The sequence below is a fragment of the Glycine soja genome, chromosome 9, assembly GCF_004193775.1.
Source record: "Glycine soja cultivar W05 chromosome 9, ASM419377v2, whole genome shotgun sequence".
NCBI classification, from domain to species: domain Eukaryota; kingdom Viridiplantae; phylum Streptophyta; class Magnoliopsida; order Fabales; family Fabaceae; genus Glycine; species Glycine soja.
Genome location: NC_041010.1, coordinates 3,892,835 through 3,947,525, shown reverse-complemented (window position 1 = coordinate 3,947,525; position 54,691 = coordinate 3,892,835). Strand labels below are relative to the sequence as shown.

Genomic DNA, 54,691 nt, shown 5'->3' with positions numbered 1-54,691 from the left:
TTTTTTCTCCCTTTTAACAATCTTAAACTATCATCCTTTTATCTTTATTTTCTTAATCACCCATCATTTTCAATCTATTATTTTTATATTTATCTTTAAATTGAATTTCAATTTTTAATTTTATTTTATAGATACTTAAAACATGATTTTATATAACTATTTTAATTATTTATCCTATCTAAAACTCTAGGATATATTTTATATATTCAGAATATTTAATTTAGCATAAATTTTAATTTTAATTATAAAAAATAAACATGTACTAATTTATTACTAATAAAAAGTTAAAACAGTAGTAATTATGAGCAAGTTCATAAAAGATAGAAAAAAGAAATAAATCAAATAATAATGAGCTGTTTGTTTAAATTTTAAAATAAATATTTTTAAAAAAGATTTTTTAATATGCAGATAAAAAATATATTTTTTAAATAAACGCAATTTAGACAAATAAAAAAATAAAAAATATTTATTTTATCAAAAAATAAATTTTAACAAATTTACCTTTATTAGACTAATAAAAAATCCACCTTATTATATTATATAGTGTAAAATAGATTTGTTTTTTTTCTTTAATGGACCTATAATACAACTCGGTGCATAATCAATTTTTTTGGTTCTTGATTTCCTTTCTCTTGGTTTTGTGTTGTCGTTCAGAACTCGCACATAATCTTCTTCTTCCTTCTCGATTTTCCTCTTCTTCGACCTTTTCTAGGGTTTCGATTCGTTCACCAAAGCGCGTCTGTGGTTTCTCTTCTCTTCACGGTAAAACGCCCTTTCTTCTCCTCTCAATCTTGCTTCCTCGATCTTTCTCTGCTCCTATTTTCCCACCGCCGCAACGTCGCTTCGATTCGTCATCCGCGGATTTCACAATTCGGATGCTGAGAATGGATTGCGTTGTTTGCGTGAAATAGGATTGGGGAAATCTGCGAATGATTTTGAAATTTACCTTGTTTGGGAACAGGTTTAGGTTTTAGTTCAGGGGGAATTGTTGCTGCTTATTGTGATTTCCTTTTACGAGAGCTGAAATTGTTTTTGGTTTGAATTTGGAATTTTTTTAGTGTTTTTTGGTTGAGGTTTGGGGATTTTTTCTTTCTGACGAGGGTTTATGAATATTTGGTTGCAGATTTTGGGGTCGAAGCTTGGAGTTTAGTTTTGCCGGCATGTCCATGAGTGAGCGCAAGACTATTGACCTAGATCAAGGATGGGATTTTATGCAGAAGGGCATTTTGAAGCTGAAGAACATTCTAGAAGGGCTTCCCGAGCCTCAGTTCAGCTCGGAGGACTATATGATGCTCTACACGTATCTATCTCTCTGTGATTCTTTGTTCAGTACTAAGTGCATGTTTGATTGACTTTACTTTTTTAAATCTTTCTTAGGATTCTTTTTGTTAAAAGCCTTTTTGACCTCAAAATTAGATAATCCAAACACTGCTGCACTGAGTGTTTTATGTGTCCCAAGTAAATTTGTTTTGCTTGATTTGAATGGATGTTTCCTTTTGTAAGTTGGTTCTCTTTACATTGTATTGCAGGACCATATACAATATGTGCACTCAGAAGCCTCCTCATGACTATTCCCAACAACTGTATGACAAGTACAGGGAATCATTTGAAGAGTACATCGTATCAACGGTGAGTTATTGCAATTATTGATATGATATGATTATCCGATTGATAAATTTGAATTTTTCTTTTGGGTACGTGATTTAGTGATAACTGGGTTTGATAATTTCCTTCTGGGGCATACTTGGTTAAACTACCAGTGTCATTTAGTCATGTTTAATATTCTTGGCCTTATCTTCTTTTTTTTTTTTTTTGTGGGGGTGGGGGGTGGGGGTGGGGTGGGGTGGCTGAATAGGAGGGCAAGGCCCAGCTACAAACACATCCTACAGGGGAAAGAAGCCCCTATAAGTTCCTGCTAAAGAAGCTTATTATAAGTTGCTTTAGATTCATCCCAAACATGGAGACCCAAAGTAAGAGCATTAGCAAACTTTGCTAGGCAGTGCATAGATTTAGTGATGAGCACAATGTAATTTGTTTTCATTGTGCAGTGTGCAACACAAGATTCCAGAAACAGTAGGGCATGATACCAGTGACATCTTCTCTTCCTTTTAGGAAAATGTGTATCCTCAATTAGGTGGTTTTCAGAGATAAAATCATGTTCTGGAACATTCAAACCCCAATGTGACTAGATAACAATAGTTTTGACTTTTAAATAGAAACAAAGAGTGAATGTTTTGGAAGTGAAGGAGGCAGCTCGAAACAAAGAACATAACATAGACAATAAAGGGACAAGAGGTATTTTCTAAATGGAGTGGAAGTACTCAATTCATATTGTATAGCAGTTATTCAGACCATTGTCCAATCCTGCTGAAATCAATCATTGCTAACTGGGGCCTGAAGCCTTTAAAGACTCTAGACTGCTGGTTTCAAGTTAAATCGTTTAGGAAGATAGTTCGGGGTTGTTGGAGACAACTCAGTACAAGGGTGGGGAGGTTTTGTATTAAAAGAAAAATTGAAGTTGCTGTAATAGAGATTAAGTGTGGAACAAAGAATAGTTTGGGGATATTCAGCCAAAGCTAAAGAGGGCAGAGCAAAAACTCAATGAGCTAGAAAAGAAAGGGGAGGATAGAGACCTAATTGAGGAGGAAATCAGGTTGAGGAAGGAGCTGCAGGAAGAAGTGTGGGTGGTAGCGCACTCAAAAGAATCCTTTATGTGGAAAAAAACAAGAATAAAGTGGTTAAAGGAGGGGGATTGCAATTCTAGATTCTACCATATGACTATCAATTGGAAACACCACAAAAACATGTTGAGGGGGATTTTTATTGGCAGGTGTTGGGTAGAGGAGTCGAATAGAGTAAGGGAGAAAGTTAAACAATTCTTTATGAGAAGGTTTGAAGAATCATCGTTTGAGAGACCAAGGCTGGATGGTGTAGAATTCAAGATCATTAATCAGGAGGCAAATGCAAAATTGGTGGCCAGATTTGAGGAGGATGAGGTAAGGGCAGCGGTGTGGGATTGTGGGAGTTCCAAGAGTCCAGGACTTGATGGACTAAATTTTAAGTTCATTAAGGAATTCTGGGATGTAATGAAAATGGATGTCTTGCGTTTCTTGGACGAATTTCATGCAAATGGACACTTTCCGAAAGGCAGTAAAGCATCCTTCTTGGCTTTGATTCCAAAGGTTCAGGATCCACAAAATTTAAATGATTATATAGCTATTTCTCTGATAGGCTGTATTTACAAGATTGTTGCGAAAATCCTAACTAAAAGACTAAAAAAGGTCATGGCTACCATTATTGATGAATGGCAAAGCGCCTTTATAGAGGGGAGACATCTTTTGCACATTGTGGTGATTGCTAATGAGGTTTCTGATGAAGCAAAAAGGGGGAGGAAAAGCTGTCTAGTATTTAAAGTTGACTATGAGAAACATATGATTCTGTATGCTGAGATTTCCTCATCTATATGCTGAGGCGGATGTGGTTTTGCGAGAAATGTGATATGGATTGATGGGTGTTTGAAGTTTTCTTTTGTCTCAGCCCTGGTGAATGGATTTCCCACTGACGAGTTCTCTCCTCAAAGAGGACTCAGGTAGGGGGATCCACTAGCCCCTTTTTTATTCAACATTGTTGCTGAAGGTCTAACAGGTTTGATGAGGGAGGCACATAAGAAAAATTTGTTCAAAGGCTTCCTGGCAGGTAGAGATGGGGTGGAAATCAACATACTCCAATATGCTGACGACACGATATTTTTTGGTGAAGCAACCATGCCCAATGTGAAGGCAATCAAAGCAATGCTAAGGAGCTTTGAGTTGGTGTCGGATTTGAAAATAAATTTCGCTAAGAGCAGTTTTGGGGCATTTGGGAGATCAGATCAGTGGGTCAGGTCCGTCGCGGGATACCTTATCTATAGATTCTTGTCATTGCCTTTTTCTTACCAAGGAATCATTGGGGCAAACCCAAGGCATAGTGAGATATGGGATTCGATTACCTCTATAAGTGTGAGTGGAAACAGAGAAACTTATCTTTTGGGGAAAGGGTGACTTTGATAAAGTCAATCCTTAACTCAATACCTATTTTTTTCTTTTCCTTTGTCAGGGTACCTAAGGTGGTGGATAAGCTGGTGCCTCTCCAACAATCGTTTCTTTGGGACAAGGTTTTGGAGTCGAAGTATGGGGGATGGTGAAACCTAGATGAGGCAAGAAGGAACCACAATGAGTAAATATGGTGGAGGGACTTGTGTTTTGTGTGGGGTTCGGAGGAGGAAGGTGGGTGGCTCAATGAATGTGTGAAGTGGAAAATAGGATGTGGGTTGCGAGTGAAGTTTTGGGAAGATAGGTGGAGGGAGGAAGGGTTATCTTCGATGGAGAAGTACCAAAGACTATATTGCATATCTCAACAACAACATCACAATATTCAACAGATGGGCGTTGAGGTGGGAGAATTGTCGGAATGGAATTTTGAGTGGTGGAGAATGATGTTGGAAGGGGAGATGAAACTAGTAGTTAGCTTTATTGAGGATATTGAAGAGTTTAGGGTTCAGCCTAACCAACAAGACAAATGGATTTGGAAGAGGGATGTGAGTGGGTTGTGTACTCAGTGGGAAGTGAATATCGTTTGCTTAGTGAAGTTGTGTCGGATGAGAAAGAAGACAGGGCATTCACACTTATCTGGAAAATGAAAATTCCAAGCAAGGTAGCACACTTTGTTTGGAGGTTGGTGAGGGATAAACTACCAACAAGAGCAAACCTAAGGAGAAGGAATGTGCAGCTAGATGATTACAACTGCCCGTTTTGTTTGAGTCAGGAGGAGGAAGCGTCCCACACATTTTTTGGTTGCCAAAGAATTATGCCTTTATGGTGGGAGAGCCTTGCATGGACAGAAGTTGTAACTGTGTTCCCTGCATCACCCAAGGAACACTTTTTACAACATTCTTACTGCAAGGCATCAGGAATAGTCCAAAACAGATGGTGGATTTGGAATCACAGAAACAAAAATGTATTCTCAAATAAGGATTTTAATGGACAGAATTGATTAAGGATGCTATTTTCTTTTGCTAGATGCGGCTTAGATATTTAGATAACAATTTTGAGCTGCCATTCCACTTTTAGGCCAGTAATATTAAATCTGGATTCTTGTACAAGGGAGGGATTAGACCATAGATACTCTTTTGTAATGGGTATTCCAGTGTACCCAGGGATGGGGTTTATGGTATTCTAATATCTTAAGCATATTTCCATACCATAATCTTACATAGATAACATGCATACTGGGATGTCCTAATATTAGTACTACTTGTACAGTTGTACTACTGATATATATATATATATTACATATTTTTGCTGATAAAAAAAGGACTTATTTTCTAAAGAATAATAAGTGGTAGGTAGTTGCACTGGTGGGCAGGCTTAGAGTCAGATCCACCGACAATGGTATCAGATTTAGACTGAGGGAGATGAGCAAGTTGGGGATTTGACTTCTGTAAAAGTGAGCAATTCACTGTAAAAGTAAAGGTAAGGAATTATATCTGTTTTTGAAAAAAATAAAATCAAGGGTATTTTAAACAACTTCATTTTTCATAGTTTGCTATACATCTGCATGCATTTTCATTACAATATCAACCACTAATTTTTCAATTTAGTGCTTATAACTCATCACTTTTTCCTCTTATGTGAATCTCTCACTTTAAAAAGCCTAATCCCAAAGTTTGATTGGTCTTTTGTCTTATAAAGATACCCTTTTTTTAACACCCTAAAAGCAATATCTGGTTGACACTTGACACTTTCAAAATCAACAATTCTGATAGCTGACATATTCCATGATGAATTGATTTCTTTTTTTGGATTGGGGGAGTTGTCATGTGACATTTAATTTCTAGTAAATTTTAGTCACTAAATTTTTAAAAGTCTGTTTTCTATTTTTTTACAGTTTTATCTTTTACTGTTAATAGTTTTGTTCTCAACTTTTCATAAATTAGTATCACTTTTTTGGTCCAGGTATTACCATCTTTGAGAGAGAAGCATGATGAATTTATGTTAAGAGAACTTGTAAAAAGGTGGGCAAACCATAAAATTATGGTTAGGTGGCTTTCTCGTTTCTTTCACTACTTGGACCGCTACTTTATTGCTCGAAGGTCACTTCCGCCACTTAATGAAGTTGGGTTGACTTGCTTCCGTGATTTGGTAATTTTACTATATACCTTAAATGGTGTAGTATTACAAATTTACAGCTGAACCATAGATAATGCTATGTCAATTTTTTTTAATAGTTATTCTTGTTCATGTCAGAACTCATAAATACATACTAGATTTGTTGTGTTACTGCTAACCAGATTGCTTTCATATGTTTTTGTTTCATTTTATTGCCGCTTCATTACAAGATAAATGTATGGGTTTTATATTTCCAGGTTTACAAGGAACTAAACGGGAAAGTGAGAGATGCAGTGATTTCCCTTGTATGTTTTTCCTTTCTTTTATACTAGAATTTCAATGTTTAAAAATGTAGATTAATTATTAACCTATCTTTTTTGTTCAAAGATTGATCAAGAACGTGAAGGAGAGCAGATTGACCGAGCTTTATTGAAGAATGTATTAGATATATTTGTTGAAATTGGAATGGGGCAAATGGATCACTATGAGAATGACTTTGAAGCTGCCATGCTCAAAGACACTTCTGCTTATTATTCTCGAAAAGCTTCAAACTGGATCCTAGAAGATTCTTGTCCTGACTATATGCTCAAGGTATTATTTCTTTGTGGTGATTACATTAATTGGTTTATTCATTTACAATATTGTATTTGTATGGCTTCTGTTTGATATTGTGTCTTTCATTACAGGCTGAGGAGTGCTTAAAACGGGAGAAAGATAGGGTTGCCCATTATTTGCACTCTAGCAGTGAGCCAAAGTTATTAGAGGTGTGGTTTGCCCTTATTTCTGCTATTTGGTCTTCTACTGTGTTGAATGGAGTAATGTTTGGCAACTTGAAGAAAACAATTATTTATGTTTATGATGATTTTTTATGCTTCCATTTTTTAGTTTCTGAACTCTTCTGTCTGTTTTCTATTTTAGAAAGTTCAACATGAACTGTTATCTGTATATGCAAACCAACTCCTTGAAAAGGAGCATTCTGGATGTCATGCATTACTAAGAGATGACAAGGTCAATTTAAACTTCTCCTACTCATGATATTCATAAGTATTTTGAAATTATCCCACTATTTTAATTTATCATAATCTCATGGTTTTTTTTAATGGTTAGGTTGAAGACTTGTCAAGGATGTTCAGGCTCTTTTCTAAAATACCCCGAGGTTTAGATCCTGTTTCCAGTATATTTAAGCAGGTTGTGATATGGAACCTAGATTTACTATTTTCTTCCCTTCTGTATATCAGCTAAAATTGAGGTCTTGTCCTTTTCTCCTTTTGCTGTTGATGTTTTTTTTTATAATATGGTTTCTCGCGTTCCACAACACAGCATGTGACCGCTGAAGGCATGGCATTAGTGAAGTTGGCTGAAGATGCAGTGAGTACCAAGAAGGTATTATTCCTTATTTGTTGTGTAGTTTTCTTTATTTTTTGTTGGTAGGGTTGTCCTCTCTGGCAATCATCTTGAAAAGAGTGATATGCTTGATTTTTAAATCCTAAGTCTCAGTATTGACCCTTCTGTTACCCTTTAAATGAAATTGTCTACAGGCGGAGAAAAAGGATATTGTTGGTTTACAAGAGCAGGTAATCTCCTAGTTTTCTAATTGTATAGTATAACTGTTGTTTTGTTCATTTTTGAACACTGAAATTGATCTCTTTTTTTCAGGTTTTTGTTCGGAAGGTGATTGAGCTGCATGACAAGTACCTGGCATATGTGAATGATTGTTTCCAAAATCATACACTTTTCCACAAGGTTATGATCATAAAATAACTTTGAAATTGTTACGTTGAATTAATATGTTATCTAAAAAGTTTTTATCCTATAGGCTCTTAAGGAGGCTTTTGAGATCTTTTGCAACAAGGGTGTTGCTGGAAGCTCAAGTGCAGAACTGCTTGCCACTTTCTGTGACAATATTCTTAAGAAAGGAGGAAGTGAAAAATTGAGTGATGAAGCAATTGAAGAAACTCTTGAAAAGGTCTGCAATACATCAGTCAATGTGTACCATATACTTTAATAAACATGATGCCTGTGGTTTTGAGATTGAGATTTCTTCTGTTTCATTTGCAGGTTGTCAAGTTGCTTGCCTATATTAGCGACAAAGATTTGTTTGCTGAATTTTATAGGTAAAACAGCTTAGAATAGAAAAATGATCATTTTGGAAATGTTTCTCAAGTTGTTTGCTATTTTACTTCTGAATTGTTTTTAAGAACCAAACTTGATGTTGTCCCAAAGCTTTTTATTATTTCTTCTTGCATGTAACAGAAAAGCGGCTGATTATTTTTTTTGTGAAAAACTCTAGATAAAAATATAGTTAAGATGGAAACTTATAGATAGTAGTGGGGTGGTATATGGAAAATGAAGAGAGTGGATTGCAACTATTTGGAAATTTTACTTCTATAGTTACCTTTACAACCATATACCTTTATATTAGCTTATCTTTCAAACATTTTGTAGTTTTTGGGACAAGAACTGAAGATAAAAAATGTCTTCTTGTTCTATAAATTAATAGTATGGATGCCAGACAATATCCTCTTTGGTTTTGGTGTTTTGGGATTTGATTGCTTTTCATGCCTTACAGTTCTCATTGTATTATTTTTATGATAAACAAAACTTTGTTGCATCTTTGTGACATGATTGATGATACGGTGGCGTCATTGAAGTTCTGTTTTCTGTGGCTAACTTGGGTGTCATCATTACCTTTTTTCCTCTACTGTAAGATGCTTGTAAAAGAATAGTCAAACATGTGCTTGTGTGATTGCTTGTAGGAAGAAGCTTGCTCGAAGGCTCCTTTTTGACAAGAGTGCCAATGATGATCATGAGAGAAGTATTTTGACAAAACTGAAGCAACAATGTGGTGGTCAATTTACCTCGAAGATGGAAGGAATGGTTAGTCTTTTCAAGTCTTTGTAGATGGAGCTGGTATACTATATTCAATTACATAAGTAGAATGACAAAAGAAAACTCATTTGGTTGTGTGGCTTTAACCAGGTTACAGATTTGACATTGGCAAAGGAGAATCAAACAAGCTTTGAGGAGTATTTAAGCAATAATCCTAATGCAGACCCTGGAATAGACTTGACAGTTACAGTTTTGACGACTGGCTTCTGGCCCAGTTACAAATCTTTTGACCTCAATCTTCCAGCAGAAATGGTATTTGGTTGTTGATAATAACTGTTCAGAATTTATTGGCCCAGTGTTTTTAATTCAACTTAACTAGATTAGTTCAATTTGGTTTACGATTAACACCTCTTACATATTTTAGGTTAGATGTGTTGAAGTTTTCAAGGAATTTTATCAAACAAAAACTAAGCACAGGAAACTTACTTGGATTTATTCCTTGGGAACCTGCAACATTAGTGGGAAATTCGATCCAAAAACTGTGGAGCTGATTGTAACAACTTACCAGGTTATTTTTGATACTGTTCTTATATGTTGAAGTGTATTTTTATATCGTCATTGCTTAATTGTTCATTTTGTACGTCTACAGATATTTGTATAGATTTCTTTCTACTTACCCAATGTTGTTTCTTGCTTTTTGATAGGCTTCGGCATTGCTTCTATTTAATTCCTCAGATAGACTGAGTTATTCGGAGATAATGTCTCAGTTAAACTTATCTGATGACGATGTTATTAGACTGCTCCACTCCTTGTCATGTGCCAAGTACAAGATTCTTAACAAGGAACCGAGCACGAAAACAATATCTTCTACCGACTATTTTGAATTTAATTCAAAATTTACAGACAAAATGAGGAGAATCAAGGTGCAGTTATCTTTAAAAATGTTGTCTAATTGTGTACTTATCTTGATTTTTCTATTCAGTTTACTGACTTTTGAGTGAGACTAACATGTAATTCATCATGCAGATTCCTCTTCCTCCTGTTGATGAGAAGAAAAAAGTAATTGAGGATGTTGACAAAGACAGAAGATATGCCATTGATGCCTCAATTGTGCGTATTATGAAGAGTCGAAAGGTGTTAAATTACCAACAGTTAGTAATGGAGTGTGTTGAGCAGTTAGGTCGCATGTTCAAGGTTTGTATTCCACCCCATAATTCACTCTGTTTGTACCCGATGCTCAAAATCCTGAATATTTGATATGGAATAATGAATTTGCATTTGCACAGCCTGATGTCAAGGCAATTAAGAAGCGGATTGAAGATTTGATCTCTCGAGACTACTTGGAGAGAGACAAAGATAATGCAAATTTGTTCAGGTACTTGGCGTGATGTGGTCTTGACGATTTTGCTAAAGTGGTGGTTACTGCAGTTGCCACAAACAGCAAAACAAGAGCATCATATTTGAACATGCAAATTATCAGTTTCTCCATAGTTTCCTTGGAAGGAGGGTCTGCGAGTGCTTGTACATTTTGCCTCCATATCCAGGTATGGATTACTACTGTAGATGTGTGCCCCTGGAGAAGTTGTAATGAATTCCATAAGTAGGACCAGCTCACTGGTACCTTCACTTCCTTTTCATTTTGATTGCTGCAGTTCCATATGATGACAACTTAGTTGATGCCTGTGTTAATTATTTCACCCAACCCCCATAAAGGAAATAGAAATCGTGTAACCCTAGTTTCAGTTAAATTGTAGTTTGATTGTCGTCTTCAAAACCATCAAGTGAATGGGTATCTCAAGGATTTCAAGATTGTGCATGTCGTCATGGTCGACTTTTCTATGTTCTTCCGGTGAATGCTTTCTGTGATAATGCCGAGAGAATGGATCTATACTTTCACATCTCTGGATATTTGGATGTTTCACACTAAGGCGTGACGAAATGAGATTATACTCAATAAGTTTTTTTTTTCCCATGCAAAACTCAAAATTATAGCCCGGGGGGTTATGTGGCAATGCAAAGTTATTTTGGGTGAAAATTTATAAGTCTCTGAATTCGAACAATACATCAAATTAGGACAGGAAATATCACTTATAAATTTAACTACTGAAATTATAACGATCATGGCTTGTCATCGTAATTTTGGAAATTAAATTGGTAATTTTGGGTTTTTGGAAACTAAATTAGATTAGTGTTCATGTAAGGTTGCACTCTATGAGGCACTTAACACGATCGGCGTGGTAGTATTAATTTTTAATTTTTTAAAAAATTGACAACAAGTGACACCAAGTTTTAGCTACGTCTTTTGTTTTTTATTTTTATTTTTAAAATGATTGCTAACATGAAGGTTAAATTCAAGTTCTTATGAAATGCTATTAGGTTTACAAAATTTTACAGGTATAGAAGAGATACTGACCATGGAACTAGATGACCGACCTGACTTAAATATTTAAAAAATACAAAAAATAATTGGCTTATGAAATAGAAAGGAACATGATATTATGTTATTATATAAATTAAAGAGGTATGTGAAGAGGAAAAAAAATATATTTATTTTCAGGCAACAAAAAATGATATGTAATTTCGTTAAACTTTAATTAGACTGAATGTCATTTTTCGTTGTTTATTACTAATGTGGTAAAAAATACAATGTTAATTAATGAGATATTTGTAAACTTGTTATCATACTCGTAAACCACTCTAAAGTTTGATATGCTTGTTGTTTTTATATGACATTCAATTGATATTAACGAAGCATCATCCATATTTGAATTTGACCATTGAACTTTTATTTTTTTTTTATTGTAAAAGTTGCATAAAGCATAAAAAAAGGCTATTGTTCTTAGGGTGCTACAATTATACGAGATTATATAGTTGCAAAAAGTCTACTTTAAAGTCTTAGCTTAATATTTTTAATTGAAATGTTTAATTGATATCAGTGATACTAATGTGTCATATATAATTAATAATTGTTGTTATTATATTTTGTATAGAAGTTGTGTAAAATATGAAAGGTTATAATAGATTTAACGTGGTACTATGCTGTATCTGACATTTACGAAAGAAAAGAAAATCTCTTGATTAAAGATGTTTCTATCAAAACCGTAATTCTTAATGCCCACAATTTTATTTCGAGAAGCCATAATTACTAGAGAAAAATCGTAGGGAATACAAAGAGGTGGGTAAGAGATCGTAAAGAACCACTTGTTTTTTAGTGACGGTGAATATGTCTAGAAAGTGGTTCAAATTAAACTGATATTTTCTTTTATGGCTAAATTCAAGTGATATTTTGAACTTGAGCAAACTTGTCGAATGATATTTGGTGCCAAATTCTAGTGAATGAAGCAAAATAAACGGCTGCATTTGCTTGCCTAACTAAACAGGAAAAGAAAAAACCAAGCAATTTTCTTTGATAAATGTGAATGTTCCTTCTGGGGCTAAAAGCACTTTTTCCTCCCAACGGTTAAACTTGGTCTAAAATTTCCAATGCTACAAATTATTTAATCATTGTTGGGTCATGTGACGTAGAACATTCCTCAAATTGGACAATGGGACCCGTCCACTTGTAGTTGTAGAGGTCACCTTCCTCAAACTTCAGGTTTCAATGTCCACTCTTGCTCAAAGTAGTGATGGAAATGAAACATCATGGTAGTAATAGCACGTTGTGATCGAATCTAGGAATAAGAAGAAAAAAAACATGCGTAAGCACTCAATTATTTTATAGTGGGTAGTATCTAGTAACTTAATGGTTGCAACTACAGGCCCGGGTATTATTTTCACGTTCCTCATACATGGGTGATAACTTGGTCAAAATGAATGATTCCTCATTGCAGCTTTAGGGGTTCAAAAAATGACAAAAAAAATCGGTGTTGGTTTCCACGTTTCGTAAAATTGTTCGATCAGTAAGTTGGTTACGATCCACTTACCCGGTTTAGCTGAAATATGCAATAACATATTGATTTTAAAAACGAGGTTGATGTGTTGGAAATGAATGTGAATGACAAATTTGAAATCAAGTGATGGTGTTTTTTCGAAGTGGACTGTTTGGTTCGTTCAAATTGACTTGTCCTAATATGTTGAAAGACTAAGGTCTGGATTTCATGAAGTCGGCTAAGATTTTGGCACAGCTAAGTGCATGTTTGGTTCCGTGTCTTCTCCCTTAGACTTGCGTATTTAATGGTGTGGAAGCTACCTCGAGTACTTGTGAATTGGATGTGACTATACACACTCTTAAATTTTAACCAAAAACACACTAAGTTGCCCTAGAGATCAAGTATTTGAAAAATACACTCTAATCCTAAATCAATAATAATTTTACTTGAGTGACAAGATATATTATAGTGAGAATAACAATATATCTGGGCATCAACATTGAGCTAACTTTATTGGTATATGATCCAAGGCATGTCTTGTAAATAATTTCATATTTTTTTTTGTGAAGTAACTTTATTCTTAAGAAAGATGTGATTTGTTGATCTTACGTGTGAGTTAACTTGTTATGTTGACTTTGGTCAACACTTATGACTTTGGATCTTCACAAAATTTGAGCATGAGAAATCTCCACAAAAGATGTGATTTGTTGATCTTACGCTTGAGCTAACTTGTTATGTTGACTTTGGTCAACACTTATGACTTTGGATCTACACAAAATTTGAGCATGAGAGAACTCATGAAGATTATGTCCAAGTCCAATTATAAAAATTATCTTAGAATTTTTCTTTTTGTCTAATAAATTTAGATTATAAATGACAACCTAACATTATTAAAAAAGGATTGAAACACTTTATTATTGAATATTGATTAAAAATTATTGAAAAATTTAAAATTATGAATAAGATTAATTAAATAAGAAATAATATTTACAAAATTTTAGAATTTTCAATAATTTTTATATAATGATAGAAAGTGTAACACCCTATTTTTCGTAAAATAAATTAAAGAGTTTTATTTAAAAATAAATACAATTTTAGAAAAATAATAAGGCTTTTGTAATTAAAAAAGTAAATAAATATTTTTATCAATTAAAATAATGATTTTAAGATAAATAAAATAAATATATTTTTAGAAAATAAAAAAATATTTTATTTATTCATTTGATAGGGAATAAAATAGAGTTCATTTTTATAAAATAAAAAAATAGAGTAAATTACCTTAGCTATAAATAAAGTCATATTTGATCAGCTTTTATATTTACGATATGTTTCTACCCTCTCTCTACCATCCAATTTCGTTATCTCTTCTTTCTTTTTCAAAACCTTTTTTTTTCTTATATATCCGAACTTGTTCTAGTAAAACTATGATCCTTGACTCATTAACCATTGGATTGTCCTAAAATTTGCACACAACCTTGGGAACTAATTATCACACATTCCCACCGTTGGGATTTATGAAATAATGTCTATAGAGAGAGAAATGTCCCTCATACAGAGATACTAAAATTGAGGTTTCAATCCCTTCTTCTTTTCTCTAACGATTAGAAACCCTAACAGAACAACCAGAGGAAAAGCTTGAGGAATCTTAAGGAACCGTTAGAGATGCCTTATTGCTGCCAAACTACACATGTGAACTTGCTTAAAGGTAAAAGATGAATTTATCAAAATTGAGATTAAAATGAGCATGTGTAGGGATCCTTAGAGGATCAAATTGGGATTTGTTTTAGGATGTTTATTGTATTATAATTTTGCCTTTATGATTATAATCACGAGATTGTTATGTTTGACAGACCAATTGATGCCCTGATGGGAATTGGTTAATAAAATTGACTGCCCTTGATGTTTTCATGTTTTTGAACGTATGATTTTGATATGATTATGTGAATTGTTTGAGAGGTTTTACTCCCTATGTTGTGAGAAGTATTTTTGTATAACTCGTTTGTGTTTTGAACAAGATTTACTAGATTAGCGTGTAAATTAGAATGTTGGAACGTTCTTTGTCATGTTTTGGTCTCATAAGCTTATTACATGTTGATTATAACACATATATATGTATATGAATTGTTAAAATAAATTAGGAATTAATAGTTCAAATAATAAAATTAAATTGAAGGAAATTAATATATTAGATTCAACGATAAATACTTTTAATGTATTTTTAGTTTAATTATTTATTAACTCTTTTTAATTGAAAATAATATAGTTCGACTTAATAGATACATGTTTTGTGCCATGTAAATATTAATACTGTGTGATGTGTATATGATTCATGACGTGTGATAATATGTTGCTTTGAGATTATAACATTGTGATTAAGATTAAATGTATGTGATAAATTGAGTATGTGTTGAATTATAAAATACATGTGTATTGAGATTTTTTACACATTGAGTTGTGAGTTATGACATGTACAATTACACAACTGTAAGACCCTTTAAGGGCGACGAGTTAATGCACGACGAGTTTTATGATAATCTCCACTGTAAGAACCCGATGAGTCTAATCACTTTGAGGTTCAATGAGTTAAAACGATTTTGAAAATAGTTGAGTAGTTGTGTGTATTGCATAGTTCAAACTCTAGTGACACATGTATGATTTTAAATGTCTATTTTAATGATATGATTAGTCATATGAACATAACATATTAATATTATTATTGTATGATATGTATATGATGCATGAGGTGTGATAACATGATGTCTTGGAATTATGAAAGTGTGATGAACTGTGTGTAAGTGACAAATTAAAAATGTGTTAAATTATGAGATCACATGTGCATTGAGATGTTGTGTGAATTTAGTTATGAGTTATGAACCGTACAATCAAACGACTGTAAGACCCTTTAAGAGCAGCAAGCTAATGCACGACGAATATTGTGATGAGATCCACTGTGAGAACCCGACGAGTTGAATCACTTTGAAACATGAAGAGTTAAAATTATTTTGAGAACAATTGAGGATTCGTGTGTTTTGTATAGTTCATAGATAGAGTCTGTGTGTTAAAATGTTTTTTGGGTTCAAAAGAGAGAGGCCCTAACGGACTCTTCAGAGTGACCCTGACTGGTCTTCCTATGATTTTACCTAGTGAGAGTGACCTGATTTACTAGCGTGTGGTCTGTCTTATCATGTACTCCTAAGTGTCCGATGAGATTTTTCGTTGACATGGTAGCACATTGCATATAAGATTGAGTCTTAGTATATTTGTTGCATAACACACGTGCAATGATAATTGTGACATGTTACGTGATGGTGGGTAATGAATTATGTGAGTGTAAGATGTTGTGTTGTACTTAAGATGTGTTGTTTTGAACATGTGATTAATGTGAATGTGTGAAATGTGATTTTGTGATTAAATCCTTGGGACAAACGATGCTACACAATGAGTGGTAAAATGATGTGAATTGTGCTAAGTTGAACTTGTTATACTTATATTATATATATGTGTTTTCGTTTATCTATACCTATTTAGGAATGTAATAACTCACTCTCTGTATGCTGTTTGTGCTTGAATCATGCATTTAAAGAATCTCGTGCTAGAGGACGCTGCGACACAACACTCTGATAAGATGTGACATTGGGGCATGAGTTTTTATAATATTTGCATAATGTTCTGAATATGTTGATTTATGTTATTCTGCTGTTTAACTTGTTTTTCTTTTGTAAAAAAAAATTGGATGAGTTTGTTTTAGGCCGGAGATGTTTTCATACCCTTATTTGATAAGTTTTTTATTTGATGATTAACATGAATGTGAACATTTTACCCACGTGAACTCCTTTATGTTTATTGAATAAAATCATTTTATGTAATTCTAAATTTTCATGTATTTAATTATATAAATATATATATCGAGATAAAGGATGTCACATAAAGTGTATGAAAAATGAGGATTAGAATGTATCGGTAGTATTTCTGTATGCTCTTCTTTGAGCCATGCATGTTATTTATGGATTGATATCATTGTACTTTCCGTTTTACTTTAATTGAAAAACAAATAACTTTTAATTAAAAATAAAATTCTCTACCTTGAAAATGTGAAAATTAAAACTATTACAGTAAATGAAAACAAAAAATATATCCTCAAATCAAACGTGACCCAATTTTTCTTGGTGATGTGTTATTTTGTAATTAGAGAATCAGAAAATGATGGGAGATGATGGGTTGAGTCCTTTGATTAGAAGGACTCATTAAATATCTGAAAATATTCTTCAAAAAGATGCATAATTTTACAGAACAAATTAGCAGGCTTAGGCTTAGCTGATAGAACTAAAACGCGTTATGTAACACACAATCAGACAAATCATGACAATCTCCTCCTAACCCCATTTTTTTATTAAAAAAACAAATCCCCATTCAAAGTAATCAATTGGTTTGAATACTAGTCTCTAGATCAAACAAAAAATGGGGTATAACTTTTATTCAGGTAAGTTGAATTATATGACTGTGACTACTATATTGCTATAGTGGAAGACGATTTTGTGGATTCGTGGCCTGATTAAGTAGGATCCACTAAGGTAACTTGCCTCTTTGTTTAATCGTGGTACTGAGTAAATATGTCACCGTCAAACAGTCTCGATGCTGTACTTTTGTTGATATTTTTACTTCCCACTTAGTTAAGCAGCATATTCATGTTGCAACTTTATTAGGCAGCATTTTATGCCTTAAACCTTTGCTCTACAACAACACATTGTGTTGTGTGTAAGTTGCTTAGTTCACTAGTGAGTGTGACCAAACCACGCATGGGCTTAAGGTACCATCCCACCCAACTCCACCTTCGTATATTTTTGACTGAACTACTACTGTCTTGCCACCACCTATCAAAGTACATAGGTACATCCTTTTTCCCTGTATGCCTCACTTATATAGACATGAGAAAAACGTGGTTTGCTCTCAAGCTGGCTAATTTATTTTGCAGACAGCTTTTCTATCGTAAAAACAGCTGAAATGACAGATTATAATTTTTCCCAAACATGCTCTTAATTGTTAAAGAAGCTTCACATCGCCTCTTCAATTCTCGAAATATAACTTATATATCTTTTGAACAACTTCACTTAATATTAGTTGATTTTAAAATAAATTTAACACGGTATGAGAGTATATAGTCTATTTTGATTCTTGCCTATTCGAGTAAGTTTGCTTGTTTTGACAAACATATATAGAGGGGTGTTAAGAAGTCTCACATTATCTGTCTCACTCTCGTTTAATTAGAAAAAACTATTTTTTATCATTATGATATTTGTGTGATGTGTCTATAAGTTTTGTTAATGACTAATTTCTTTCAAAAATCTGATTGTACAACTATGGTGGAATGTCTCTTTTCAACCATATTTTTTTTCTTCACAAAACTAATTCAAAATCTTTTTTAAGTGATCCAAGTTCAATTTTACTCAAACTAATAATATATTGATAGTCAGAAATGACTATTTATAATAAGTTTGTTGATTTTGTGATTAATTGATACACATAAGAATTAAACTCTTAATTGATTGTTAAATTAAAGCACCTAAATGTCATTTCAGCCGAGAATCATCACTATGAACCATCACAACTTCCTTGGTTGGTGCTTCCCTCCAATTATATGAATAGCTAACACATTCACAAATTACTTGCGGGGCTCCTTTCTCTCTGATCACAAAGAAAAAGGCTCTCCCCTTAAGAACAATAAGACAACCAATGATTTTGTCCCCTTCCTGTTTGATTCTTTCATAAAATATTTGTGTGGAAGTGCTCCACATGATTGCCTGCTTCTTTCCTTATAAGAAATATTATGGAGAGAGAAGTGGTACTGTCATTTAATTCTACTTTATTCTTGGTTTCTTTTTTTGTGCTTTAGACCATTAATGTCCACATATCAAGACAGTTTGGAAATAAAGCTTATAAAATAAGATGCCACTAGTTTCCATTGAGAGATATATAGCATATACATATTTGGAATAAGAAACAGTGAGTCTTCTGTATGTGACCCACAATCACACCCTCCTACATCACTCCAACTAATTACTTTGCCTACTTTTTCAACAAAAATAGAATCGAGAGATTTGACCATGATGCTTTTATGTGGTAGATAATTAATTCTACACACACAGTCATTAGTCAGTCTAATTATAGTTCTCCTAACTAGTTAGGGAACTTCCTAGTTTGTGTTCTTGGTTTGGATCTTGGCAAATTCCAGGGTCTTTTTACCTTGTAACTTGTTTGTTACATAGTGTTTACTGTACTCTCCATGATTGTATATTTTATACTTGCATGGGTGGTTTTCATCCACAAACTCAGGCATTGGACCAAGCTCCACTTCATAGCTAGGAGCAAAAAATGTCACAATTGAGAGTCTAGCTTTCTCCTCATGAGCCACAGCTCTATGCTCCACACTCCTGTATTTCCCATTTGTAAGAACCTATACATAACGCAAATTAGTATCAATAATCAAATCCATGAGAGAAAAAGAACTCAAAACATTAAAAAAAAGAGACAAGTCAATGAAGCTACCTGTTATGTTATGTTATGTTATGTAACTAAAAGTTTTATAGACAGAATAAAAAAAGGAGAAAAAGTGTAGTGGCGGCCTTACTTCTATTGTGTCTCCAATGTTGATGACAAGAGCATTTGGAATTGGTTGAATAGGAACCCATGTATTGTCCTTGAGTATCTGAAGTCCCACTGGGCCTCCCTTTGCTTGCTGCAGAACAGTGAGGGCACTTCCATCTGAATGGGGACTCAGACCCAAAACAAGGTCAGGTCTTGAACATGGAGGGTAGTAGTTCATCCTCACGGCTTGCACCGATACGCCAAACATCTCCTCAAACTCATCCCCTTTCAAACCAAGGCCTAAAGCTATGTATGTTAACAGATTATAGCAGAGTTTCCTTATTTCTCCTGAGTATTCTTCCACAGTTTCGCTGCATGAATGTTTAAGCATTTTAAAGTTTCTTTAACTAACATAAAAAAACATTGGACTAAATGAATACAAATATCAACAAAACTTAGATATGGTTCCTTAGATACTTAAGTACTTTTAGTGTTGTTTTCCAATCAAAGCTGGAGTTTCATCTTGATAATTCGTGTAATAAATATTTACATTTAAGGTTAGCATATGTTTCTGAAGTAAAACTCCAATTTTGATTCGAGAACAACACTAAACCACCTAAGGAACCACGCTTCGTCCTAAAAATATATGGAAGTACTATATATGTTACCTGAATTTTTCTGGTTTCTTTGGCCATAGATTTGGGTTCCTAACATATTGAGGTTCAATTCCAAGAGCAAACATGTTGCACCAGTCCAGTTTTTGGTCCTCTGAGAAAACAAAAGCTTGTCCATACCCTTGGACTGTTCCTGGAGCCATAGGGTATTTCTGTTTCTCTTCCAAAGGTAGCATGAAAAACTCCCTGCTCAGGTTCTCGATGCTCTCCAGCAGATTGAGGTCAATTTCATGATTAATTACCTAATGACCGTACTAAACATTAGTTTCCATGATAGAATATGTTTTAAAAAAATACACATAATTATATATATGTAACTTTGATGTGAAGGGGTCTAACTTAATTGGTTGAGTAGAGTGTATGAATTATTATATACTCCTGACACTATCTTCCATTTTCACAGATAAAAAAAATGTCACTTCGGTAAGTTAATGATAGTCTGAATAGTTATCAAACAGTAATAGTTTTAGTAAGAACCAAATACTATATAAATATTTACCTGAAAAAATCCCCACTCTTCACAAGCAGTTGCAAGATTGAAAAGTTCAGTGAGGACTTCCTCTTTGTTCCCTTTGCTAAGCTTAGAGAAATCAATGACTGGCATGTCACTATGTGGTGGGGGAAGAGGTGTAGTGAGTGTTGGTCTTTCTGTCAAGTCTCGTACAAATCTTTGAGGAATTGTCCTTGGCTTGGTTTTTCTTAGCTCTTGGACATCATCAATGTGCCCAACTTTGATGGGGGAAATTGGTACGGGAGGCATTGGAACAGAATCTGGGAGCTTGAGTTTTCTTTTGCACACTACTGGTTACTCTATATGCCAAACCCTCTCAACCATGCTTGTATTTATAGTGGAATTTAGAGCTTGATGACGTTACATATTAAAAAAATTGGTACCTATGTAATGCTAAGTCATAAGTATGCATAATTGGCACATGAATCCATGAGGTTAAGTGAATATGTTTTTCTTTCTTTCTTTTTCTTTTTTACCTTTTGGAAAAGGTTAGATGAAACCGTGTGAGAATTATGTGCAGTATTGATTGAAATGCGGCGTCAATAGCATTACATTAACAAAGTTTGAAAGAGTTGTTCACATGGACCCACAGATATCAGGCACATCTATTTTTTTTTTATATAATAACAGTATTCTATACATGTCCAAACTATGTAAAGATTTTATTAACATATCGTTGCTTGAGCGGAACTTGATTTAATATTTTTAAGATTTTAATTGTCTAGTGAAAAAAAAATATGATTGAGAGAAAAAATTATATTATAGATAATAATTAAATCTTAATAAATTTAAAGTGTGAGTTATAAAATTTACATATCAACCTCATTAAAATTATTTTTACTATGTCAAAGATTTAATTCTCACCTCCTAATTAAATTAATAACTAAACAGTATCATGGATTAGGTGAAAAAAAATGAGCACCTCATCCATAACCTTTGCCTATTCTTTTTCTTTCTCTTTTTTTCCTGTTAAAAGGGAATAAAACACTCACTAAAACTAACATTTTCTATTTCATCAATCAATTAAAGTACAAACATAGCTAAATTGAAGTACTTTGCTTTATTAAAAGCTTAATTCAATTCTCATTGCAATCAGTCCTTATTAACTGATCTATAAATACCAATCCAAACTCTCTTTAAAGCCCGTGACATACTTAAACCTTAGAATGGAAAAACTCCATTTGGAACAGTTTGGAAGCAAGAAGACAAGAAAGCTGGGCTGATTTGCAAGTTGGAGAAGTGAGATTTCTAGTGCTACCAAAAATATACCATAGCAAACTACCAATGCCATTATGGATGATTGATTGGCTTTCAAATCATTATCATTATCATGGCATTTGATGCATTTTTGTGACTCTATCAGTTGTGACACCAGTATAATTATTCGCCAATTAATGCAGTTTAAGAGTCACATACAGACCTCTTTGCTAATGCCTTTTTTTCTATAAAAAAAGGAAGAAAATATCTATCAAGTGCACATGCCACATGGTAAGTGGTGTAACAATAACAAACACCTCTTTTCCTTATGCTAGTGCCACCATTAAACAATTTTAAAAGCTAACTCTGTTTCCATGCTATTGATCTTTGAAATAATTAATCAATCAAATGAATGACATGAAACTTTACTTGAGTAATATTATGATACAGGCTTAAGAAGGTAGGTAGTTACTTAGACTTAATTATGTTAACTGCTGTTAGTTAAAAAAGTAGTTAGGCAGTTAGTGGTTGAGAACTATAAGTAGTAATTGGCAAGTAAGGGAACATTTTGAATAGAATATGTAATCAACCTCCTCCTTGTAATTTCTTCTTCTAATAATGAAAAGCATGACCACCATGCTAATTGGAATTCATTCGTTTCATTGAGTTCCCTTGTCTGTCCAAGAACTTCGAATCCCATAGCTGAGTTCCTAGTTCTACTACATCAATTGGTATCATCGAGCCTGTTCCTTCCTTGGTGATCAAGCAATGGCAGAGAACACACGTTGTCAAGCTTCCCTTCATGAAATGGAAGAACGTCTCAGCAGCAGAATGAAATCAAGATTTGTCGAGCTCGGTGCTTCCATGCAACAAACAATACACGGAATGTTTCAGCAGAGGCAACAAGATTCTCCAGCAGCAAGCAATCCACCTAGAGGTGAGAGATCCAACCCCTATTCTTGTGGGACTTGATTGGCTAGGTTGGACTTTCCAAGATTCAATGGTGAAGGAATAAAACAGTGGTTGATCCAGTGTGAAACTTTTTTTTCGATTGATAATACACCTGATGAATTCAAGGTATGTTTAGAAGTAGTTCATTTCGAAGGAAAAGCACTGTAGTGGCATAGTGCTTACATAAAATCTGTAGGATTGGAGAATTTGCCTTCTTGGAATGAATATCAGATCTTGTTACTTGATTGTTTTGGACATGTTTATGAAGATCCCATGGCGGATTTAATGAAGCTCAGGCAGACAGGATCCATCATAGAGTATCATGAGGAGTTTGACTCAATTGTATTAAGAGTGGATCTTTCTGATGAGCGTCAACTTAGCTGCTTTTTAGGAGGATTAAAACAAGAGGTTCAAATGATTGTTCGAATGTTTCAGCCAAATTCTGTTCGAAAGGCTTATTCCCTTGCAAAGATGTATGAATCTTCCTTCTCCAATACACAAGCCAAACCATTTGTCAAGAACCAGAAATCTTTCTTTGTTCCTAAATCACCCCTACTTCCAAACCCTCCTAGATCAACCAATCCTTTAACCATCAATCCCTCTACCAAACCACAAACACCTAAGCACCTAACTCCCACATACATGGCTGAAAGAAGATCGAAGGGCCTATGCTACTTTTGTGATGAACCATTTACACCTGAACATGGCCTTACACATAAGAGATTGCAGATCCATGTGTTGGAAATTGAAGATGAAGAAGAGGGCCCTAGACCTCAACAACCTGATGCTAATGTGGTTACTGAACCTGATTCAGAACCTTTAATTTATGTGAATGCATTAACTGGAGTAGCTAATTTTTGAACCATGAGATTCACTGGTTATTGTGGAAAGAAACCTCTCCATATTTTAATAGATAGTGGAAGCACTCATAAATTTTTGGGCTTACACATAGCTCAGAATATGGGCTGTCAAACAGAAGCTATGGACATTGTTTCTGTCACTATAGCAGATGGAAATAAAGTCTAGATTTCTTCAAAGGTTCCAAAATTTTCTTGGTCAATTCAAAATACCAACTTTACTTCTGATATGATGTTGTTACCTCTTGGTTGTTGTGATTTAGTATTGGGAATTGAATGGCTAGTAACATTAGGGGACATCACATGGAATTTCAACAAATTAACAATGAAAATTTTTGTCCATGGAAAAAGACATGTCCTGAGAGGAGCTACTCCTACCAATCTGGCCACTGCCCGAAAACAACATCTTCATAAAACTATCTCTTATGGTGTCCACCTCTCTCTGATTAGTTTGCAATCTGCAGTTGAAGGCTCCCTACTCCACTCTTTGACTACTCATACTAGTCAACAGGTACTGCCACCTGATATTAATAGTTTGTTACTCGAATTCACATATGTTTTTCAGGAACCATCTGGTCTTCCCCCTTGTCGAGTTGACCATGATCACAAGATTCCTTTAATGCAAGGAGCTAACCCTACCAACAAGAGGCCTTATAGGTATGCTAAACAACAACAAAAAGTTATTGATGGATTGATTCAAGACTATTTAAAGTCAGGAATTATACAGAAGAGTGACAGTCCTTATGCAAGTCCAATGGTATTGGTGGGAAAGAAAAATGGGGCCTGGAGGCTTTGTGTGGATTATAGGGATCTCAATAAGGCAACTATCAAGAACAAATTCCCTATACCATTAGTAGAAGACCTTCTGGATGAGTTGCATGGGTCAACCATTTTTTCCAAAATTGACTTAAGAGCTGGTTACAATCAAGTTCGAATGGATGCAGCTGATATTCACAAAACTGCTTTCAGAACTCATGCGGGCCACTTTGAATACTTGGTGATGCCCTTTGGGCTTACCAATGCTCCTACCACATTTCAAGGGCTGATCAATTCAATTTTTCAGCATTACTTGAGAAGGTTCTTACTTGTTTTATTTGATGATATACTCATCTACAGTAGAAGTACGGAGGACCACCTTTCTCATCTATATCAGGTTCTTCATACTATGAGAACTTATTGCTTGTATGCTAAGAAATCCAAATGCTATTTTGTTGTTGACAAGGTAGAATATTTGGGCCATTTTATTGCTAAAGAAGGAGTTTCCACGAATCCTTAAAAAATTGCAGTAGTACAAGATTGGGCCCTACCATAAAACTTGAAGCAATTAAGGAGTTTCTTGGGTCTTGCAGGTTATTACAGAAGATTTGTAAGTCAATATGGTGCTATTGCAAAACCCTTGACTGATATGTTGAAAAAGGAAAATTTTAGTTGGTCTTCTACAGCAAAAGAAGCATTTCAGGAATTGAAGCAAAGGCTAGTAGCATCATCAGTTTTGGCCCTACCAGATTTTTCTAAGGAATTTGTGGTGGAGGTGGATGCTTCTGGCCTAGGCTTAGGTGTTGTGTTAATGTAGAATTGCCACCCAATTGCCTTCATCAGTAGAAGTTTGAACTCACAATATGAGAAGGAATTATTGGCAGTTGTGTTTGCAGTCCAAAAATGGAGGCACTACTTACTCCCCAAGAAGTTCATCATTAGAACTGATCATAGAAGTTTGACATACATCCTAGAGCAGATATTGTCCACAGCATTCCAGCAAAAATGGTTAGTAAAGTTGATGGAATTTGATTTCAACATAGAGTATAAAGAGGGTCGAGAAAATGTGGCGACAGATGCTTTATCTAGACTTGATTCCCCTAAGATCATGGCATTACAGGTTCATCAGCTTGATTCTAGCATGCTCTCTAGGATCCAATAGTCCTGGCAGAAAGATCCTATCTTACAACAACTTGTTAGTGACTTAAAAAACAATCCCTCTTCTCACAAACATTATACTTGGGTCTGGAATGAGTTGAGGAGGAAAGGCAGATTAGTCATTGGCTCAGACTCCCAACTAAGACAGGACATTCTCTCTTGGATTCATACTTCAACTTGTGGGGGCCATTCAGGTAGAGATGCTACCTTGAAAAAGATGGAAAATGTGGTTTATTGGAGAGGCATGTCCAAGGCTGTCAAGTTTTTTGTGTTTCAATGTGCCATTTGCCAAAGGAGTAAATATGACACAACTGCATCTCCAGGCCTGCTTTAGCCCTTACCTATTCCTGAGCATGTATGGCAGCACATCACCATGGACTTCATTGAAGGTCTTCCTTTTTCTTTTGGTAAACAAGTCATTTTTATAGTAGTAGATAGGTTTAGTAAGGCAGCTCATTTCATGGCCTTATCACATCCTTATACTGCTGCGAATGTGGCCCAATGCTTCCTGGATAATGTCTTTAAATTGCATGGGTTTCCTGACACCATTACCAGTGATAGGGATTCTATTTTTGTTAGCCACTTTTGGAAGGAATTTATGTCCTTGCAAGGGATTCAGGTACAACTCTCTACAGCTTATCACCCACAAACTGATGGTCAATCAGAAGTGGTGAATAAATGCCTTGAAACATATCTTAGGTGCATGTGTAGTGACTCTCCAGCACAGTGGTTTAAGTGGTTGCCTCTTGCTGAATGGTGGTACAATTCCACTTACCATAGCATTATTAAAGCAAGCCCTTATGAGATTGTGTATGGCCAAGCTCCTCCTGTTCATTTACCTTATCTTCTGAGGGAATCTAAGATTGCTTTGGTTGATAGAAGTTTGCAGAAACGTGAGGAAATGTTAAAGTTACTCAAATTCCACATGAAAAGAGCCCAGGACAGAATGAAGCAACTTGCAGATAGAGGCAGATCTGATAGGAGTTTTCAGATTGGTGACTTGGTTTATGTAAAATTACATGCTTATCGCCAAGTTTCAGTGCAGGCCAGACCCAATGCAAAGTTGGCCCCTAAGTACTATGATCCATTTCCAGTAGAAGACAAGATTGGTGCTGTTGCATACAAGCTTAAATTGCCTCTTGGATCAATGGTTCATAATGTCTTCCATGTTTCTCAGTTAAAGAAGTTTAATGGTACTGCTACTGCTGGGAACTTTAGTCCTTCACCTTTATTGGATACTTCTCAGAAGGAACCTGCAGCTATCATTGACAGAATGACAGTCAAGAGAGGCAATCGTGCTATAACCAAAGTTTTGGTTCAATGGAAGCATCAGCTACCTGAAGATGCAACTTGGGAATTCTTTTATGACTTGAAACAGAAGTTTCCTCACTTTAATCCTTGAGGGCAAGGATTCTTTTGGGTGGGAGGAATTGATATAGGCTTAGGAAGGTAATTAGTTAGTCAAACTTAATTCTGTTAACTGCTGTTAGTTAGAAAAAAGTTAGGCAATTAGTGGTTGAGAACTATAAGTAGTAATTGGCAAGTAAGGGAATATTTTGAATAGAATCTGTAATCAACCTCCTCCTTGTAATTTCTTCTTCTAATAATGAAAAGCATGACCACCATGCTCATCGGAATTCATTCGTTTCATTGAGTTCCCTTGTCTGTCCAAGAACTTCGAATCCCATAACTGAGTTCCTAGTTCTGCTACATCATATTATAGCCACAAAATCATAGCATCAACTTTGCATCTCTTTACCCCCTTTCCGGTTCTTAATTAACTTATATGCATGATATTATCAACCATAACATAAAAAGTGACATGTAAATAAAATTAGGGCGTTGTGTATTATAATTTATTAACAATAATGGAGTAAATAAAGGTCAATTCAATTGGTAAGGTTCAAATTCATATGTGAATTTAATTCTAATAGTCATGTAATGATCTTGTTGGTGAGTAATATTTAAGTGTATTTTTATTTTTCCGTTGAAAGGACCTCAAAGGGACGTTCAATTCAAACTCCAAATTCTTACTTCTAAAAATAATACATTGAAATGTGTGTTGGTTCAACCTAACATTAATACAAACACACCCTAAATATTTTTTTAGATGATTTTTGAGCATTGAGATTTGTTCTGACCATCATAGACTCTCATAGAGGTTCCACTTAAACTTTTTCGTAAAAAAAAGAACAATGGAATTATGTGGGTGATATTAGACAATATTAGTGGTACATAATACCCTACAAAGCTAAAGAAGATTTATGCGAGTGATATAAGACTGCTACTAGTAGGGCCATTCTGAATTGTCCCAAAATAATGCCCCCATTCTGCAGACCAAATCTAGTGTAATTTGTCATGGTGCCTTTGTCCACCCTCACACATATGCTTAAGTCCTCCCCTACTTTTTCTCCCCACATGTCTCATTGCTCACTGTTAATAAAATGACTATAGCACGTATAAGCTGCTACAGACATCCATAACTTGCGGAGTTTTAGTCCCACAAGTTTTCTAATCTTGGCAATGATACAAACAAAAACAAACAAAACCTTATGGGTGGACACTGCCACTATAGGATATACTTACTAAGCGCATGCTACTGTCTAGTGTCTACTGAAATGGAAATATCTTCACAAAAAGTACAAAGGTCTTGGAATCATTGAAAGATGACACACAACAAATTACAAGCAATTGTTTACCTTACTTTTCCACTGTCTTACCCATTTTTCTACAATTTGGTGGTGCAATAATAATATAAGTCCATTGCTTGTGGACACAGTAGACTAATAATAGAGGTTTCTAGCTTTCTCTTCTTAAATTAACCATTTACTCGCATTTTTCATTTCTCTGATGCCGAAATTTTGGAGATGCAGAAATTTTAGTGGTGCCTAATATAATGCAAATTATCAACCTTTTCTTTGTTCTCATGATCTTTCTAGTAAAGTCAAAGTTTTATGATCAAGTAGTTCATTTGATTTAAAATAGAGAATATGATTAATCTATTTTGTAATAATTATCTCAAATAGGATGTAGGTACTTGATTTTTTTTTATTATAATAAACCTTATAGATATATTGTTATTATCTACAATTTTTATTGAATATCCCCAAAGGGACTTATTGTTTATAATATTTTGTAAACAATGCATCCATTCAAAAAATAAATCAGTATGTTTGGTAGCCTGTTTGTTACGAAAATATTCATGTCAATTTTATTATATTTTTACACAAATTCATGTTAATATAGAAGCAACAAATACTAGCTTTCACATTAATTTTGTCAAATTGACTTGAATTTCATATTAGACGTGACTAATTGGTGTATATCCAAACATATAATCAATCTTTTAAGTTTAATACTTCTATAGAAGTATTAATTTATTCTATTAACACTTCTCCCAAAACCTTTAATTTTGAAAATTAATTAAAACCGTTTATGCCAAAACATTCACTAAAACTTCAAATTTTCAAAATTCATATTAAAATTTTATAACTCATTTTCCTCTTAAGTTTTAAATTTTTAGGATTAAAATAAAATAATTTTATATTGTAAAAATTATTTGAAATAAGTCTTGATAAATAAAACAAATTGGTCCAATATGTATAAAAAATAATTAATATAAAAGTCATCTTCAACTAATATGTGTCTCTTATTGCTAACATTTTTTTAGGCTGGCACTGCATTGGGGCCTTTTGGACTTGGCTTCGGCTTTTCTTGTGAAGAATTTGAGTGTTTTTAAAAAATAAAATTGTTTGCCTTTAAAAAAAATCAATTTTTTTTAAGGGAAAAGACAATAAGGAAGGTAAGAAAGTTGAGAGAAAAATATTAATTTTTTTAACAAATAGTTTTTTAAGGGTTTAATAAATTGTTAAAATGATGATTATTAGGTAAAAATTTAAATTTGTGAATTAGTAATAATGTGCTTAAAAAACAAGCACACGCATGTTGGCTAATGACCATTCATCCTTCAAACAGCCACTCATGTTAGACATTCACATAAAAGAACAACAGACTTTTAAGAAAGTGGGGCATAAAGACAAATTCATTTAAGGCCTAAGGCAAAACTTTCCTTGTATATATCTACTGGCTCTGCATTCCCTCCAATATAAGCCAATGGATCATCCAAACTCCAAAGTCATGCATCTTTGCTAAGCTGGAATCCACAACCTCTTAGGAATGTTAACAATGTACTTTTTATTTTTATTTTTAAAACACTCTTTATTAGCTTTTATATACAAAAACCATGAGTGACTGATTTGGGGAAGTAGAAATACTTCATATTTAATATATATATATATATATATGAGCAAACTTCTTCTAGTGGTCCTTATAAGGATTATTTTTTTAGTTACACAATTTTTATTTTTATTTTTTTTTTAGAATATTTTTAGTCATGTCAAACACCTTTGCCATGTACCAAAAGAAATATAACATGTACCACAAAAGAAACAGATTTGCCGAGTATTAAAAGTATGAAGAGAAATTATATTCACAATAAGATCTAATTTAAAAAGTTATTAATATACATAATTGTTATTAAACACATTTTATGTAAAACACTAGTTATGAAGTTAAAAGTCTTATCATTGATATATATATATATATATATATATATATATATATATATATATATAATTATTAAAAAAATATAATTTTAAAAGAATATACACGTTGATTCAAATTAAGAAAACTCTAAAATATAATACAAAATCTTCATAGTATGTTAAATCTAATTTTTAAAATCTAAATACGTTAAAATCAACTTTAGTGAGAAATTTAGTTATCTCTACTTTGACAGTTACCTGTTGTAATCCACTGTTGACCCCTTTAAGTCTACTCTCAAATTCTATTATACAACTGTAACCATTGGAAACTAGGAAAAATTAAGCCATGACCAATAGTTAAAGAAAATTACTTCAAAGAACTTTTCACCAATATATGCCATTAGCTCGCTTTAAAAACAATAAAAGATTCTTAATCACACAAGTGGTTGTCGAATCTGTTAAGTTTAAACTTCACTATGAGAAAATCCTCTATTATGATAGTCTCTTCGGGCTAGCATTCAAAAAGATACTTCAATCTGGAATTTGAATGATATCATGCTAATATTCAGTATCTTTTTAATAAAATAAAATACTGAAGTATATGAAATGAGATTCTTCATTCAATTCTTTTACATATTACATATAACTCATCTTTGAATTTTTCTTTTACTCATTTTTTAAGGAATATCAGATTTAGGTAAATGTATTATAAAATCCGAACTTTCAAAAAAATGAAGCTTTCTGTTTGTTTTATTCCTAAACAAATTAATCATTTATACTATTCTAGAGAATGAGTGCTTATCCTGCTAAGGAAAGGGTTTGAAATTCCAGCAACCTGTTGTGGCTTTATGTACGAATCATTTAGTTTATTGCTACCATTATTTCTAGCCACTACAAGATTCTTAGGAGTAAGACTATTCCTCATAGCACACTTAGACTATGTAAGCTTTATGTTCATTTACAAGAAATGCTGATTCCTAATCCTATTATCTCTTTCACAAAAGCTCTATTGAATGAAGTGGGCGGCTTTTCCCAAATTCTATAATTTTTTAATATGCTTAATTATTTATTTGATTTTTATAGTTGTGTAAATTTTATTTTTTAGTCCTTACACTTAAAAAATTATTTGTTTTAGTCCTTATATCCAAACATTTTCAATTTCCTTTTGGTCCCGGCCATTGAAAAAAATGTTGCTAACGAGCGTTGACATGACGTTAATGTATGTTGTGTTTACATTGTAATCTTTATATTTATACTATTTTTATGTTTTGATCTCTATCACACTTTACCTTTTAGTCCCATATTCTTAAATATAATTTTGATATTTTTATCTTTTCAAATATGTGATTTTAGTCTCTTTATTTTAAAATAAAAATGTTTAACCCTCATATTTTAAAAAATTCCCAAGTTTAATCCTCCATTTTGCCTAATTTTTTTATTTCAGACATTTTAATTAATTAATGATAATACCTTAAATGAATATATTAGATCCATGGTTCAATCGGATAAAAAAAAATGTATGCAAAATTAAGAATTTTATTAAAATTATGAATTTTTTAAAATAAAATAACCAAAATTATTGATAGACAAATAGAACCACACAAAAGGGTGTCATGAGTCAAACCAAAAGTTTACATCCTTACCAAACGTGATGTTCAAGAGTTCTCCCCACCGAGGTTAAATTACAAGGAAAGAACCCCCAAAAATTTTCTCTTTTTTCAAAAAAAAAAAAATTGTTCTTTCTGTACAAGTAAAATCAAAGAACTAAAATTGCATTCTACAGTTAGAATAGAAAATAACAAAAATTATTGCATCCTAGCTGTTGTGTAATGCGCCAGTAATGAACAAAACTAGGTATTATCACATCCAAGTAATGATAGATAAACATGAAAGATAATACAAGGAAATCAAGAGAGAGAGGAGGGATCAAAATTTCATAAGAGTTACTTTTTATCTTCACTCTTTAGTTCTCATCCAATGAGTAACTCTATTTAATCCTTAAATCAAAAGAAAATCAAAAGAAAATAAAAAGTGAGGATAGGTGCGTATACAAAAGAATTTTCTAAATCATCAAAAAAAAAATTGCTAACATTTATCTACTTATCTTAAAGAATATTTTTTAAAAGAGTATGCATCAACAAAAAAGTCATATTTTTTCAAAGAAATAATTTAATAAGATGTAGCTTCAACTTTTTCAAAAAAAAAAGAAGAAAGAAACATCAAGTATGTAACTTGTTAAAATATTCTTTCTAGAAAACTAGATATATAATAGAAAATTGCAAACATTCATCTACTTATCTTAAAGGAGTATTTTAACAAATTATAACTAAAATTTTCTTTAAATACAGTTAAAGTATAACTTGCTGAAATATTTTTTGAAAGAGTATGCATCAACAAAACACTCATATCTTTTCAAAGAAATACTTTATAATAAGATGTAGCTTCAACTTTTTCAAAAAAAATAAAAATCCAAGCATGTAACTTGTTAAAATATTCTTTCTAGAAAACTAGCTATATAATAACAAATATAAATACACACATGCGCGCAGGTCAAAAGAGAAGATAAGGTGGTAAAATGAAAATATAAACAATAGTATTTTGAATGAGAAAGAATGAACAAAAGAGGAATGCAGAGTTAATTTTGAAAAGACGTGAGGTATTGAATTTGTTCCATTGTGATAGGAATATAATATTGGATCAAGAAAATCTAGCATCTAACATTCAAATCTACAAGTTTGAATACATTGTCAACTTTTATTCCTAATGCATGCACAGGCGGAATGGTACACATCATGTGTATCACGGAATTTTCTTTCTTTTTTTTTTTTATAACACACTTGAGCCAACAAAGAACATAGAGTACCCAACATTACATAGTAAGAATAACAACACAACTATTTCAGCATGACCACTTATTCCAAGACAATTATTGGGGAAAACTAGCGACCTAAAAATTCTGGCCAAAGGGAACTTGCTTCGAGTTCCATAACAAATGAAAGATTCGCGTGACATATCTACTAAACCATTATTCAAAAATAACAACTACATACAAAGAGCATGTTTGAAAGAGCATCTTCCGACAACATCTAACGCCAGAATCGTGTTTAGAACATCTTCAATTAAAAACAACAAAACTTCATATGAAGAGCATGTTTGGAATAGCATCTTCCGACTACATCCAACACCAAAAGTGTTTTTGGAACAACATCTTCAATATTCAAAAACAACAAAACTACATACGGAGAGCGTGTTTGGGAGTTGGAACAACACCTTCCAACTACATCCAACGCAAAAATCATGTTTGCAACATCATTTGAGTTCTGATTAAATCCAACACCAAAATCACATCAAATAACTCAAATGACATAGAAGCTACAATAATAAGCTTTTAAAGGACAAGAATCAACATTAAGTTGAAGCCAAAGCAAACACACACTAATTCAGAATAAAAGACAGTCAAGACTACAGTGTAAGTGTGTATGATGTCTCTCACCATGGGAAACATATTAAATATTAGATATATTGATTTTTAAAGGAAGTTCAACATTTTTTTGGCACCCTTCAAAGCCATCACCACATACAAACGGAGTTGGATTTGGTTTTCCTCCTTACACCTGTCATGGACCACCATGTCGTCATCAGAGACAATTTGATGCTTCGTTTGTTTTTTTCCTATGAGGTTTCGCATACCCCTTTCTCTTTTTACCTCTTTTCATTTTTTTTCTTCTCTATATATGCAAATTCCAAACCAGATCCAATTTCTCCAAAGGAAAAAATTATCTCTAACAAACACCTACTTTCTATCCCACCAGTCTTGCAAGCTGGGTAAGCATAGCTAAAACAGCTTATCTAGTTAGTGTCACTCTTCAAGCACTCAACCCTCAATGTTTATTTGTAGGGGATATATGAAAGAAAACAATGGCAGTGCGACAAAGAAAGAGGGGGTTAACCTGAACAAAATATAATAATAATAAAGGAAAAAAATGAGTCATTGTTTTCAAACTTAAATACGAAGTGCAGAAAAAATAAAAAGTTAAATGTATGTGTAATTTGATAAAAACTCAAGGAGTATGGCTGTAATGTGCTATATCGATGGAAATTCTTTCTCGTGAGGCAGACTCCACCACAAAATCAGCCACTACAATTACCATTATTAGGTCATGTTATGATAGAGAAAAGTTTACAAGTCAAAATTTACTTTTGAATATCGAGATACAAAATAGACCACACAAAACTTAGGAATTTTCAACATTTCAGACATAGGCTAAGGAAATGATTAACAAATTCCAGATTAAACCATCCCTACCAACAATAAAGAGGGAACAGGACAATATAAAATAAAAGCTTAGTTATGATCCAGTCTTTTAAACTATCATTCAATCACGTGTTGTCATTTTATTGGAGAGTTTTGACTTCTCAGGCAGTTAAAATCAAAATTTCAGTATATACCCATATGCGATCCAATGATACTGTATACTCCTCCACTAACATGAATCAAAACTAAATGAATAAATTCTCAAAAGGAGTCAAAACAGGAAAATTTTGCTAACCTTACTTAAGCATGGTAACTCACTACAGGCTAATATTTCTTCACATGATAACATGCACTAATACCAATGACACCTCAAGTTGCTACAAATAATCCATGCTATAAACAGTTAACCAGATCCCAATTACTAACAATATAACCTATACATAACATATATGGAGGAAGATGACAAACACTTGAACATAAAGCAAAGAATTGGAAACAGAAGTCTAGCATTGCTTAGTAACACACACAAGGAAAGTTTCTGCAAGGATTTCTATTCATTCAAAACTTTGATATGATAACATAAAAGGAGAGTTTGTCATTAACAATGGACCTATTATAACTACTATATAAGTGTTCAAAGCCCTCAAAAATGGTTCCCTAATCTTTCCAGACTCTAAATTCTTGTTCCCGGGGCTCCAGTTAAGTGGAGCAAAGAATGTAGCACTGAACTAACATATATGATATCCATCCGGCATCACTTGACAGCCAGGAATCCTCTTCCCTCTTTCTAACCCATAAAATTTAAGGGTGTGTGTTGTACCCCTATATCCACATTAAGAAAAACCTTAACTGAAAAAGTGTTACAAAATTTTCTAATCAATCACATTTTGTACAAATGTACACAAGGGTAGCAAATCGCCTTCAACCTGCCGCCTTAGCAGGTTTCCAAGTGCTAGTCTTGGTAGATATCTTTTAGCCTCTTCCTTTCACAATGCCATCCATTTCAGTTGAGAAGTAAAACCAAAAAAATAAATTATATACAGGATCAAGATAATCTAGTACCACCAAGACCAGCGTGACTTATGGCTTTTGTGGCAGTCCAAACCAGACGTACAAGCTCATCTACATCCTGGAAGCTGAAATCAATAGCGCTTCTAATAGAAGCTATACAGTCCTTCTTCCATGCTTCTTGCATGATCACATTAGCAAGCACAAAAGTGCTCTGACATTTTCTAGAAGCCTCCATTGCAAAATGTATGTCCTGAGTCTGCAAAATCACAAAAACTTTTACCCAACTTTCCATAAATTTTTTTTTTTATCAACATACATAATAAATCCTTAAGATTCGGTATTCATAGCCTACAATGAAACTCAATAACCATATAAGCTAACTGCTTATTAATAGGGTGACAGGAAAAGAATACTGTATAACCTTGAAATTTTACCACCACCTGTCCATCGAAATCTAAAACATGAATTGCATTAAAAAGTTATAACTGAGTCAGTGACAACGGCCCGTATGAGGTATGACAACACAAAATGCTTGTTACATAACAGAATCACTCTGATATGCAATAGAAATTGTCTATGGATTGAAACCTGAACTTCCCTTGCATGGCAAAAACAGCTGACATCCATCCTGATTTTCTGTCAAACTTTATATCTAAATACAGAACCACATTTCCAATTATTATTTCCTAACAATTAACCCTTAGATCCCTTAACAGCAATCCCTTGGTACTTCAACATTAACATGCCAAGATAAACTTCCAAATAAAATGTATGGTTTATCAACAATTAAAACTTACAAAATCAAGAAGCCTGACTAAATTTGGACGAGTTCGAGCAGATATGACTTGGTTGATAGCAACATGAGTATTAGTACCCCTGGGCAAAGTAGCCTTATCCGCTGCTGTCTGATTGTTAAGGTTATCAACATCGGATGCAGAAGATGAAGGAGATTCGCCTAAACATTGAAGTAAAAAAAAAAAAACAGTGGTATATCATTGACTTGGATCACTTAATAAGGCATGGATACATCCATCAGACAACTAATGTTAAAGACAAGGCTACACAGTCAGATCAGAAGAAAGATCATGAATGGTTATATCTAACAGGCCCCTTGGTTGGCATAAGAGCCCTTCAGTGGTGGGGTTGAATAAGGCTAGGCCCATATTAATTTTTGCAGGAATTCACATTTTATTAGAAGAATGCAAAATCAACATACAACAATACCTGACAAGCCTGAAGACATAAACACTTTTATGAAAACTACGTTCCAATACCTTGAAAAACCAGTTGAAGAGTTGATTGCAACTCATGTCGATCTCTGTTAGTACTAGAATTTTTACAGTAAACCACTCTCATGTATGCCACCTCCATGCATTTATATGCCAAAGCAGCAGCTGCCATTTCTTGGTGAGTTTCATATTCATGGGCACAGCATCTGAAAACATTTCAATTGTACAATTAAAGGCCAGCTAACATCCATAGCGTGAGAAAGACAATAGTGCAAACTTCTAAATGTCATTTAATGGAACAATTTTTATACTAATGTCATTGTTTGAATTCATTGAAAGCATTACAAATTACAATTAAAATGTCATTACAAGACCTATATTTAATTATTTACAAATTAAAAGGCCTCATTGTCATTACTAAAAAAATGTTTGTATTATTGGGCCGGAATATGAGCTAATGAGTTGAACATCAAAGCCTAATCTAGGCTTATTTATGAACCAGCCAAAATTTTCAGCTCATTATGCTATTAATCCTTAGAATGTGGGTTTGACACTAACTCAACCCCAAAAGTTAGCTCATAGGGTGAGGATTACCCCCCACTTGTATATTCTATCTTTGCACTATCTAGCCAATGTGGGACTTGTGTTTATTCCAATATTTAATGAACCAAGATGCCATGAGCTGACACTCACTTCAGTCTTATTTTTAACAACCAAAATCGCATTCGACCAATAACTGAATAAAGGAAGAAATCTAAGATCATAAAAAGTAATCAATTTACTTAGAGCTTCAGAATTTTTACTTACTTGAAAAGTTTTGCTGCAGTAGCAAAAATTTTCATTTGACTCATTTCCCCATGCTTGCTACTCTCATTATGACAATTTTCTAAAAGAGAGGCTCCATGCAGAAACTTCAAACCAGCTTGAAAGTATGTCTCATTGCTTTCAAAGTCAAACCCGGAGTTCTGTAAATAAACAGTATTTTACACCATCAGTTACAAAAAAGAAAGATGCTAGATTCAACAAACTATATATTAAGAAAAATCTTGAATTGATCAACTAACCTTATAATTATCTGCTCTATCTTTTAGTTTTGCGGCTTCTTCCAGGGTGCCAGTAGCAGTTTGGCTGGAATTAGTTCTCAAAGGACTTGACAAAGTAAGTTGCTGATCAGGTGCAAAATTTCCAGAACTATAATTAACTCCAGCATTGTTACTAACATCGGCATAATTTCTCATTGACTTGGCCAAATCATCATTGCCAGAAACATGGACAGGACGCTCATTAGACATGCCTCCCTTTTGATACTGAGGTACAGTTCTAGAACTCACATTCAATGCTTCCCTTTTTACTTCATCCACTGCAGATGGGAGAACTTTGGATTCCCCAACTCTGGATTCAGTGAGATTAGCTTTGTTTTCTCCCTTAAAATCCTGAGTCAGGTTTTGCCGGGAGATAGTCTTATTATCAGTGCTACATTGAGCATTCATCTTCAGAATTGAATTCTCAAAGTCTCTTTCTTTTATCTCAGTTTGTTTTCCAGTTTCATTTGGCCCATGTCTTAAAGCACTTTTCTGAATAATACAGTCAATTTCACTTTTAGACTTCAAAGAAATATATTTAGCATTATTTTTTGCCTCAGCACCAGATGCATGATTACTGGGATTAACTGCTGAATCATGCTTCCCACTTGTTTTTGAATAACCACCAATGTCTGAAACTGAAATCTTCATCTTATTCATACCAACATGAGAACCAGACTTTCTGCCCTTCTCCTTGCGGTGCAATGATGAAACCTTACCAGATTTCTGCCAAGAAAGTTCACTTTCCTGGTTGTCCTTGTTTACTTTCTCCTCATAACGTATACCATTAGCACAATAACCAGGCTGTTCAACATGAACACCAGCTTCAAGCAAATGATTATTCTTTAGTTCAGAAGATTTTTTAGCTTGGACCCTGGCTGTGTCTTTAGCATCCTCAAACCGAGCCTCTATTGAAGATAATTTGTGGGATGCAGGATGTAAGTCATGCGAAATTCTACCCGCCTTCAATTTTACTGATAGCTTTCCCTCCCTATTATCAACACTTCTCCTTGAACCTACTGAAGAGAGGTAACCTTTTGTAGCATCATCTTTCACTGAAGTGTCTCCTATTGCCAAAATATTCTTATCCAAGTTGAAGGCCCTCAGAGGTGACGAGGTGACAGATTCAACAGGTGAACCTCTCACATCTTCAAAGTTGGTTTTAGCTTTATGAGACCCTGAAATTTTAGAAGAGCTTGAAGTTGCTGCCAATGAAAGCGGTCTAGAGCCCAAACCCTTGCCCAATTGATCAATACTGTCCGAAGCATGAAGAGATGCAACATTTTTCCTATGCTTCCTTGGCTGGTTGCCTTTATCAACAAATCTTACTTCTGTCCCAACAGCCATTTGGTCCCTATTGCCTGACAAGCAAACTTGCCTCATCCCATCTTTACTCAATTTATCATCACCTTCAGTTACTAATTTTGCCTCTTTACTCAAAATTCTGTATTTCTTTTGCTTCCTAATTTCACTTGCATTGCCTTCTTCACCATACTGCTTTTCACCATGCGAGGAGTATGAGTTGTTATGCTTTTCATCATCCATATGCTCCTTCAATTTCCTTTTCTTCATTAAACCACTTTTACTTCTGTTTTTCACATCCAAGGACCCACCACCAGACGAGACCTGAGCATGATCTCCCTCATTCTTGACAGTGACTGGTAATCTGTCCTGTATGTCATCAGATAAACAATATTCATCATACTTCCTCATTTCCTTCCCACTAGCTTTTGTTGGCAAACCATTTCTTGAATATAGAGACACCTTCTCAAGGTCCATGCCAGGATTCAATTGCTTATCAGTATAGAAAACATTTTCGACTTTTGGTTTCTTAGGAGTTCCCAATTTATATTGATCAGCATCCATCTTACGTTTCAACTTAGCATGCTTTCTATCACCTGCCCACGTGTGAAAATAACATTGAAATTATTAATTTAGAATACCTATAATTTCTTACTCACAAAAATAAATAACAGCATATCAACTCCGAAATGAATGAGGTACCTTCATTTACTTGCTTTTCTTTCTCTTTAGGCACGTTTTTCTCTTCTATCATGTTGTCAAGCCTGCTAAGATGTTTAGAAGAACTTGTCTTCTTCATTGGGTTTAAGTCAGCAGGATGATGATTCATGGCATTCAAGCTTCTATTTTTTCCAGATACTTGAACATTGATCTTTGCAGAATTTGGGAACTGAAGAACATCATTATTACTTCCTGACATTGTCTTTTCCTTAATAACATGTTTCTTCTTTTCTCGATCAGACAACATATCAAAAGTGGACATTTTGTGATTCAGGCCATATTGCAAAGTACAGCTCACTCCAATTGCAGTTTCAGTGCCATGGCTTTGCATGTTATTTTGACCATCGGAAATTGGTATTTGATATGAGGCATAAAGTGCTTTTGTTGTCTCATCCTCACTGAAGTCACATGAATTCATTCCAGGCCTAGCAACAAATTCAGAGAACAATGAGCAGGCAATAATACGAAAAGCAAAAAACAAATGCATATGTGGATAAATTTTAAAAATGTAAAATAATCTGTATAACGTTCAAAATTCAAGATAGTCTTTGATTGTTGCTTACAATACAACATCATACTAAGGGCATGTTTGGATTGGTGGTAAAGGATGGTATGCAGTGGGCGGGGAAGTTGTTCCAATGTTTAGTTTGTAAAAATTGAAATGGAACATAATGATGGATCATGATCCATTCCATTCCATTGTTTCACCCTAATTTTCTTCCCCCCAAATTTGGGGTGTACTTGATGGAACAAAGCTTTTAGATTGTAAAATAACTATTTTATCTTTTATAAATTTTGTCCTGAGATTTGTCTCTTAAAGATAATACATTTATAATAAGGATAATATAGGAATTAAAAAGTTAATAACTCATTTCATTCCATCCTTTTTCCAAATAATGGAATGAAATTTTTGTTCCTTTCAATTATAAAATATCCAAACAATGGAACATCATTTTTATTTCATTCCATTCCGATCCATCACATTCCATTATATTCCAGTCCACTCCATTCCATTTTCTACTACCAATCCAATCATAGCCTAAGCATATACCCGGCATAATATGGTCATGCATAATTCCAACCAAAATGAGCAATCAACTTACAGCCAATTTAGCATGCTACACAGCCACTTCTCTGGAAGATGCTCTGGCTTCATACCATTAGGCAGTAGCCGCCATTTCTGGCAACTGTCACAACATACCCAATCTTCCGCAATAACTTGAGGCACTCCTACTGCTGATGAAATCATCTCTGGAGCAAGGTTGTTTTCAGCAATAGGAAGTGCAGCTGAAGTATCTTTGATGCATGGCCCAGCTAGCAACTGGTTGGCCACTTTATGGCCACTCAGTCTTTCCTTTACCTTAGTCCCAAATGCACTCTTTTTTCCATTACCGATGTTACCGTTTTTTATAGCACCAATACTGGCAACACTGGCAACTTTCTGTTCTGATTTTTTTTCTTTCAATGAATCCCCGTTACTATTACTGAACTTTTTGCCCTTCAGTGACATTGACTTATTCATTTTACTTTTACAAGTATTGTCAAAGCCAGCAATCCCTTTATCAATTACCATTGCATTATTAGTACCACCAAAGCTATCTTTTCTTCCAACAGCCTCAGCTTTTCCAGGACTCAGATCACCCTTTGACTTAGTCTTCCGCTCAGACACGGCCTTTACTTTCTGATGGTTCTCATACTTATGATCTACCTTGTGTTTTACTGCATCAGATTCAAACTTATTCATGAAAGTATTACGCATGTTATTATTCATAGGGTCTGTAAAATTATCCTTGCGGGAATTTTCCAGTTTATGCTCTAAAGCATTTTTCATAAACCCATTTCCTGCATTTTGCTTTTCAGTCTTCTCAAAATCCTGACCAGATATTGACTCCAATGACTCCTCCTTCAAAGCTTCTACGGGAACCATTCTGCCTTGCACTCCACTCTCATTAAAGTCCTTGGAGGCTTCAAAAGCTTTAGCAGTGACTTCAGCTGTTTCACCAGCATCACAAATTGAACTTGACAGAGGTGTACGTTTCAAGTCATTAGAGAGGAAATCTTTACAATCCGGTGTTCTATTTCCTAATCTTTTCTTTGTATGCAATGTCAAATCCTTCTCAGAAAAGGTGCCATTTGTATGCTTCAATTCCAACTGTTTTTCACTTTCTCTCATTATTCTCACTGTTTTCTTCTTCAAATGTTCATCCCCCACAAAAGAATCTGATTCGTCAGTAGACATGGAACAAGTATCTTGATGACCTTTAAGAGAAGACAAGTATTTGCTGTCTCTGATAACTTTTTCATTCTTTATCATGTAGAGCAAACTATCATGCAGAGGAGATATTAGAACACCCCCAGAGATAGGAAAGGAAGTCATAACCTATGTCATCAAATAAGAAGTAAATACATCAATCTTTCTAATGGAATTGAACAGCGTAGAAATAGAGAAGGACCTCTACCTGAATAATGCCATTTGGAGAATCTTCAGCATTCTCTTGAGATACTGGTGGCATGCCTTCACTTTCCACAGGGCTGTTCCCCATTGAGGAAGAGGGAGAGTTATCAAGCCCAAGGCCACTATATATCTCTGCATTGTTTGGTGCTAAGATATTAGATTTCATTTTAATTCGAAACTTCAGTGGCCTTTGGTCAGTTGAATTTCCTGTCTTTTTTGTACTATCATCTTTCGAAGTGCACCTCTCAGCTATATCACTGGAAGAAATTCCTTGTTCTTTCTTCACTGAATCATTTACTGAAGCTTCTTTTAAATCACGAAATGAATAAGAACTATGAGAAGCATTTTCAGGCCTTGCAGGAAGCCCATTTGAAGATGCTTTTGTGTTATGAGACACAGCCTGTATAACAATATAACTGACTGTCCTCAATCAATCTGTATTATTTTTATGCTGAAATATGCTGGCAGCATATCTTACCTTCCTATCAAGTATCAAATAGTAAAATAAACAAACAAAAATATTGCTATATGCCTATACCTCCATGTGGAGATTGATACTAAGTTCTGGTGAGCTGTGGTTTCTTTGTGGAGTCCTTGGATGAGAACACAAACAAGGAGAGCGCTCCTGGGTAGGTAAAAAGGAACCATAGCCACCAAATTTTGCACCTGAAAAATATTATTCATATCTGATAACATCACTTCATGGACGCAAAGACTGCTCTTTCATTTCTCAGTACAAGCTTCGACTTTTATTATTCCACTTACCCAAATTCTCAGCAGATACACCACCTTCAAAGTCCTTTTGAAAATGACCAAGAAAATGTTGAATCTTCTCATCCTTCAGAAAACAATTTATTAGTCCTAATATTTTTGTGATAAAATTTTAACAAAGGACTTTAAAGGCAAATGGCATTAATCAACAATAATCAGTAGGTATATGAAGCATAACAATAGAAGGCACCATAAAGATCAACAAGCATTTAACAATTATCTTTAATTCTGTTATTTGATTAGTAGGTACTAACCTTCTCAGATGAAAAAATACAAATGCACATTGACATAGCATCAACAATCTAAGAAGCATCTAGAAGCTTAACTTGCATCAAGGCCATTTTGCACAAGAAAAACAAACAGTTTAGCAAATAAATCTATTTCCTAGTAATTGATGATGTGTGTGATGTTGGTAAATATTAAATTGTGTTTCTCAGTCACAAAGTAGCAGAATACACATCTAAAGCATCATTAGGCAAACAAAATCAATTCGTGATATTTATTGGCAGAATTCTAGGATAGATAGATTCACTATGCTTGTCAGCACACAAGAAACTCAAGACACTCCTCTATTATGTTATTTCTTTGTCATTAACAAACAATGTATGTATGATTATGAAGCCCAATGTATGTATGATTATGAAGCCCAACAGCCAATAGTGGTGTTCAGCATGTATCATACTGATTTAGTCCCTCCAGACAGAAGTTTAATAATTAGAAATTCTACAACTCTTCATTCCTATTTTCTTCCCCCAGGAACCAAATACATTGGCAAATTAACAAATTTTATTGATCATCCAAACCATGCATAAACCAAGCAAATTCAAATGGGAAATTTTCAAAATAGATTGAAGCAAGCCCTTACAATGTACGAGAAAGAATCGGGGTCAATGTTGGCTTCATCATCAACATTATAATAGCAAGCCTCTCCTTCCTCAATATCAGTATTCTCCTTCATCTCCACCACCCACCAAAACTTTCTAGCCCTAGGCCTAACCCCAGAACCCAAAAATGTTATTTTTTCACATTGAAACCTTCCCTGAAGTCTAGCATCACTTCAATCACCCCCCCCCCCCCCCCCCCAAAAAAAAAAAAATAGTGGCAAGAAAAAGAACAAAAGAAAACCCAAATAATAAAAAAAATAAAAAATAGAAAGGAAACGCCGACCCAACGAAACAAACGCGAAATCCTCGAAAACCCAGAAGGGAAAGGCGATTATTTGCGCAGTGATCATGCCATGATACAACCCTTCATTGATGGAGGAGCGTATAAACCAGAATAAAAATCATTACTTGCATTAAAATTAAAAAATTTAAATTCTTCGGCTTTAACCCCACAATCTGATAAATAACAAGAAGCGGTGGAATCGGCGAAACCGATCAGTGGCTACTGGAATGGGTTTTTGACGGCGAGTTCAAAACGTATTCCAAATCTTTTTTCACTTCGCTCTCTCAATATTTTGATGTGTGCACACAATGGAGAGAAAAAAAAAAGAGGCTGGGCTTTGGTATCTCAATTTTCCTAATTATTATTTAGTTTAATCTAATTTCATCACGTATTTTTTAAAATATATATTAAATTAATAATTTAGGATTTGCCTATCGCGGTAAGATAACCGTTGATGAAAAACCAATGCACATGTATAATAAATTATGAATTTATTAAAATATCAAGATTAATAAAGAAGATATATTTCTCTTCTCTGTTATTTATTTTTTATTATTCGTTTTTACTATTAATTTATGCATCACAAATTGAAAGAGTGAACAATATATAGTTTTAGAGTTGAATATATGGACTACAACTAGGCATGGCAACAGGTTGAAACGGGGACGGGTATTACATTTCCCACCCTCGCCCCTGACTTCTTGACTAATCCCCGACCTCGTCAGGGTTAAAAAATTCATACCCACCCTGTCCCCGTTGGAGGTTGAGTTTTCCCGTCTCGCCCCGCCCCCGCTAGAATTGATTAAAAAAATTTAAAAAAGAGAAAAAATATTGAAACTTATTGAAAAAAAAGGCTAAAAAATAGTTTCATAACAAAAAAACAATAACAAAGCCAAATTCAAAATATAGGATCATTATCATAATTTAAAAAATTACTAAAACAAATCAATCTATTCAATTAAAATCATAAAATTTGGGTATTGCATGAGGAATTAAGACATGCATATTTATTTTCCCACAAAAAAAAACATTACCATCTAAATATATGTTTTTCCAACAATAAGTAGCATATGATTCTATTTAGCAAAAAAGGAGATATTAATATACTATGTTGGTTGTCTTTCAACATGTTTCATTTTGTTTAGCAACTTAAACATATTTCATTCTTTCAAATTACATAATAAAAAAAAAGAAACAACTTAAATTGTTCAACAAATAAATGTTAATCATTCCTCCAAATTAGTGACACTAGCAACACCCATCATTTCACCTGCATAAAAGAAATAAAAAAATTAGAACAAAAGCTTATATTATATAATAACAAAAAATGAAATTTAGAACATTATTTACCTTCATCATCTGAAACCATTTCATTCATTACATTAGCGCATTCAGCAACAACTTTATAGCTCGTAGAACCTATAAAAATACATTACTAGTATCAGTTCTTGAATAAACACAAATATCAATTTAACAACATATATGAATAAAACTTTACCCGTATTTTCAGCACTCCACAACCAACTTCTAGCGCACATTAAAGCCTCTAAAGTAGTCCATTGAAGTCTACTACAATGTGGGCTTAATACTTGACCACCAGTGCTAAATGCAGATTCTGAAGCTACGATAGATACTGGAATAGCTAATATATCCTTAGCAATTGCGTGAAGTGTTGGATACTTGACACCATTAAACTTCCACCACATCAAAATATCAAAGTCAACAGCTCTTGGTAAAACATCTTCTTCTAAATAGTGGTCTAACTCTGATTTAACATAAAAATTTCTAGCCCTTTTTTTTCTTATTATAAATCTATCATACTCAGATAATGCATCACCAACAACTTCACTACCAGTAACATCACCAACATTACTACCAAAAGAGCCTTTGTTCATTTTCATTTGGTAATCAGAAACTAAGTCATAACACAATTGTTGAATGCCCCTCACTTGAGTAAAAGAGTCATGCTCATACAATTTTTCATAATAATACTCAAGCAACTCCATCTTGTATCTAGGATCTAAAACAGTGGCAACTCCCATCACATTATGAATCACACCCCAATATTTATCAAATTTGATCATCATATTTTTTGCCATTTGTTGAATCATTGGGTTAGGAGAGGTAATCCATTGTTTGATTGCCAACTTAATCTCACATATATTTGGAAAATACAAATTAGCAGTTGGATGTTTAGTAGAAGAAAATAATTCAGTGATAGTATTGAACAACTTCAATCTCCCACAAATATCCTTTGCAAATTGCCATTGTAAAGTACTTGGCAAACAAGTATATTGAGACTCTCGTTGCTTTAATCGACAAAATAAATCCTCGTATCCTATGGCAATTTCAAGCATTTTATAAGTTGAGTTCTATCTAGTTGGACAGTCTAATGCCAAATTCTTAGTGTAAGGGATTCTCAATTGTTTATTCGTTTCCTCAAATTTTTCCTTCCTCTTGGGTGTTGTTGTCCAATATGCCACACTATCCCGAATATTTTCTACACCTTCTTTCACCACTTCCAACCCATCTTTTACTATCAAATTAAGGATGTGAGCACAACAACGCATGTGAAGTAAAGATCCATCCCTAAGCAAACTACCTAAGTGTAATTTATCCTTAATTTTATCAATCATAGCATCATTTGTGATACAATTATCTAGGATGATAGTGGACAGTTTTGTGTCAATATTCCAATCCATCAAACAGTCAGTCAATACATTGCAAAGTCTATCACTTGTATGAGGAGCAGGAACATAGATGAACCTAACATAAAAATAGAGATATAATATAAAAACAACCAAAAAAAGAGATATAATATAATCATATTCAATCATTTTATAAAATAAAAGGCCTAATAATATAAAAAGTTCAAATCATTTTATTAATTACCTCAAAATTTGACTTTGTAAGTTCCAACAACCATCAACGTAATGAGTTGTAATAGCCATATATCCCCTCTTCTGACTTGTTGAAGTGTGGGAAAGTTAAATATGTTTCTTATGATGGAAAAGTTTTAAGGGTTGTCCGATTTGTTGAGTTTTTATTAGGCTAAAATAGAATTTTAGTTTTTTTATTTTTGTTAATTTGTAATTTTAATTTTTTATTTTAAAATTGAAATATTTAATTTTTAAAAAAATAGTGATTTTTGGCTTTCTGATAAAATCAAAACCATTAATTGTTAAAAATGAACATTGATTATTATTATATTTGTTTCTTCTAATTAAAATAAAAAAATGAAATGTTTTCTCGACTACACTCATAAAAAATGCTTAAAGATACACAAGACTGATTCCATGGAGAAGTTAAGGGGGTACTTGGTTTGGCTGTTTTTTGTTTTCATTTTCACTGAAAATAGAAAATGATGATGAAAATACGTTTGGTTAGATTTCTGTTTTCATTTTCAGTGAAAATATTTTCTTAAATGAACCAAAAACTGAAAATAATAAAATCTCGTTTTCAGTTGAAACCAGAAACCTCATTTTGGGTAAAATGAAAACGTTAATCTAAAAATACATTTCATTTCGAAAACACTTTTCAGTGTTTTTATTTCTTGAAAGCAGAAAATAAGAAGTCAAACCAAACATGTCTTCAGAATTCTAATATTTTGAAAATGAAAATAGTTTTCAGAAAATGAAAATGCAAACCAAACACACCCTAAGTTAGTTCTTGGTTTCATCCCATTAGACAATGGAATCACTTAGGATTTAATCCACCCCTTGCTTCTATGTTTGTATGTAGCAAGGTGTCAGTGCTTAGTTCCATTTTCATTTATAGTGTGTTTGGATGGAACAATTAAATAGGAGAATTCATTTTTTTAAGGAATTTAAAATGATTTATGATAAAATAGCTTGTTTAGATAGAGTATTTGAAAGGAGATTTAATTTTTGGTATTTTTATGAATAATTTTGATTGACTAAAATAATGAAATTTTAAATTCTCTAAAAAAATATAGAATTTGAAATTCTTTTTTTGGAGATGTTCACTCTAACTCACGTTCTTACTTGCGAATCTTTCTCGTTCAACACTCACAATTACAAGTGACCAAAGTTTTTACGACCGATATCGACATAAGTTATTTTTCACTAACGTTGGCCAAGGTTTTTTCGGTCAGAATTTTTTTGTATGATGTCAACCAAAGCTATTTTTTCCCGATATCAGCTAAGATTTTTTTTAGATGATGTTAGTTAGGGTTATTTTCTCACTCACGTTAGTCATGGAAAATTTTTGCTAGCGTCGATCAAGGATTTTTTTTGTCGTTGTCATCCAGATTTTTTCAGTTGATGTTGACCAATGATTTTTTTTTCTACTGACATCAAGCATGACTAACTTTTGAGTATACACCTATTAGGGTTTTTCAGCTGACGTCAACTAGGTTTTTCCAGCCAACATCAACCAAAGTTATTTTATAGCCAATATCGGCTAGGGTTATTTTTTAGTCGATGTTAGCTAGGGTGTTTTGGCTGATGTCAACTAGATTTTCTTAGCTGACGCCGATTAGGATTTTTTTGCTGACATTGACTAGGGTTTTTCGGTTGACATCTACCAGAGCTATTTCTTAACCACATTAGCTAGGTTTTTTGGTTGATGTTGGCTAGGGTTTTTTCTACTAACACCAGTTAGGTATTTTTGACCAACATCAGGCATGACTATTTTTAGTCGACATCGACTAGGTTCTTACAGTCGACATCCACTAGAGTTTTTTCGGTCGACATCGGTCAGAGTTATTTTTTAGCCAACATCGGCCAAGACTATTTTATAGCCGATGTTGGATAGAGTTTTTTGTCCGACATTGGTCAGAGTTATTTTTTAGCCAACTTTGACTAGGGATTTTTCAGGCAATGTTAACTAATGATGTTTTTCAGCCGACATCGGATAGGTTCTATTAGTCGACATCAACCAAGCTATTTTTTAGATGATATTGGGTAGATTTTTTTGTTAACGCCTGCTAGGATTTTTTAAGCCGGCGTTGGCTAAAAATAGTCATGGTCAATGTCGGGAATATATCTCCACTAATTTTTGTCAATACCTACTAGAATTTTTTAAGTCGATATTGGGTAGATTTTTTTATCACCTGCTAGGATTATTTTAAACCAACACAATGTTGGTAAGTCACTCATAAGTATATATGTAGTTTTACAATAAACATGCATAAATTTTGTTTAGTTTGGACTGAAATGATTTTTAAAATTAAAACTAAAAATCAATTTAATCTAATATCGATGTTTTCCAATATATTTAGTTTTTATACTTGATTTTTCTTTTTTTTTTTGTTGAATTGATTTATAAATTAAATAGTTTTAAATATTAACTGCTTGACTTACCAACATTGTGTTGGTTTAAGTAGAACTTAGTTTAAATTTTTTAAACAAAATTTCATATTCTAACTTTGTGAATGTAACTAAAAAAACTCATTAAAAGTGATTAGACATGTTTATTAATAAATATTAACCATAGACAAAATCAACAAATACTTAATAATATAATAATAAATCTTAATCCCTTGTTCTCGCTAATTGAATGGATCAAAATGCTATATTATAAATGTTTTGTCTTTTGAATAATTCTCTAGCTATAATACTTGAATTAATTTGTTATATAAAATGACTTTATCGTAGCATAATAATTTTGAATAAAATGCTTCAAATATTGGTTTTACATACTTCATTTTTTTAAAGTGATTTTACGTACTTCATTAAGGGAAGAGAAATGACATAATTTGAATAAGTTATATTATATTCATTCTTTTTGTAATAAGCTTTTGTTTAATGATTTCTGTAATAAACTTGAGTAATTATATTTCGAGAATTCACATAACTTAATGTCTCTCCTTATAATTCAGTTGTTTATATTTTGTAGCACATGTCTTCTGAACTTTTATATCAAAACAAAAGTAGATGATGAGTTGTTTTATATTGTCATAACTTACATAACTCTTACGATTTTTAATAGCTTACCACCCAACTTGCTTGTCATGAACCTTGGTCCCATGTCTAGAAATTACAAATCCCATAGAGAATATTAAACACTTCCTTAGGTAATTATTGGTGCAAACCAATATAACCTTCGTTTTAACCGTCACATTTCTTTGGATTTTGTTGTTGTCACAGCCTCATAGATGTGGTATTGCTGAAGAGTCTCCGCTGTATGCCCTTCGAGATTATATCAAAGCTAGAAGGGTCTGGTTAGTATTGTTTGATAATTTGCAAAATGATTTCTTTTCTCAGGATATCAAAGAGCGGCTCATTGGAGATATAAGATTGGTGTATGAGTGAAAGTCAGAAGAAAAGATGATAGATGTGTGAGTTTAGATATGTTCATATAAAAACTAACAATTAATATTTATCGATAAAAAAAAAAAGTGACTCATGGCCTCATTGACAATATAAAAGTGCACATAACCAGGGATTTGCCGCTGTATACTTGTTGGTTTATTTGGAACTCGAGCTGAGGAATGCTGAGATTAATCGAGGTGAAGTTGAAGTCTGGCCATTATGCTTGATTAGGAGTAAAATCAAAGCCCTTTTGGATTTGTTGACTTTGAATCACTTTACTAATCAAATTTAAATGGTTTAATTTGTGAATTTGACTCTATGCTTGTAATGCAGATGATCTCTTCTGAGTCAATTCGTTACATCATGCTACTTTAATAAATTACATCAGAAACTTGAAGGCCAAGGACTGGAGTTTCTCTATTCAGCACACTTTATAAAGAGAGCAACAACTATAAACATCTTGGCTTTCAAAATATAGTGGTGGAATCAGATTGCAAACTCGTTGTTGATGGACTTTCAGGCACTTTGAATAGCACAACGGATTTCAACATCATTATCTCAAAGTGTAAATCTTTGTTCTAACTTATTCCAAACTCGTTGGTGAATTTTGTAAGGAAACAAGTAAATAATGTTGCTCATTCGTTAGCAAGAACATCCTTGTCTTATATATGCTTGCACCCATGTGTTCGATCATATTCCAAATTGTATCATCTGTCCTACTTTGAATGAAATGAAATAAGATCTTTCTCTGTAAAAAAAAAAAAAAGAAAGAAAGGTAAATGACTAAATGGTTTCAAAACTTATTATAGTAAATTGGTAATTAGATTTATTAAAGAAAGTCCCAACGTAATCAACTGTATGCCTTCATCCCTTTTAAGTTGGTTTGTGAAAATAATTACTTGTTTTTCCTTGACCGAAAGGTAATTCAGTTATTTTTGGATTTTACCAAAAATGAAAACTCAAAATGATTTTTTTTTCTCTCCAGTTGGCCGAACTCAGAGCTTTAATTTTCAGTGGCTGTTATTCATGTAAGTTGCTTGCTATTTACACCCATACATGCTAAGTACACCCTCCATTCTCTTTATATTTTTATTGCCTATTATACTCTCTTAATTCTTAAAACATAGATTTTGAAAATTAATTTTTTGAACAAAATATATCAATTTTGGAATGTAATTTCTGGAACTATGTTTTAACAAAATGCATAATTCCATGAACTACTTTCTAGAACAACTTATGAGTCCCAAGTTTGTTATTTTTTAAATCTATTTTTTTTTCATCCTACATTTGTTATTGTTTAAACTCTAGTTTTAAACCTCAATCTTCATTCTTATTTTTTATTCTTTAAACCTTGTTCACATAATACTGGAAAAGTCGTGGGTTTAATTCTCTCGGCTAATAAAAAACTAAAATTTATCAATAACAAAGCTGACACATCCTAAGTGTGTCTGAATGTTTTGTCCATTGGAAATTTCATATATGGGTTATTTGTCTCTAAATTAAAATTGAAATAAGTATTTGTTCAGCAATTATAGATTAACAACTATTGTAGCTTATGAAGGAAAGGTACTTTTGATATTTCATATTTTGTTTATTGACTACCAAAAATCACTTTACGAACAACATATATCAGTTCTGGAAAGTAAATCTAGAAATTATTTTCCTAAATTAATATATATTGTTCCAAAAATTAATTTTGGAACTATGTTTTAACAAATAAAAAAGGTATAATTGATAGTTAAAAATATAAAGAGAAAGGAGGGATGTACTTCGTAAAAATAGGGGCTGTAAACAACAAGTACTTTCAGAATGCCCTGCCATCCTTTTAGATCCAACTGGATTGATATCCATTTGAGCCTGAGATTGGTCCTACATTACTAGAAAGACTAGTATTTCCAGAAACATACATAAAGGTTAATAACATACATTTTAGTTTTTAATATCAATTAAAATATGTTAAATTTAAATAAAAATAACATTCAATAAATAAAAAATATGGCTCACATCATTTGATAGATTCCACACGAATTTCACATAGTACTACAAAAATGCCTTTGTTATAAAGAGTATGCTACTTATATTTTTCTTTCTAAAAATAAACAGAAATGCATTTGGTGATTATTCTAAGATTTTAATCTGAATACATTAGTGTAAATGCTTTTATATTTTAAACTAATTAGATAATATCATAAACATGACTTAAAAGGTCGTTTAGCTAAATGTGAGTTTGGGTCATTTATGTTTTAATATTTTTCATTTTAACTTAAGGTTTATTTTGATCTTTTATGTTTTTGAAGAATTTTATTTTGGTTCATTTTAGGCAAAACGTTAAATAAGTGTGATATGTTTGCCAATGTTGATTTGGATGATGATATAAACATAGTTATTAAATTTGGCTTGGACCAACTAAGTCAACCCATTGGCCTAAGAATCAGACACCCAATTAGTTCGAGCCACTTGTTGAACCCGTTGTGCATATGGCTTGGTGTGATCCGACCTCAAACCGGTTGACTATGCGGGTCATGCATTTTTTTAATTTATTTTTACAATTGAACAACTTCACTCATATTAGAAAAATAAATTTATACTTTACACTTGTATTGTTCATAGATTTTGCTTATATTTTTTGTCAACCATAACTACATCTTGAAATTTGAGATGATAAAATTGTAATTATTTTCAATTTTCCTTTGACTAATTTGTGTGTGCGTATTAGATTATGTTTGTCATTGTAGAATAATAATATATATTTTTAAATTCTAACTTAAGGTTGTTTATATACTGAATTCTAAAAAAATATGTTGGATGCTCAAAATTTTAAACAAGTTTATAACTATGGTTCTAAATATGTTAAATTTTATTTGTACAAGTTTATATGTTATTAAATTATTTAGATTTTTTGTTAATGTAGACTGGGTCATGCAAGTCAATTGATGATTCATTGGGTCGATCCTTGACCCAATATCTCGATCGAGTTGATAACTGATCCGAGTATGATATCATTGGATGTAACATGTTAATTGAAATGATATCCTTTTAAATGGTTATATTTTAGTTCATGTGTTTTCAAATGGTTATATTTTGGTACTTTAAGTTTTTAAATGGTTTAATTTGGGTCCATCAAGTTTACAGAAGTGCGCATTTTGATCCTCGCCGTTATAATGGCAGTGTCTAGTTTTGTTTTTTGTTTTTATCGTAAATATTAGTTTGTTAACTTTGTTAATTAGAATATAAGTTGGAAAATTCAATCCACTACTCCTTCCCTCTCTTTTCTCCCTTCACCTTACGGTACTTAGCCAACCTTAGAGTCCATAGAATGTAATTGAAGATATTCTACCAATTATAAATAATTGTAGGTATGATTAGTAAAGATAATTATTATAAAAATTAATAAATTTATTATATATATTAATATATAATTGGATGATAATATAAAATTTGAAACATGACCTTTTATCTCGAGTTATAAAAAAAACATTTTATCTGTTGAATTTATTATATAATAAAGAATAAACATCTAACTAGCACGTGACACAAACCTTCCAAGCAGATGAAAGCATGAAACCACCAGTAAGCAGCGAAGAGCCACCTGACCTATAATTCTCATCAAAACACCCCAAACTCTGCCACGCGTGTCCCCTACTATCTCATCTCACCAAACGTTAATTCATGCCAAGCCACCAATCTAGCTAATCTCATGAGATGAGTATAGTTTTCATAGTTTTAACGATCTAGAATTATAACTATGGTCATAACATCAAAGTTTTTGTTACTATAATTATGGCCATATCAATTTAAAATGTTGGTGCTTCTAACTTTAGGTGTGTATGCGTGTTTAGTGCAAGGGTAGTTGGGGGTTTGAGTTTGCTTTAGGACATTGAGAGTTGCCGTTATAGCTGGAATTTTTGTGGTGGCCTACAGTGCCGGCGGTTGCTACTCTCTTTAATAATCCTGCTACCTCAACCTATAACAACCTCATTCAACAGGGTTGATTGGTACATTAATTTGTTTGCATGATCACCACATATATTATACATTCATCTTAAGAAAAAAGCAACACAAATTAATATTTACATTCTTAAAAAATACATATAATTAACACAACGTTTAAGTTTATAAAAAATATAAAAAAAATTATATATTTATATATATGAAATTGATTGCGAGATATATATTAGTACTAATTAAACGTTTATATACATGAATTTCTCTCCAATTAACTCTCTTATTGCCACTTGTTATTATAAAAAATCTACTAACAAAATTAGTGGAGATATAAATTATGATGCGTGTGGGAAAATGAGTTGATAGCTCATGCATATATAATTTGATTATGCATATCTTATTTAT

At 33.2% G+C, this 54,691-nt stretch overlaps 3 protein-coding genes across 3 annotated transcripts; 1 reads left to right on the top strand and 2 right to left on the bottom strand.

The window, feature by feature from the left end:
• Window positions 1-619: 619 nt before the first annotated feature.
• On the top strand, window positions 620-10,871 carry LOC114367437 (cullin-1-like). Its single transcript, XM_028324616.1, has 20 exons — window positions 620-762; window positions 1,124-1,300; window positions 1,530-1,629; window positions 5,994-6,179; window positions 6,404-6,451; window positions 6,534-6,737; window positions 6,833-6,910; window positions 7,065-7,154; window positions 7,254-7,334; window positions 7,467-7,529; window positions 7,685-7,720; window positions 7,803-7,889; window positions 7,963-8,112; window positions 8,205-8,260; window positions 8,903-9,023; window positions 9,126-9,287; window positions 9,400-9,543; window positions 9,680-9,898; window positions 10,002-10,169; window positions 10,262-10,871. The coding sequence occupies exons 2-20, from the start codon at window positions 1,161-1,163 to the stop codon at window positions 10,361-10,363; spliced, it is 2,235 nt and encodes a 744-aa protein (XP_028180417.1). The 5' UTR covers window positions 620-762; window positions 1,124-1,160; the 3' UTR covers window positions 10,364-10,871.
• A 7,898-nt stretch (window positions 10,872-18,769) lies between these two features.
• Window positions 18,770-20,936, bottom strand: LOC114425926 (protein SRG1-like). The gene is made up of 4 exons (XM_028392905.1): window positions 20,600-20,936; window positions 20,095-20,342; window positions 19,470-19,797; window positions 18,770-19,295 (listed from the first exon to the last, which is right to left on the bottom strand). The coding sequence occupies exons 1-4, from the start codon at window positions 20,858-20,860 to the stop codon at window positions 19,035-19,037; spliced, it is 1,098 nt and encodes a 365-aa protein (XP_028248706.1). The 5' UTR covers window positions 20,861-20,936; the 3' UTR covers window positions 18,770-19,034.
• Window positions 20,937-34,863: 13,927 nt separating this feature from the next.
• Window positions 34,864-44,400, bottom strand: LOC114367797. The gene is made up of 11 exons (XM_028324995.1): window positions 43,765-44,400; window positions 42,894-42,966; window positions 42,667-42,794; window positions 42,133-42,528; window positions 40,777-42,053; window positions 39,656-40,098; window positions 37,634-39,549; window positions 37,377-37,534; window positions 36,615-36,775; window positions 36,138-36,295; window positions 34,864-35,596 (listed from the first exon to the last, which is right to left on the bottom strand). Exons 1-11 carry the CDS (start codon window positions 43,855-43,857, stop codon window positions 35,375-35,377), a joined length of 5,025 nt encoding a protein of 1,674 aa, XP_028180796.1. The 5' UTR covers window positions 43,858-44,400; the 3' UTR covers window positions 34,864-35,374.
• Window positions 44,401-54,691: the final 10,291 nt, after the last annotated feature.

Excerpts from the sequence above, each read along its gene's own strand:
- LOC114425926 (XM_028392905.1), bottom strand. The coding sequence starts at position 20,860 with ATGCCTCCCGTACCAATTTCCCCCATCAAAGTTGGGCACATTGATGAT. Across the intron at positions 20,343-20,599 it reads AAGAGTGGGGATTTTTTCAG|GTAATTAATCATGAAATTGA; the intron begins GTAAATATTTAT and ends TACGGTCATTAG. Across the intron at positions 19,296-19,469 it reads ACATTGGAGACACAATAGAA|GTTCTTACAAATGGGAAATA; the intron begins GTAAGGCCGCCA and ends CGTTATGTATAG.
- LOC114367437 (XM_028324616.1), top strand. The coding sequence starts at position 1,161 with ATGTCCATGAGTGAGCGCAAGACTATTGACCTAGATCAAGGATGGGAT. Across the intron at positions 1,630-5,993 it reads AAGAGTACATCGTATCAACG|GTATTACCATCTTTGAGAGA; the intron begins GTGAGTTATTGC and ends TTTTTGGTCCAG. Across the intron at positions 6,738-6,832 it reads GTCCTGACTATATGCTCAAG|GCTGAGGAGTGCTTAAAACG; the intron begins GTATTATTTCTT and ends CTTTCATTACAG.
- LOC114367797 (XM_028324995.1), bottom strand. The coding sequence starts at position 43,857 with ATGAAGGAGAATACTGATATTGAGGAAGGAGAGGCTTGCTATTATAAT. Across the intron at positions 39,550-39,655 it reads AGAAAAGCAAGTAAATGAAG|GTGATAGAAAGCATGCTAAG; the intron begins GTACCTCATTCA and ends ACACGTGGGCAG. Across the intron at positions 35,597-36,137 it reads TAGTCAGGCTTCTTGATTTT|ACTCAGGACATACATTTTGC; the intron begins GTAAGTTTTAAT and ends GTGATTTTGCAG.